At 37.0% G+C, this 72,089-nt stretch overlaps 1 long non-coding RNA gene and 1 pseudogene across 1 annotated transcript; one reads left to right on the top strand and one right to left on the bottom strand.

The window, feature by feature from the left end:
• Positions 1–45,718: 45,718 nt before the first annotated feature.
• LOC134479459 (uncharacterized) lies at positions 45,719–62,730 on the bottom strand. Its single transcript, XR_010052767.1, has 3 exons — positions 62,217–62,730; positions 55,283–55,404; positions 45,719–45,890 (listed from the first exon to the last, which is right to left on the bottom strand). It is a non-coding gene; the product is annotated as an uncharacterized LOC134479459 (long non-coding RNA).
• A 2,602-nt stretch (positions 62,731–65,332) lies between these two features.
• Phb1-ps13 (prohibitin 1, pseudogene 13) lies at positions 65,333–67,297 on the top strand (annotated as a pseudogene).
• The last annotated feature ends 4,792 nt before the right edge of the window (positions 67,298–72,089 follow it).

Below are 72,089 nucleotides of genomic sequence, written 5' to 3'. Positions count from 1 at the left end.
GCCTGTGCTGAAATGATTGGTAGGGATAATAATGTGTTGTGACTTCCCTAGGTTTTCTGAACACATCATGTTTTCTGTGGTGAGACATATGTTGACTTGTTTTGGTTGTGTAGAGCTTTAATCTCTGTTTAACAGCTAAATTCTTGTCGTAGTTTCAAACAGAAGGAGAACAAATATTTCTCACTACTTTTAAAAAGAAAGATTTCAGTCTTTCAGCATCTAACATGGTTTCAAACTGTCACAATCTATTTCCAGATTGAAAGAATTCTTAGGTTTCTATATAGACATTTAGAGCAATCAATATATTGATTTGTAAAAACCACAATTTTTGGTTTCTATGGATTTTTGGGGGGGATTTGTTTGCTTTTGGATTTATTAGATTTATTTTGTTTTTGTTTTTTTGTTTTTGTTGTTGTTGTTGTTGTTAGCTTTGAATCAGAAACTCAGAACATTAGCTTAATCTGGCTTTGAACTCAATATGCATTTAAATTTGTCTTATAACTCATGATGAATCTGCTTCCTCATTCCCTCTATTGCTGAAATTTATGCCTACACACTCAACTTCTAGATTTTGTTATCGTTATTATGTATGTGCAGTGTGTGTGTGTGTGTGTGTGTGTGTGTGTCCTTAATGCATCAAGTACAATACATACTCACAATATAGTTCATGGTGATCTTCCACTGAAACATGGACCTACTAGCTGCCACACCCTTAAAGAAAGCTGATTATTATTTTGAGCTTATGCAGATCTTGAACATTCTATCTCAAGGGCTGGGAGATCACATGTACAATTTTCCTACTCTTTCCACAAACAGTTTTCTTGCCTACAGGTATTCCAAATTACCTACCCAAACACTGATCCCAGAACCTGAACCCCAGGAGTGGTTGTGTGATATAGATGTTCAACTTACAGGCTTGCATTTCACATTTTTATTCTCTGAACTTGGACCAGTTGTGGATCTTTATGTTATCACCATCCACAGCAAAGACATGCATCTCTAACGAAGGTTGAGAGATGGACCAATATATGGATGTAACAATGAGTCCTTATGAATCAGTTTAGTAGTGTATCTACTAAAAGGAATAATGGTATGGCCTTAAAAAGTACCCAATGAACATTGAAGAATGTCTTGCAACACTAAAGGATAATAAAGTTTCAATTATACCTATGTGATCAAGGGGTAAATAAAATAGCAAAGTGATGTGTTTATGTCTCCTAAGTTTCTTTTGGAAGAGAGATGTCTTGATTTCCAAATATTATCCAAGCATAAGGGATAAATTTATTGGTATCTTTTAAAAGAATTCTCTTTTTGTCAACCACACATGTAAATGAAAAAAATGGCCATTGTATTTTTTTATAAGGAATTAGCTCTGGTTTAAAGACCAATTTGTACAAATAATGAGGCTATTAGAAGTTTCTGTTTTGGGATGGGGAGATTGTTCACTGCTTTATTTCATTATCTATTCATGACTAAATTAAGACAATAGTGAGCTTTTAATCACTATGGGACACTACTGAGAAATGTTATTCAATGAGATCTGGTTTATTTTGGCTCCTTGTCACAGTTTCAGTTCCTGGTTGCTTTGTCCCATATAAGTGGGTTTGTGATTATGTGAAATGTCATAGAACAGGCATACTACAGAGCAAAGCTCTTTAAGATCTGAGAAGCAGAGCAACGAGTAAGTGGCCAGAGACAAAACAACTTCAATGACTACCTCCTCTGACCAAGTCTTGTGTCATAAATAATCTATTCATGTATGATCAATGAACATAACTTTGTAGTTAATGTTAGTATGTTTTTCAATAGCTTAGAAGCAGTCAAAGTAACGTTAAAAATGGCCTACCTCCCACACAGAATTAGAGAAAGGATTGAAAGAGCTAAAGAGGCTTGCAACCCCATAAGAACAACAATGCCAACCAACCAGAGCTTCCAGGGACTAAACCACTACCCAAAGACTATACATGGACTGACCCGTGGCTACAGCTGCATATGTAGCAGAGGATGGCCTTGTTGGGCACCAAGGGAAGGAGAAGCCCTTGGTCCTGCCAAGATTGGACTCCCAGTGTAGGGGAATGTTGGGGGAGTGGGAAGAGGGAGTGGATGAGGAGGGGAACACCCTATAGAAGACAGGGAGGGGGTATGTGATAGGGTGCTTATGTCTGGGAAACGGGAAAGGGAATAACACTTGAAATGTAAATAAGAAAAATATCCAATAAAAAAAAGCAGAAAAAAATCACCTACCTCCCACACAGAGAAGCTCATACTTGAGAAAAATCCATTTGTAATTATCAACCTTCCAATTTTCAACTTTCCTCTCTGAGTTCTTAGATGGCACATGAAAAAATGCCCCACAGTCTCTTGTAATTTTCCTGTTGCAACCCACTTGTTTCTTTAGGGAAGCTGAGCAAATTTTTTTAATTCAGCAAATTCACTTAGTGTACATTTTTGTTTTTATAATATTGAATGGATAATTCCTTTCATTACCACAGTTTTCCAAGCTTATACTAAGTGTACTGCCTTTTAGCTGACATAGTGTGTTTACATGGAAACGTGTGAGCCACTTCCACATATAAAATTGAGCAATGGTGAGTAGAGCCACCATCAGTGTTAGCATCTCAAGGTCTCCATGTTTGTATAATGCATACAGTAAGAATTCTATACAGAGTAATGTAAGGAGGAAGGAAAACTCTAGAACATAAAGAAATTAAATTAAAAAATGACAAGTAATTCTTGTCCACTGAACACCATTTCAAATCATATTCATTGTGTGACAATCAAATGTTAATAATTACTACAACCTCATTATAACCACATCTATATGACAGGATTTCCATATTTCTCATGTATTTTTGTAGGAAGTTCAAAATTATCCATATTGTCTGAATGATGGTGTCTTTTCCCATGTAAGGGTATTCAGTTTCAGGTCCCATTATTAACTGTTGATCATAGTGAATATGTCAATTTCTTTTTCTTCAGGAAGTCTTTTCTTGTGCCAATGATTTTAAGGTTGCCCTCTATCTCCTCTTCTATTAGTTTCAGTGTATCTGACTTCAGGTTGAGATATGTGGTCCATCCAAAGGCTTAAGCAAGGTGATAAAGATGGATCTATTTGATTTTTTTCTACATTCAGCTGTGAAGTTTGACCAGGATAATTTGCAGAAGCTTCTGGAAAAGCTGTCTTTTTATCAGTGTTTTTCAGTATTTGTTCTAGCTTGCTTATCAATAATTATATATCCATAGATGTATGGATTTGTGTATGGGTCTTCAAAAACATCACTCATGAGGTAACCCAGACTCAGAAAATACAATGTGACAAGTTTTGCTTGTATGTGGTTTCTAGCTATTTATTCATTGATATCCACAAACGTTAGATACAGAACAAGAGGTTAGGACAAGATTTTCTAAAAAATAAAATCAATGTAACCATGTAACATGGTTACAACGTAAACATGAAAGAGAGGCTTGTCAAGTACCTGTGAAAATATCTCCTGAGTCTACAGGGTTACAGTCTTAGTGTCTTCACAAATAGGAGGCAATTGCAGTATCTATAGAAATGGTATAAAGGACCTGCGTTCACAGAGTTCTCAATCATGTCTCCTCAAAACAATAAGACTCTTACACACAGCACAGCTTGGTCACCATGCTGACATGGTGCTGTCTTATAAGGAGAAGGTCAGGTTGTGATGCCCCCACTCAGAGAAAAAAAATCCAGAGAAGGAGAAAATACAGATTTCAACAACTAAAGACCAAAGACTTCAAGTTCATTTCTTGTTATTTCAAGGTTGGAGATATGTGTCAAGAGCACTTGGAGTGGAATGGTATAATCAGAAATTGCATCTGGCTCTACTGGGGTCTTAAAATGTACAAGGTGTGCCTCAATTTTCTCACCTCTCAAAAGGAAAACAAATATTGTAGTAACTAACAGTTTAGAAATGACCTGTACAAGTGTTTACTATGTGAGAGCACTAACTATGTGCTTGAACAAGGAGCTATGGTGTTTCTTGTGATTATAGGAAGGCAGCAAGAAAGGGAAAAATGTGTAAACTCTATTATAGTGGAATAATCTAACGAAGTGCTCAAAACATCACTCAATCATTGGTATTCTGATGAGTAAACATAAAGAAAATGTGTGTGTTATTACTCTTCCTCAAAAAAAAATCTGGCTAAATATAAATGATCTAACCATATTGATGAGTATTTTTCAAGGACATATTATTTTACAACAGGCTGAATAACTAAGAAAATGGGTTTTAAAGATTGAGACAAACTAACGCAATAAACAAAAGTGATATTTTAGATCATCTTAAGGGTTTTATCCAAATAATAAATCCTATTTTAGAATAATTGTTTCAAAATTATTTCTATTCATTTGAGTTTGTGAGTGTTAAAGAGACAATTAAAAATTAGAATACCTCTTTATGTAACAAAAGGAATAGATTTGAAAGCAAAGTACAATAAAAATGAGATTTACTGAAATAAATAGAAATGACAGTGAATAAAAATTACTTTGCCCTCAGGTTAACATTTAATTTAAAAGGAAATTAATTTTATTTTTTAAAACATAATCATAATTGAAAGTTATTTTATCATAAAAAAGAGGTCTCAGTATAACCAGTACATAGAGTGTACTAAACAGGTTTATATGATACTGAGATTGAAAGGAGACACAGGTCAAACAGGGCCACATAAATTACACGGACATTTTCTGGATGTATCCTGAGGTCAATAAATAAATAAATTGTGGTGGTTGTCATGTTCAGATTTATGTACATGAAAGGTTGGCCTTGACATTGTTAAAAATGAATTGTGGGTAGATAATGTTGAATAAGAACATTTCAAAAGCAGATGATGTGTGGTAGATAAGGCTGAATACAATTCTTTCAAAAGTGTATGATGCTATTTAATGAGAAATTTTAGCATGACCTAGGATGACTTAAACAATTTGAACTTACTTGATAAGTATTTGGAAAGATTTGATGATACTTTGATGCATATACAGATTAGCTTACTTCAGCACAGTAATTTATAAAAAGTTTAAAAATAAAATTTTGAACTTGCTGTAGTGTCATGTATCAATATGACTATTTGCTGAAAGAGAATATTTGGTAAGTGAGGCATGATATGCAAGGAGGAGTGGCTGAGTCCTTATGTATTTTGTCTGAAGAAATATAAAATAAAACATTAATTAAATAGTGTTCTACGTAGTTCAGGAACTTTAGGGATGAATCTTGATTAAACATAGACTTGGAATAAGTGTGTGGAATAATACTTTATGAAGTTCAAGTGATCTCATGGTGAGAAACTTACAAATTCTTGAAGGAATATGTCAGAAAAAAAATCTCAAAGTCTCAGCTCTTCATTTTACTATGAATTACGTCTATACTTTAGAAAAGATATGAATGCAAAGAATAGTACAATTTTAAGATAGTTCTCAAGGACCACAATTCCAATTATTATCATGTAGGAGGACCAACAGTCTCAATCAAGCTGGATCTCCGTGATCTCTAAGACACTGGATCACCAACTGAGCAACATACACCAACTTATATGAAGCTCCCGACACATATACTGCAGAGGACTGCTGGGTCCGGGTTCAGTCAGAGAAAATGCACCTAACACTCAAGAAACTGGGGGCCCCAGAGAGTTCAGAGTTCTGTTGGTGTGAGTGGGGTGGGGACATCCTCACGGAGATGGGGGCAGGGCAGGGAAGAGGTATAGGATGGGAACAGTCAGAGGGTAGATTGGGAAGGGAATAAAATCTGGAGTATAAGAAAATAAAAAATATTCCTCAATAGAGGATCTCGAGATACTGATCAGGGGTGAGGGTATTAGCATAGACTCTTACCCCATTTCTGAGTTCTCTTTATCTTTGTTGCAACCTCTTTAATGTATAGTCGTTATATAACACGCATGCACACATACACCCAGAAGCTTGTATGCACACGCAGAAATAAGTGGATTAGATGTGTTTATTGTGTGCTCTATGACAATTAATATCAGAAATAGAAATTGAATACAAACTTGCATTTATTTTCACCACATTTCCAAGATAAGTAAAATGCTATGACAAATTACTGTCATTGAACTTGCTAAATCTTGCTATTTAATGAAGTCTGACATTCGTAGAAAAATATTAGAGCATTAGTCTGTTTTATGCTCAGTGTGCTCATAATAAGTGCCACAAAACTGAGCTATTTTTTTAAAATCTAAGGTCCTGGGGAACATTTCAGGTCAACCTAATTGCAGTCTTTGCAGAAGAGGACGAGAAAACTGTGATAGAGAAACAGAACATGTGCAGTCTGTAACTTTGACTTTTGTAGATCGTCTCAAGTTCAAAGATATGTGATTATATAAGACCATCCAAAACAAAACACTATAAAAGAAGATAAATGATAGTGATGGTAAATTCACTCTGAAGAACAGGTTTGAAATGTAACAAATTTAAAACATCCCTTAGTCTCCTTGTGTTTAAATTGAGTGCCTCACCTTTAAATTTGCATCAGAGCTTGAAACCATATGTGTTAAAGCCCGATGGCTTTAGTGTCTTTAACACTGACCCCTTTGTGGCAACTAAATTTATAATAGGTGACAGAAGTAAGCCCTTGATTGTACAAATTCCACTCTGCTTGAGTTTCACGACTCCTCTCTCTCTCTCTCTCTCTCTCTCTCTCTCTCTCTCTCTCTCTCTCTCTCTCTGTGTGTGTGTGTGCGCACGCGCATGTGTGTGTGTGTGTGTGTGTGTGTGTGTGTATGTGTGTCTATCTCTTCAGTTATTTTCTTAATTGGAAATAAGTCTTACATATATAGTCAAAATAAAGCTTCACCAATCAGATGCTCTTAAGAAAAGTACTGTAAGAATTAACTAAAAAGAAACAATCCAAAGCATCATTATGGGTTTAGAAAGTTAACTGGATTCGAAATTACCAATGATTCCCTTAATTACACACAAATGTCTGATTACTCCCAGAAGTTAGAGAAGCCAGTGCTAATTGACCTACTTGGAGTCTTTAGGGTTAAACTTTTACCTAAAATGGTATTCATATAGATAGGAAAATCAACCACGGCAAATCTATTTAGCAAACATAAGCCCAGAATAAGTTCACCTGGGGCAACTTCGGGTAGGTCATTAGGTTGCTCATTGAAATGAAAGGATTTAAATAAATTCTACTTCCTTTAGACAAAGTGTATGAACTTGCTATCACGTATTACAAGAATTAAAGAACTTCTGCCAGATTCCCTGACTTGGTCAGCATTACTTAAGTGTAATGACATGATAGATAAACATCATCGAACGTAACAGATTTTTTTTCTGAACGATATTTTCAACTTCTCTTTACCCAGTAAAGCAAAGAATAAAAATTTAACCTTTATAAATTGTCTATAGAAAAGTAAATTTCTGTGTTTCTTTAGGGACCTTCAGCATATGAGTACACCACCATCCTTAAAAGAGTCCCCATGTGCCACAGGTGAAATAATACATAAATTTAAATCGCATATCTTCTCAGTGCTTACAAGTATTAGCTTCCTTTCTTATCCTTCTCTGAGTAACATAGTAATACACTTTATTAATACCTTCAAGAAACAAACAATGAAGTACAGTAAGACAGTCATGATAACATTAGGCAAGAAAGATAAAAGTTACATACTTTTATAAACTTGCTCATGTTTAATCAGGAAGAAACTGATCCTGTCACATTACATATTAAAGGAAATGCTAACCATATTACTTTCTAGCAGTGGTAATCATCACAGTTGCAATAATTCTTGTCCTATAAATAACCAGAACACTAAACAGTACCTTCAACCATTGGACAGATGAACACCAAGACAATGACAGCTGAAAGAAGGCTATTACCCCAGCTCATTCCAACTTTCTACCTGTGTATTTTTATTGCTGCACGTTAGAGTGAAGAATATATTATATGGTGTATGTGATCTGGATTGTAGAGATTACAAGTGGGAGGAGCAGAACTGACTAGAATTTGTACATGCGAGAGTTGTAGGAGAGTAAGGTAGACATGAGTGTCCAACACCTAAAAATAAGTCCTTCTGAAGTAAAGGTTACATGTGGAATTTCATTCCAGGTAAGAAAATTAAAATCTGTATATAGGATATCTTAACCAAAACTTCAAGAGTGCAATAAAAATTTAGATCATTAAGTGAAAAAAAAAAGAGAGAAAGAAAAAGAAAAGAAGAGAAAGAAAAGGAAAGAAAAGAAAAAGCTAGCAGCTGGCTATTAAAGGAAGAACAGCATCCAACCCTTTCTAGGCATATAAACCAAGTATCCATTATTTAAGTTCTCCTTGCATAAATAGCTATTTTTCACATCATTATTTCAACATCAAAAGAAAATGTGTGATGTTAGAAATTAACTGAAGCTAAGGTAGACTTAAGTCCATTTCACTTTTAAATAATTGTATCTGTATTAACCTACTTTCACTTATTTAATTACTAGGGCTAATGAAACAGAAATTTTTTTTTTCAGTTTTTCCTGCAATGTTTTATGTTTACAGATTCACAGTCAAAACTTCATTGCAGTTCTGCTGTCTTTGAGACTTCACCACCTGAGACCTGAAACCAGGGGAGTATTAGATGAAGCAGTGTCTTGATAACATCTTCCATATTACAAAAGTAGCAAAGAAGTGGTTAAGCCACCTCTACTTCTGTAATATGAGAGCCGGCATATCCCCTTCTAGAGTAATTCTGGAATTTCTTGTATAATATTTCGAACGGAAGTTTGTAGAATGAATGGATTATCTTTTCACAAAGATGTCGTCCTTCTCTTCTGTACATGCCTCAACCCATCCTGAGTTAGGATTATTTCAGTTGCAAATGACAAAAATAAAAGTCCAACTAAGAATTGAAGACCATAGGTTACTGGGTGAATTAATGAGGTTTATTCACCTCACACAATCTGAGGGCATTCAGTGAGATGAGTGGTAGTCTTCATATGTAGTCATGCTCTACCATCTCCTCCAGTCTCTTCCTGATAGGCTGTCCAGATTCCATCACTCTTTTCTATATAGTGAGATCTCAACCAAGCTAGGATTTGGATTGACTCTATCCTCCATCATTCTATCATCTGGTTCTTGGGTCTTATAGTTTAGAGGAATTATATGAATTTGCAATTGACTCCTTCACTGGTCCTAACCTATGACAAGGACAATAAGACAGAGGTGTATCCATCCTTTGTAGAAGAAAGAATACAGTTTGACAAGATGCAAAAATTGTTATTAGTCAAGTGGTAATCTGTGCTGACATGACATAAAGTGCAGGGGTGGATTAAATCCTACTTCCCTTTCATATGTCCATCACAACATAATGTTAGGAGTTTACACTACAAAAGTAGTGTGCGGTGCTAGAATCTTATTACAATAGTCAAAACCTTTACTGATATCTGATAGACAATACTGTTCTTATAAAAGGGATAATCATATACTTTAACTCATTTGTAAATTGGAAGAAACATATAAAAATAACCTCATGGCAGCTTTAATTCTGAAATATTCTTAAGGATATTTACTGTACTTAGAATAGAAACGAAAGATCCTGTGTTAATGATTCTTATCCTGTCTTTGTTTTATTACTGATTATGTAAGAACATACAGTAGAAAAACATAAAGCAAATAAAATTATTTAAGATTATTTCTAAATGTATGCAATAAAAAGTTTAATGAATATAATAATTGTGCTATATAATATCAACTTTCTAGATGGCATGATTGTAAAATTTTTAGGATAAACTACAAAACAATAAAAATTCAACCACTTTGCAATTCATGAATATTTAGGCCAACATAGCTATAAATAAAAGATTTAAAGTGTTAGTTATCTATCTCACTATTCAAATAAGTACTTTTCATGAAAATCTATTGGTGCCTAGATTTTATTTGTTCACAACCCAAGACATTATTATTTAAATATTTGCTTATATTTTTAAAAATTAATTTAATAAACACTATGTAGAGATAGGTTGATCATTGCCAAATATAATCCAAATAAAAACCTTAGATATGCATTTCTTCTTTGTATGCTCCTGAAAATTTGAATGTGGATATTTTAATATATTAATAAATGTACTTAAATGCAGGGATAGGGATTTTTCTATACAAAGATTATATCACAATTATTAGGTAATTCTAGAAATAAAAATGGAGAGAAAAACAAAAAATAAATGTGATAATGAGAAATTATTGAGAAGTAACAATATACACATCACTCATAAGACATGAAGGGAATGTGGCAGTGACAAACAAATACTATGAGGAGAAAGTGAATAGGGACTATGACAGAAAGAGATATATTCAGGGAGATGTTTCTAATAAAAAGTTTGAATGGACTCTAGTGCTATATTATATCACCATTATTAATGTTGTGTCATTCACGAATCAGATGTTTGAGGATCCCTTTCTGCATGTCTTATACCCACTGACACGGTGCATGCTCACTTCTGGAACAGTAAAAACAAAGTGTAGCTAACAAATAAAGGGTAGACTACACCACACACACAGAAACTAGTGTCTTTTGAAGCTTAGCAAGGCTATTTAATCACACCTTCCATTTCACCTTGTTGGAAGAAAGTCACCAGGGATTTCTACCTGAAATAAAAGATACACAAAATGTGTTGCATACAATTAACAGGTTCAAACATTGTTGCATACCATAGGACTAGCATCAGTTTTAGTAACTGCATTGTATACTTGAAAGTGCTTAGTGTATTACCTTTCCATACAATAGGTAATATGTGCACTTATTCACGTATCCCATAGTTCATTTAACCACATGATATATTTGAAAAAGCATCATGCTGTGCATCCTAAATAATGCATTAATCTAACATAATATAATTTTAATATAAATGAACAAAGTAAAATATGAAATCAATGGTATAAGAAAGCCTGAAAAAGAAAGTATCCATCATTATGGACCAGTTTAGAATGCTGTCTCCCACTTCCCACATTAACCAATGTTACATGTGCAACCAAGGGCTATAGGTATTTGCCCCATTGACAAGGATGGGTATTATTAAAATAAAAACACCAAAGCATAGAACAAAATCCTCTCTACACTCTTTAAACTCATCGAATGTTTTTTTTTTAAAGAACTAGAAATATTGGGCTAGTGCCCAGTTAAACCACATGAAGCATAAAAGCCATTTTATAATTTATGGAGTCTATGAGCTTAACTCATTGAATGATCAATGCATTCACATGTGAATGTTTTACAATGTGCTTAACATGTTCAAAGCAAATACTTCCTGAAGTAAACACTACTAGCAGTTACATCCTAAAAATTGCTTTTAGTTTTACAGAATACTCTTAAAGCAAAACACACATGACTTTTCTCCCCATTGTAATGTAATATCCAGTATTTCTCCATTTTCTGTGTGTTCTTTAATTTGTTACATATGGTTTGGGAAACCATGTGGCATCAGTTACAGAAGTATTGTTTGCTCAATTACTGAGGCCTTTCAAACCCCTCACACTACTTTATCATCTTATACAAACTCTCAATATTCCAAATACACATACATGTATTTTTTTCAGGTGAATGTTTCAGCCTCTTTCCCTACTCCCTAACCAAATTGATCAGAATCACACAAATTCAAAAATAGATACACATCAGAATGAAATATTGGTCTCCATTTCAATTTTATATAACTATCCACTGTCTGATTAGTGACTTAATCAATGCTGTGGAAACTTAAGCGATGCATTCAACCAATCAAGTTAAAGTATAAAAGGCTCATATCTGCAATTAAGATTTTTTGACTACCCCTTGAACAAAATTTGAATGTTTTTTTAAATGATTAAAAAACATGGAATATCACTATCTTAAGCACTATTACTCCTTAGCATCCGCTGATCTTGATAGACTTTAAAACATAAGAGACTGACATTGGAAGGAAGAAGGGAAAGATATACACAGAGAAGTAGGAGAGAGAGAGAGAGAGAGAGAGAGAGAGAGAGAGATCAGGTTGCAGACTATTTGGATAGTTTCCATAGGATTCATTAGTTTCCATGGGATTGATTATATAGGAGTTTAATGCATATAATTTAGAGGGTGTGGTATTGAATGGTCATATTACGAACAGATGATACACAGGCAAGGAAATAATGTTGGAAATTTCAAAGCATAACTTTAAGATCAACAAATGTGTCTTTTACACACTGGAGTCAAAGGTCATAGAAGTATATAAAGAGAAAGAAGTCATTCTCCATTTCTGATTTTTTAAATTAAGTATCTTCAGATATAGTAAAGTCATTTCCTCTGACAGACAGGATTGATGAAGGGTCTGACTTCAGGTAGAGTTATGGAAATGCTATTTTTTTAAAAAATAAATCAAATATATAACTGAGGAGGTGGAAGTGAATAAGATGCATGGCCCCAGACGCTAATGCATCAAGACTAAGAATAGTTTCTGAGCTATAGAAATATAGACAAAACATTTTGAGATTGGTTAATGACACGGGAGCAAATTGCTCATTGTAAGCACTATATAATTAAATTCAAAATTGACCTGTGTAAATTATAGAAAAACAGAATGACTGAAAAATAATTACAAGTATAAAATATTTTGACTCCAGTAACATATCCTTGCATTTAAGTACAAAGAGGCAAGACAGAAGAGACAGCAGTAGAATAAAGATTGAAATAATAGATGATTAATTTAGAGAAAAATGACTGTACTAGTCTATAAAGGACTGGGAGAAAGACTATGATTAAAGAAAAATCATGGAATATGTCAAATTCTGCAAAGAGGGGACAGAAGGGGAGGATAAAGAAATAACTTTTATATGTGGCAGCATGAATCCCTGAGGTACACTTGCAAGAGAATTTTGGAAGCAGAAACCTGTTAACACCAAGGAGAAAAAAATGAGAAAATCAAAAGTTAGAATGGCAAAATGTATGGAAAAACGTTACTGTTAAAGAATCAGGGGAAGAATGACATAGATCCATAAATATACACACTGGTTATTGTAATAGTTATGTGTTTTTAGAAGGCAAATTATACACTTTTATTTGTAATGAACTGAAGCAATGGGAAGGAAAACACTAATGAATTAGGAGAGATTGGGAATTAAAAGTAATATGAGACTGAACTTCTAAATATCATGAAGAAGCATCAGAATATTCTTCAGTGAAATTCCTCTACAGAATCATTTCTGTCATTGCTGTGTTTAAATTGTAACGTGTAAATTGATTTTAGTCTTTGTTTGATATTTCCAAGGCATGAGTGCTGCTTCATTTGCATCATTTCTACTCTATGTTCTCTTCTTTACATTTCCTCTTGTGTATCCCTTGGAACCATTCCTATTCCTCTCAAATTCATGATTTATGCATTGGAGTATATATATATATATATATATATATATATATATATATATATATATATATATATACATATGTGTGTGTGTGTGTGTGTGTGTGTGTGTGTAAGCTTGCATGTATATTTAGGCCTGACCACTCTGGATTGTGTAATTTATTATGTCCATGGAGTCTACTGATTCTCCCTTTCTCAGCAAACCTAACAGCCATAATCACATATACCTCTTTGTAGATAGGTGGGGATTCATAAGATTTCACTTGTTCATATTAAAATGGTATCCATTCACATGTATAGTATACCTCTAGTACTGTCTTACGACTATGGATAATATCGAGTGTGGATGTACTTTTAACTTTAAGTATATTGTGTTCCAGATAATATTCTAGATGGAGAAAATGGAAATTTATTAAGAAATTTATAACTTCATCAGCTATTATATAAAGTCAAAATGGAGTTAGTGACTTCAACATTTTGTTTACTCTAAAGAATAGAACATGACCCTGGAAAAGCTGCTCAATGTTCAATACCTTATTAGAACAGAAGGAAAACTGAAGTATCTGTAAGACGGAGAGCTGATAGCACAAAATTCAATATCAACATGTGATATTTTATGAGTAATATAGTGCTGGAAAGTGAATGTTACAATGTTGATAAAACTAAATTAAGATAGCATAAAGGACTGCTGTCAGGTGATGGTCAAATATTTGGAAGCTACAATACTTACATAAGTAGCACAGGGCCACAGATAGTGAAATAACAAAGCTGACAGGAGTACATATAGAGAAAGTCTGTTATGAAGTAAGTGCTGAGATGTTCAACAAGTCACAAGAGGCATTTAGAAAACCAATGAAAGATAGTCAGGGTAGTCACAGGCTCATATAAAGGGATTGTAATCCAAGAACATGGCTGCTCTGGCAAGGGATCATGTCCAAAGACCTCCTAGGTCTATGTGATCTTTTGAGAATGAAGACATGCCTTGGATTACAGAATAATCTGGCTGGAATACAGATAGGCCCTTGAATCAAAAATGTTAATTTATATGAGGAAGCAGCAATGTTTGAAATTGATATATAGTAGAGGGACAGAGAGAATGGGAGAAAGAGAGAGAGGAAGGGACAGAGGGAGGCATGGAGGCAGAATTGGTGGTAGGGGAAGGGTCTTGTGTCATGGCTAACTGCTATTATGGATTCTAGCCCTAACTTGAACCATAGACAGAAACAAATCCTCCTTTGCTTACTTTGCTTTTCTCAGGCATTTTTCAAAGCAGGAAAATGTTAACAAATATACTAGGTAATTTGAAATTTGAAGAACTGGGAAGTTTTGAATGAGGAAAATAGAATATGATATTAAAAGGCTACAGAGCAGAGAGACATCCAAAGTGACTGTAGATCCTCAAGTCTTCTAGGGCTAGACAATGGGATTGTCAAAGACAGATATATTTTTACAAGTGCATTAAGATGGAGAGAGTCTTTGAAGAAAGGAGAAGCATGACTAAAAGTGATTGTGTGTGTGTGTGTGTGTGTGTGTGTGATTACAGAAAACAGAGATCAAGTTCTCTGCTGTTAAAAAAATTATAGTCTCATTTTATACCATTCATTACCGTCTGATTTAAAAGTACTCTAGGTGGACAACTAAAGTATATTAAATAATACAATTGAAGAATAAGATACTAAGGATATTCATTACAAAGAATGGCACATTTTCCTATCAATAATATTGAGAAAATTTTAAATAGTTGCTAAAAAGGAGACTTGTCTTTCATCATTGTTTTGTTTAGTTTTTCTTTTTTAAAAGTTTTTTTTTATTTTATGTGAGTACACTGTCAGACACACTAGAAGATGGAATCAGATCCCATTACAGATGGTTGTGAGTCACTATGTGACTAGTGGGATTTGAACTCAGGACCTCTGGAAGAGCAGTCAGTGCTCTTAACCACTGAGCCATCTCTCCAGCCAGTTTTTCTTTTTTAAACAGACCTGTTCCTCATACAATAGATTCTAATCATACTTTTATCTCCTTCTACTTCGCCCAGTTCTTTCCCACCTCCTTTTCTCTCCAGGTCCACTACCTTTCTGTTTGTCATTTGAAAGGATATGCTTCTAAAAGATCACCATTAAACATATGAAAATAAAATATAATTAGATAAAATAAAACCATTGTAGCAAAGTTTAACAAGCCAACCTATCATGAGTAAGAGTCCCAAGGCAGGCATAAGAGTCAGAGACTCACTCGTTCTTACAGTAGATAATCCCATAAAAATACTAAGCTAATAGCTATAATATGTACAGAGGCCTACGGGGCTAATAGTTCCTGCTTCAATCTCCGTGAGCTCCGATGTGCCTTGCTTAGTTAATTAAAAGGGCTTTGCTCTTTCGGTGTCCTTCATTCCGCCTGGCGCTTCCACTCGTTCTGCCTACTTTTCTGCTGGATTCCCTGACCTCTAAGGAGGGTGATTTGATCAAGGCCTCCAATTTAGATTCTGTCTTCATGTAATGTCTTGCTGTGGGTCTCTGCATTTGTTCCCATATGCAGGCAAAGAAAGCCTCTCTGATGATGATTTAAAAAGACACTACTGTATGCATTTACCAGAATACTAAAAGTCACTTGATTGATACATTCTTTTGTTATTTGGGTTTTGGGAGGCTGTTAGTCCAGGTGTGTTCTGTTTTATCCTAGTTCTCTGAGCTATCGAGTTCTTGGTTTGTGGTTTCCCTAGCAGAGTTGGCCATGGGTTTCCATTCGTTGGGTAGGCCTTTAATCAGATTAAACATTGGTTGTTTATTCCTACAAGTTCAGTGCTACCATGGCCCTAGCATATTGTAGGCAAAATAGATTGTAGAGCAAAGGATTTAGGGCTGGATTGATGTGGATCTTTCTTCTTGGTAGCATACAGATTACATTCCTGTACCAAAGAATCTGTATTGAACATGCGAAGGTTCCATGTAGACATCAGCTTAACTTCTCTCTGCTCAGTGAAGTATGTGTGTCGTCCTCAGCAATGAGGCGCTGCTTTAAGTTTGAGAAAAGCCAATCTTTCTCTTAGAAGCAGCCTGAATTGTTGGGGTATTTCCATGGGTCCCACTTTGCTAAAATCTCAATTAAAGGCAACCCAGTCTCACCACTGGAAGACTTGCTACAGTGGAGACTCCTAATCCCCCACTACAAGAAGTCATCATTAGGATAAGTTTACACCTTACAAGAAGCTCCTCATGTACTATGTATGTTCTCATACTGTCCCAAACCCTACCCACTTCTAGATGTAACGTGTTATATTTTTTCCAGTTCTTTAAAAAGTAGTTTTATTCCTTTTTTGAGAATTTGATAATTCACCCAAAACGTTTCGATTATATTCTTCCCTACCTCCTCACTTTTCCCTCCAACTCCTCCAATACTGACCTTAGACTGCATTTTACCTCTCAAATTTCTGTCTTCATTTCTATTATTTTATAGTACATAGATACTAACTTGTGCTGGCCCTATAGTCAAGTGTTTGGAACTACGCATTGGAGTTAGTCAACTTAAGAGAAGCCGTGAGCCTATCACAGAGACCACTATCTATAACTACTGAGTTAGAGATTACGGCACATGAGTCATCATGACCAGATGTCCCAGGAGTATGATGCTACAATATTGACTGGCTAGACCTTGGGCAGGTTTTGTATGGGCAAACAAAGTTGTAGGAACTATAGCAGTCCTGCTGTTTTTAGAAGACACTCTTTCCCTCCTGTTCTCCACAAGTTCACCAACCCACTCTGGTACAAGTCACTGCAGAACTGGGCACACCCTCTCCCACTGAGGCCAGAGAAGGCAGACCAGTTAGAAGAACAAAGGGAAGCAACTGAGACAGGAGCAACTTGAGCTCCACTGAGTAGTTGTAGGACCAGCATGAAGATCAAGATGTCAATAAGCTACAAATATGTAGGAGTCCTAGGTCCAGCCACTGCACGTAGTGTGGATGGTGGTTCAGTCTCTGGGAGCCCCTCTAAGACTTCACGTTAGTTGACTCTGTAGGTCTTCCTGTGGAGTCCTTATTGACCCTGGGCTCCTCATTCCTTCCCTCAACTCTTCTACAGGACTCCCCATGTTTCATCTAAAATTTGGCTGTGATCGCTTCTCGGCCTTTTGGCTAAGATCAAGTGTAAAATTTGGCTGTGAGTCTCTGCATTGTTTTGGTTTGCTGCTGCCACAGGAAGCTTTTCAAGACATATTTTCCTTGTGCTCACATTCACAAACCGATCAGCATAGTTTTGCAAATTTACTAGTTTACATTTTCTACAAGAATATTGATAGCCTTAGCAATAGTACCTTTGTCTGAACCAATATTAAAATGGGAGAAACAGCTGATCAATTTACATTTGGTTCCACATGCCTATATTAAATTGCAAGATGAATTGGTGACACAGCAGAATTCCCTGTCATCAGGAAATTTAGTTGTGTCTTTTTAACATTTCTCAATCTAAGAGTAATGAACAAATTTGTTAATATATTTGCTGAGAAAATGTTGCAGCTGCTAAAGCATTTATTCCTATAATCAGTATATTCATAGGTTTCCTCACAGAAGCACCCCCAACTGAACATTTATAGCTGACTATATACTATTCTACTTTTACTTGCAATGGAGAACTTTGTTGCATAATATAAAATTGATATTTTAAGCATCATTTTACTTTTTAAAAGTACATTTATCCTCTGTCTGAGGAGTATTTGATGAGTCTCTTTAAATTACACAAAATCCCAATATGTCTAAGTCTTCCTCTGTGTATGAACTCTAACTTGGAGGCACTTTGATGTAGAGCTTGCTTAATATACCATAATACAGTTTGGATTGCTCAATAAAGTTAATATTTCCATTGTGGTACACGTTAGTTTGTTATAACCAATTGTTTTTATCATTAATAAGCCACACTGGAGACTAAAACATAATGATCTACTAATTACAGTGAAACAAGCATTTACTTAATGAAAGAGAAAAAGCTATTAGTACCAATTTAAATTCCACAAAGCTTTTTCATGGGACTGTGTATTACTATAAATTTTATCTAATTTTATCTTACTATGCTATGTTCACATTTTTCCTTAATTAAATAGAGGGATGCACTGACTAATAATTATCTAGAACAAAACAATTAGGAAGCTATTATAATTGGAATAAAATGAATTTATCACAGTGTGTAAATGTCTTCGAGAAATGGGGAAAATTTGGAAAATATTTCAGATCTACCCAGTTGGCCATTCTATATCAGGAGATATTTCGCTGACATGGCAGTATGTGATATGAATATTGTCTATATCCATGTTAAACAGATGAAGGAATCCTGGAAGTCTTGATGAGAATAATATACCAAATACAATACTAGGGGAAGGTGACATATTCTGAAACAGTTATTGGTCACCTACAATGTGCAAGTGCTATTTGTTCATTGGCTCATTAATAGAATATTATAGTGTTTAATTATGTAGTTGAAACAGATGGAAATATTAATCTTCTCTCTGAAATGTGGTTATCAGATACATTTTCAATTTCCTAACCTTTCTCTTCACATTTAATAGATTTTTTCTTCCTTTTCTCCCCTCACTGTGAAGAGAAAAAAAATCAAAAAACCTCCAAGCAATGCCATTTATCATTGTTGAGAATATTTCCTGTGTTGTTGGAGTACAGTTTAGAAAGTTTGAAAGTTTTTGCCTTTGCTTTTGGTTCAAAGAGTTTTGGTTGTGCTTTCTCCAAGTTTCTTTTCTTTTCTTTTTTTTTTTAAAGTCTCCTATTGAGCTCTGTAATTGACTTTTTTGTGGGGTGAAATATGACTCTAGTTTTATAGTCCATAGATGGCTATATGGTTTTCCCCATCCCAAACTGAAAAGGAAAAAAGATGACCAACCAAATATATATAACAAATAACATGACAAACAGAAAAAAGCAAACAAGGAAAAACCCAATAAGATAAAATAATCCTAAAATAGAACAGAAAGCCCAAAAACATTCCACAGAGTTTGTTTTCAGTTCGTTAACTAACCCTGGGCATTGGCCCTGTCATAGATTATGTCTGTTATGTTCAATGTCACTCCATAGAGAAAACTGATTTTTCGTTTGCCAGTGTGTATCAATAGCAAGTAACTTGATGGTTAGGTGTGGGGTCCTATGTATACACCTCCTTCTCGGTTCTGGGACCTTGTCTGGCTTGAACATTTACAAATCTCGTGCATGCTCTCAGATTAAAAAACAAACACCTTGATTTATTTTTTGACGAATTGAGATATAGACGAGTGTGTGTGTGTGTGTGTGTGTGTGTGTGTGTGTGTGTGTGTAGGTCATGATGCTAAAAGGGATGTGACATAGAAGTAGAGATCGAAAGGGCGGGAGACAAAAATACTTTGGAAGGTGCATGATATTAAAGAATAATGGGAGAGATCTACATCTGGTTCCTGTCAGCCTGAGACACAGCCAGAATACGGCAAATACAGAGGCGAATGCCAGCAGCAAACCACTGAACTGAGAATAGGTCCCCCGTTGAAGGAATCAGAGAAAGAACTGGAAGAGCTTGAAGGGGCTCGAGACCCCATATATACAACAATGCCAAGCAACCAGAGCTTCCAGGGACTAAGCCACTACCTAAAGACTATACATGGACTGACTCTGGACTCTGACCCCATAGGTAGCAATGAATATCCTAGTAAGAGCACCAGTGGAAGGGGAAGCCCTGGGTCCTGCTAAGACTGAACCCCCAGTGAACTAGACTATGGGGGGAGGGCGGCAATGGGGGGAGGATGGGGAGGGGAACACTCATATAGAAGGGGAGAGGAAGGGGTTAGGGGGATGTTGGCCTGGAAACCTGGAAACTGGGAAAGGGAATAACAATTGAAATGTAAATAAAATGTAAATGTCCAATTTAATAAAGATGGAGGAAAAAAAGGAATAATGGGAGATTATTTGGGGAAGAAAGAGGATAGCCAAGAGAAGGGATAATGGAAGTTAGAGGGACTAGAATAAGAAGTGCAATATATGCTGTGTATATGTATGGGAGTGTAATAAAGAAATCATCCCTTTTCTAATAATGATCAAATTAAATGAAAAGGTGATTATATATGTATATATATATATGTATATATAACTCCATTTATATCTTGGATACATTTAAACTATAAAACACAAATTATAACCTTTTTATTATTACTATTTTTTTCCACTAATTTATTCACTTTATATCCTGATCATATCCTCTTCCCCCAGTCCCCCTACATACACTCTCCCTCCCCTTAGCCCTCCCTTTCACATTTGAAAAGGTGAAGTTTCTCCCTTGGGTTACAAAACATCCCATTGCTTAAAGTCACTGCACAACTAGGCACATTCTCTCTCATTAAAGCCAGACAAGCAGACCAGTTAGGGGAACAGGACTCACAGATGAGCAACAGAATCCGAGTAAGCCCTGCTTCAGTTGGTGGACTTGCATGAAGACCAAGCTGCACCCTTGCTACATATGAATAGTGGACCTAGGTACAGCCCTTGTTCAGTGGTGGTTCAGTCTCTGAGAACCCCCAAGGACTTGGGTTAGTTGACTCTGAAGGTCTTCTTGGGAAGTCCCTATCCCTTTGGGTTCCTTAATTCTCTCTTCAACTTCTCTACAAGATTTCCTACATCCATTCCAATGTTTATCTTTGAGTCCCTGCATCTGTTTACGTCAGCTGCTGGGTGAAGCCTCTCAGAGAACAGTTATGCTAGGCTCCTGTCTTTGAGTCCAGATGATAGATAGCATGATGCATCAAGACTGTGGAAGGGAGAAGGCAAGCCTGAAATGTGTCATCCATATTTATTGATCCTCTAAGGATAGCTCAGAACATCTTCTCCCCTCAACCTGTAAATTGGCAGGGACTGCTTCTGCATTCACTTATGTCTGTCTTCCACAGAGCACCTGTGATGTCAGACCAGCTGTGTCAAATAGAGCTGTCAACAGTGTCTTCAGATGTTTTATCATTGTAACAAGGTTTTGACCAACAATGAAGCATCAAGGTCTCACAGTGTATCCTTGTGAATCCACTGCCACACATGCAGGCACAGCAGTAGTTTCTTCCATCCATAGGTGGTCTGCATGGAGATGCCTCTGACGGATACATTCATCAAAGTTGAGTCACAGTGGTCTCCAAGAGTTCCAGGAACATAGTCACAGAAGAAAGCTTCCAAAACATACTGACATGTGGCACCTTGTAGACAGGACTGGGACACACTTTCATCAATCTTCAATACACAGTTCACAACAGAATACTCTTGAGGACAGACACACATGTCTCTTCCTATCTTATCGAGGCATACTGCCTCATTCATGCAGGGATCAGAAACACTTTTAGCCACTTCCAAGTCGCAATGGTGTCCAGGCACACTGAATCAGAAATGGCCATTGATTACAGCCTAGTACATAGAAACATTGTGGTAACCAATGTGGTTCTTACCACTCACATGGTGAACTGTCTCACAGAAGATTCCAGCATGCTCAGCAGGGAAGATAAATGCAGGGTGCTCATCTCTTTATGTCAGGTCCATTCCCTTATTTTTTGGGGATACTCACACTTTTGGAATTCAGCAATATAAAATACCTAAGTTATATGTATAAATTCGAGGGCATGCTTCTTAACCTGAGAATCAAAAGTAATACCCTGCTGCATAAGTGTATCTCTAGGTACTTGAAGATATGCAAAACCCGTTCGCAGTGACCTAAATTAGTAAAGTGGTTCTCCCAGGATAAACCAAATATAGCTAGGATCAACCAGAGACAGAGGAATAAAAAAATTTCTGAAATTTCATATTTTTACAATAATGCTGATTGTTAAGGATGTGTATATTTAAAACACTTAATCAAATTTAAACTTATTAAATATTCCTTCCCTGTACTTTTCCTTGGCTAACAATATAAATAAATAAAATGAGTAATTTTGGGCATATAAAAGTAACTTCAAATTTGAATATTAAGTAATTGGATAACTTTCCCAAAATTTCAACTTTTCTCCTGAAATTTTGTACTAATGTACTTTGAATGAATCTGGAAAAGAATAGATTAAGAAGAGAAACAGACTACAGACTTATTGTGAAGTACCTGTCCATGGAAACCATAATAACAAAGCTCAAAGAAGACTCAAATGTCTTTCAGTTGCAGAGAGTAAAGTGGAATATGTAGATACTTTAAAGTCAGAGGACGCAATTTTGTGAGAGATGAGTATGTTCAAAAGGGTAGACAAATTCTGGAATTGAGTTGTTTGGCATTGCCATACCATATTTGATATTTATTTTGATCTTCTTTGGTTAATGAAATTTCAGTAAGACAATCGAAAGCGATTGTATTGTTTATGTCTGCTGTCAATTAGAAAGGTGAGGGGTTATCTACTTCAGTACTTATTTACTGGATTTGTTAGTCCCTGGAACTCTTGGTTTGACATCCTACCAGCAGGTTTTAAAGGACTTTAAGAACAATATTTTAACTGTCTAAAAGGTAAATCATGGCAAGTTTTTTTTTTTTATAAAAAAGGTATATTTCTTATTTGGATTGAAATCTCTTCATTCTTCCTCCCCATGTGTGCACATGTGTGTGGATGTAGGTGTGGTACTAGTGCATGCCATGATGCACATGGAGTTTCAAGGAAAGATTCATGAGTCACTTTTCTCAACCATATAGATCCCAAAGATGGAACTTATTGTCAAATATCGTAGAATTTTCCATTTGTTCTGAAGCATCTTTTTGTCTACCTTAAATGACTTTTGTTAAAATTTTTTAATTTCCCATGTTTTATAAAAGGATATAGCTCATACACACACACACACACACACACACACACACACACACACACACACACAATTTCTTAAAAAGTAGAATGCAAATAGTCAAAATTTTATTTTAGTAACAAAGTAGGAAAATGATAGAAAAATACAAACATTTTATCATAAATATTCTCTTAACTTCTCTTCCAGGTCCACCCAACTTTTTTCTTTCCTTCCTTCCTTCTTTCCTGCTTTATTTACTTCCTTCCTTTTTCCTGTCTTTCTCTTTTCCTATTTCTTTCTTCTTTTTTTCTTTCCCCTTTCCTACTGCCTATTGAATTTCTCATTTTCTTCCCGTTTTCTCTTCTTCACATAGAATCCAGTTTTTGTTGTCTAGCAATTATTGAGAGTGTGGTCTGCCCTGGAGTTTAGAGACCTAACAATCTCACACTACTAAAGAAAACTGTCTACCCTAAATGGCACCATTTTCTACTACTTAACTGGTGGTAGGATTGCATGCCCACCTCCCTACCTCTACCCTACTGAGATATCTCTCTTGCTTGAGGTTGAGAGATATTGGTCCGGTGCATGTTGCCATAATTGCTGTGGGTTCATGAATTCTCTATTTGAACAAAAATTTTACATGACACTGGTTTCGGGAGAGCCATGTCTAACATCAATATGATCACTTTATAAATAATGTAGTCAAGGGTATTCACTTCACCGCTTAAAATTCACACTCATTCTTGATCAAGTTTTCAGAATTTTAGGAGATTAAGCATGACATTGAAGATGCTTCACATTGCAGTGAACATTTATATAAGTAATTGCATGACCAACATAAGAAGCCCCCAAAATAAGCCACACTGAATTAAATATTAAAAAAATATTTATTATAGCCATTGATGTAAATCATTCAGAAGGGATAATTAAATCATATATAATACATATATATAAGCAAGCAGCTTTAGTTAAAGTAAATTTTGTTAATTATTCTGCTTAACAAAAAAGTAGAACATAGCATAGGTATGTCATTAAATGAGCAGGTATAAAATAAACAAAATCTATTGAGTAACTTGCCCATAATCAATATTTACAAATGAGAAAGACTTTGTTATAAAACATGAACCAAAATAAATCTATCAGAAAATAAATCAGTATAAGCTAATTGTAAGATTAAAAGCACTCTAAAAATGGATTAGCAAAACAAGTGCCATCTTGAGCACACAATAGGAAGTAAACAGGACGATCTTGGGGTTGTCTTTGTTGAACATAGTCCTACAACCTCATTCAATTTCAACATCTTGCTTCTTGTCTCTAGCTGTAGTTACTAAGCAAGTTCTATTAAGGCACATTTGTTAAGCTCTCTGATTTGTTTCTGAACATAGATCAGGTTTGGTATTTTAGTTTGTCAACGTGAAGAACTAATTAATACCAGAATTAATGGAAACTAAGTTTATGGAAATTTCTAAAAATAAAACTCACCAAATAATATGATTTAATAGTAAGATAACGTAATGGACTCCATGCAAACAAAAATTTATGCTTAAATTTTTAAAAGAAAGAAATACAGAAACTTTCATGCATGAATTAATTTACTAAATTTCAAGGTTCTAAGTAATGTTTCCTCCTACAGTGGGAGGTGTGCTTATTCCTCTTATTTAACTGTCTATAACAATTTAAAAATATTTCCATGAAATTTTATTCAGAGCTAATTAAAAGATTCATTAAATTCTCCATTTCTCTAGGAAGACAGGAGACTGTGCTTTGGAATTCTTCTTAAACCATATTTCACAGCAATTTTGTGAGGCAGTTCCCAGTAAATTCACCTGCAGTTCTTTTGTTTGGGAGTATTTTTGTTTGTTTGTTTGTTTACATTTTAGTTCTCGAAACTTATTTTGAGTTCATTTTTGTATACACTGCTGTCCTCTAATTAGAATGTCATAGTAAAACCTTTCACTGTATATAGTAAGCAACATAATTTGTAAGTAAATGAAATACTATAGCATTACACCAGCAGAGGGCTGATAAGGGAGGCTTAAGCAAGCAACACAGACCAATGGAACAGAATGTAGTTTCCAGAACAAAACAGCTACCAATTTTCACAATAAACACCAAAATTATACAGATAGCAAAAGGAAGGGCTCTTTGTTAAGTGTTGTTTCTCAAATTGGTTAAGCACATGCAGAAAACTGACACATGACCTCTAACATTCATCTAGCATAAAAATTAACACAACTAATTGAACATCTTGGTATAAAAATTCTAATTACTTTATTAAGTAAAGAAATCATTGAGATACTTTTAGACAGTCTCATAGGATATTTTTAATATTAGAATATAGTTATATCATTCCCCCTTACTTCTTCCAAAACCACCCACACCATGGCCTACTTTTTCTTTAGGTTTATGTGTGTATGTATTCTTAATATATATGTAAGAAAGACCTAGGCAATCTGTATGATGTTACTTATGTATGTGTTTTCAGGGCTATCCATTTTGGTACTTGATGTCTGCTTGCTGTGTTTTTCCCTAGGGAAACGTTTTTCTCCTCTAAGCATTTTAACCTTTCTCTAAGCATTCCCTATGTGCTTGTCGTTCTTTGTCCAGAGTAGAAGTGTCCCGGGCATTCCTTTCTCGCATTAGCTTCCCCATTAATGCCATTCTTGTGTTTAGGCTGCCATGATTTTCAGATTCCATGGCTGTTGTTTTGGACATTTGCAAGAAACAGAACTTTCAAATTACTCCAAAATTGTAAATTACACAAGGTGTGAATTACACCATGTCTGGAAAATTTCTAACCTGTGAAGCAAACAGTAACAGAGTAAAGAGACAACCTAGATAATGGGAAAAAATTACCAACTGCTATCTTTAAAGGAACAGAATCCAAATATATAAGCCACCAGATAAATTATACCAATAAAAGAACAAGAAGCATTTTACAAAAGTCTATAATTATATTAATAAATACTATTTAAAATGAAAAATATCAAGTAACAAAAAGGAAAAAGGGAAGAAAAATCTCATTTCCCTCAGATCTTAATGAAATATGAACCAAACTTTGAAATCCTGTCTCTGTAAACTAGAATGCCTATACACAAATGCACATACAAATACAATAACATGTAAGTAAATGCAAAAATGAACAGCAAATGCTGACAAGGGTTTATGGAAAATATAATTCTCAAGTGTTGGCGAGAATACAAACGAATTCAGTCATAGGAAGAACAGTATGCCAATATGGCTAATGCTCTTCAGCTAGACACCCCATAAGATCTGTCACATTTCATAAAGACAACATATGAAACTGTCGTAACAAACAATACCTGACTCTCTCTGCTTATTGGTTAACAGGTTACAGGTACAAAATCAACTTTGGAACCCAGAGATAGATGACCATATAAAGAAACTATATAGGTATAGTACACAGAATCATAGGAATAAAATACTATCATTTGCAAGGAAATGGATGGAGCTAGAGGCTATCAGGCAAACAAGTAAACTAGACAAAGAAAGTACTATATGAATGCTTTCACCTGTGGAAATTAGAAACCAACTGGCATGGGACAGAGAGGCAGTACTTTATATAAAAGTGTTATCTGCACAAGCATGAGAACCTAAGTTCAGTTCCTGACACCCACAGGAACCATGGAAACAAGCATGTCCAGCTAACTTGTGAATAGCTCTTCCTGGGATTGTCTGCTGACCAGACCAGCTTCTGAGTCTGTGAGAGTCCCTGACTCAATGCAATAAGGTGAGCAATTGAACAGGTCACCTAATGTTGCATAATGTAATCTAATCTGGCTTCTGCATTAAACCTATCTGCACACCACTCTAAAATACTGAAAACATGCATAAACTTTACTCATAAACCCCCCTCATTACACCACACACACACACACATACATACACACACACACACACACACGCATGCATGCACGCACCCACACACACACGCGCGATTGTCCTGCATGAAGAATAGTTATTACTAGTGGTTAGAGAAAGAAAGTGACTGAAGGGAGACTGGATGCAGTTAGATCATATTGCAAGGGTATACTGAAGTACCATAAAGACATTGATTAACATGCATAATACATACAGCTTAATCAAAAGTCATAATAAAGTCAAAACCACAAGCATATATGAGTATTCAAAGTTAAAGTAATATAAACGCACTGGGCAGTAGGAATAAGAAAAAATCCTACCTGTTAAAGATTTCACAAGCATTTCAACGGCATTAGCAGGAAGTTCACTTTATTGATTGTATTGATTATTTAAATTGTTTTGTTGTTATTGTCTCCAGTGGTTTTGTAAACAGACCCTTGCAGTACATGTTCTTATATCAGAAAGTGTATTTTAATTGCAATGGGAAATTAGCCAGATTTTGGTTCTATATCTCATAGGAAACAATGCTCAAAGATATTTTTCTGCAGCTTGGTCATCATGAGCAAGTATGAATGGCAAAGGCCTGGACAGCTTTCTCCATTATTTGCTCTGACTCTTATGTTTACCTGACGTCCTCAGTACCACCAGCAGAAAAACGTTGGCCAGTGTTTCCGTTTTGTTTAGAAATCAGCCACGACACTTTGCTTTGGGCTAAAATCTTGGCACATGAGCCTCGAGTCAATTTTATTTTTCCTTAAATAAATTCTGAAATCCTTTTCGACTAAACCATTTTAGTTAGAATAGAACATAAATAAATGTAACTGAGTCCAGATGCTTTCGCTGCCCACTGAGAACCAGGAGAAAGGATATGTGCTTTCTTAAAAATTGAAAAATAAACCTGAAAGCATTGACCACCGCCATCCTCTCCATGTGAGCATGCCTTAATTTAAATGTGTTTAAATTTACTTTTAAAGTATTCAGAGTCTGTGTGAAGCTAAGACTAGCTAGTACACATCTAGTAATTCACTTATTTTTTTTAGACACTTCATATCAAATTTATTTGGGCCAAGTTTGAAATAGAACGCATATATCAATACTATTTGAACTTGAATTATGCAGCAGTATATAGACATAAAATTGGAAGACCTGAAAGTCATCTTTCCCTAATAAATCTGGGAAAGATCACCCCCTCCCTCTACACTTCCAAATCTATCACATGACAGTTGGTGTGTGTTGACTCAGCCTTGGAGAAAGGCGCCCAGCAGGTTGGCAGGGTAAAAGCTTTCCTGTTTATTCAACAATGTGCCTCCATGGGGTCTACGGTGGTAAGGAAACTGGCAAGCCTTACATAGTGCATAGCTGTTTCATTTTCCAAACCCATCGAACATGCTTGGCAGCACGGAAAAAGTGAGATGGACCACAGCGGAGCTCAGAGTCACCAGGAAAGGCTTTCAGACACGAGGAGGTGCAAAACAGAACTTTCGCTGAAAATTACAATTCTCTCACTCTTCTGGATTTTGAAGTCATGGCTGTGGCACAGCATTTGGTGGCTGTGATGGTCAAGCTGGTGACTTTCAACAGTTTAGGGCATCAGGATCGGCTGGAGCTCTGAGCCTACTGAGAAGTGATACCTGCAATCTTCTCTCCAGAATCTAACTAAACTCCATCAAGGAAATTAACATTCAATAACTATTCTAAGCAGCAGAATTGATTCCTAAAGGCACTGTTCTTAGGTCCCATGAGAAAGGCTCACTGGAGAAAGGGTGAATGACAGAGAAAGTATACGTAAATGAGGGCATTGATTTCACAAAGCACTGGACTTTAGAAACATTATGTCTGAGATTATGTGACGTAAATATCTTCTTTAGAGTGGACATGCTCACAACTCTTTGAACACAACTCCCAAAGTCAAACAGTGTGAGGGATAAGACTGTGTTATCCTTTAAAGGAGCATTGAACTCAATCGAGATACAAGTTATAATAGCACCGTAGATTAATAAATCCCCAAAAGCTTTTCTTTCTTTTTTTAAAAAAAAGATAATAGTATAACACAGGCTTTAGCTATAGTCCATTTTGTAAACTACTTGTTACACAAACCAGAGGACCTGATTGTGTGCCCATCACAGCATACTAAAATACAGGGTGCTGAGGCATGCACCGTTAACTCTGATGCTAAAAAGAGGCCCAGACAGGACGATTGCTGTGACTTGCCCATTCGTCAACCTGGTAGAATTAAGAAGCTCCAAGTTCAGTGAAAAACCCTGTCTCAAAGGTTAAGGAAGAGAGCTACTGAAGTTGACACATGATATTGACCTATGATCTCTACATGCATATGTAAAAATGAATGAACATGTGAAAAATTACATCATAATATTTGTTAACTAATAGATATGAAAATATGACTAGCCTTATTGGTATTGCTTTGACAAGATGGTTTGCTATAGCGAAGAAGTATAATCATACCCATGTTCTGTAATTCCTTGGTAATTCCCAAAGCACACACATCTTTTATTCTCAAAATAAGAACTTTGTTTCTCTGCAAGAAAAGATAGTATCATTTACCCAAATGGACATCCAGGGAAACAATGAGGAAATGTGCCTAATTTTAGGCCAGTAAAGAGTGAAGAATTATTAGGCTTGAAGCTAAGATTCTATTACTAACTTCGTTAACATGTTTATCTGCTAAAAAAAGAAACTCAGCTGTCTGAATCATAGACACGGTTATATAAGAAGGCACAGCCTCAAATCCACTGGTGGCCTCAATAGCCCTATGACGGTGGCTTTCTGAAGCTTTGGGGTAAGGCTCTTTATTTCTCCATCTGCCCTTCTTGGCTTGTAACATGACTACCCATGACCTTGAGCACTTCCCACTATCTGACATCCTTAAATGAATGAAAACAGAAAAGGCAAGGGAGCTCAACACTGGAAAGTCTAGCTCTCTGCTTCCAGATATCCCCAGATGTGAGGAGTCCCGGATGCAAGCTCCTGTCATTCTGAACTCCATTATGCCTGTTTTGCCTGGTGGACTGGCTACTCTGAAACTATAACTCAAATACTTTATCCTCAGATTCCATTTGGCAAGTAATTTAAGCCAGTAACATAAAAAGTGACCACTATACTGCTTATCTTGAATGTTTAAATTTTTTTTGTGTGTGTATGTCAGCCTTCTAGATGAGTGAAGGCTCCCTAAATAATTGTTATCTATTGTTTTTCCTTTGTCAAGTATCATAGTATTGAGCACATCACAGTGCTTGGTGTAAGCACTGTAGACACACCAGACACATGGTTGTGATGGTCAGAGTTTCAAAAGAATATAGAGCCCCAAGGATTACCCGATTTAGAAACCATTTCTATTTCCTGTCTTCTTAATTTCCTCATTCTATCTGACTTCCCAAATATAGATAGATGGTAAAGATATCCTTATGGATACCCCTCAAAAAGTTATGCACACATATTTTATTCAGGAACATCAGAGTAGAATGATTTGCGACTCAACACTACCTCCAAACAAGAAACGGTGTTATGGTAGCACTGTTCTAACTGCAGACCTTATATGCACCAGTGTTCCTTCACAGCTCCCCAGAGTATAATTACAGTGGATTTATTTCTGGCCCTTGTAAATGTCTAAGAGAATACAGCTCTAATAAATGTCTGTTCCTCCATCAGACCTTTAGTCGAATGGACAGAGAAACTACCTAACCTGGAGCAGCATTTATTAAGCACGCCCTGTCTTATAAACTGTCTCTAGGTTATGACACATTATGTATTTACTATACAGGAAGGAGAGGAACAAATAATATGTTTAGATTTTCTAATTTTTACACACTTACAAAAGAGATAGCATTGATGTGGGCTTATTAATTGAAATGTTCAAAAATTGTTTATCTGAAGTGGGGATTTGAATAGGTCCAATAAGAAAACTTATAAAATAAGTTATGAATAATATAATATAAAATAATAAATAATATATAATAAATAATATATAATAAGAATATGAATTCTTATATCTTAACTAACATCTATATATACTGATCTATTTGGTATTGGTCATAGTACTAAGTTCACACTTTCCTACCCTTTTGAATGTTTTGGAATATAAACCTTTTATGACATAATCTTTTCTCCATGTGCTCTCTGTAAGATATGTTCATAAGAGTCAAGAGAACATTTCCAGCAAGCTGATTTTTTTGGATGCAACAAAGGGCAACTTCCAAATATTACAGTTCATAACCTCACCCCTCACAGAGATAGAGATTCAGTAATTCAAGTGATTTTGTTTCACCTCAGCCAAGGTCAGTTTTACATCAAAACAACTCTTTTAACTTGATAGCTACCCATACCACCCACTCTAGCTTCAAACCCCAGGCTCACATAGTACTGACTTCTGCTCTTACAAGTCATATTTACCATTCTGGCTTATAATGCACCCAGACCAATAAATAGAGTAAGACTATGAAAGTGCCTTCTAATGATGGCATGTCATATTTAAACATAACAGAGTTCCCTTGCTAACTTACCATGGCATTTTGCTTAAGAATTTCACAATAAAGATCTATCCAAGCTGTAGATAATCACAGAGGTCCATGCAGGTGCCATTTCCATGTGAAGTAATGACACCAGCATTGAGATACCACCATGACATTGTATTGATTCAAATCGTTAGATAAGCTGAAGTATTCTCTAAAACTTGCCAAGTGATCTATACTTTGCTGATGTTACTGGTATACCCAGCACCTTTAAACCTTGCATTATACATTATCCATGTCTTATCTTTGCCTTCACCAGTTTTTTGCGGGGTGAAAGGCATCTGGACATCCCCTATGTGTTTCCTTTACAACAGGAACTGCTTGTGACATGACAGGCAGATGGATGACGTCAAATAATGGTGTTTCTCCACATTCTCACTCCCCACTACTTCTTGTGATACATCTTTTATCTTACTTTATTGTTAGATTCAAGCTCATACACAGACCATGCTGTCCTCAAGCTTGCAGTCCTACTTCTCTAACCCTCTAGTTCTTGAGCAGACATCATGCATTATCTGATATACAAGCACTGGTGATCTTAATGTGAACCGAGAATGACTTCGTTGTTACGGAACACATGCAGTATTTGTTTACAAATACATAATGCCTGAAAGTCAGCATTAAACAGTCATAAAAGGCAAGCTTAATTAGCTTAGTTCAAGATGCTTTGAGAAGGCACTTTGATATGTTATGCACACAGACTTCATTTTCAAGTCTTAGGGTCTCTTTCACCCAGAGAAATGAGTAGTAAAACATTCATGTTTGTGGTACTTTGCTTATATCAAACACATGTGGGCAAATTTGAATTGGGAAAGAGAATATTGAGTTTCAGAAACATTTCTGTGCTCATATGTTTAATAGTCTCCGGGAAACCATTTGAACTGGATGGTACAAAATCCTACTACTATAGATAAATGAGAGATGATTGAATTTACATTACCACTAGTAAATGTAAATAAAATCATATACAATGCATACCAGTAAATGAAGCCATTTTTCTTGTATGAACACTTAACATATTGACTTCTTTTTTAGAATACGAATTCTTAAATTATTAACATATATGGAGTATCTAAGAATTATTCTAGATGAAGATGTCTAGAAGCCAAAATAAAAGATAGAATTGGGTCTAATTTTTGTATTATAATTTGTTCACTAAAGAAACTTATTCAGGGTAGCAGAATATTTGTCCTTTAATTACCAACAGTAGCCTATTTTAGCATTTTCCCACAACTTAAATATGGAAAAATCTTACTAAAACCCCCCTTTTTTGTCTTTTATGTTTTATTTTATTTTTATTGGTTATTTTGTTTATTTGCATTTCAAATGTTATTCCCCTTCCCGATTTCCCCTCCAAAAGACCCCTCATTACACCCCCTACCTCCTGCCTACATGACTGTGCTTCCCCACCCACCTATCCACTCCTGCCCCACCACCCTAGCCTTATCCCTATGCTGAAGCATCAAGTTTTCACAAACCTAGGGCTTCCCCTCCCACTGATGCTGAGAAGGCCATCCTCTACTACATTTGCAACTGGAGCCATGGGTCCCTCCATTCTTTGGTTGGTAGTTTAGTCCCTGAGAGTTTGGAAGGCTGTTGGTTCTAGCTGGTTGATACTGTTGTTCTTCCTATGGGGTTGCAAACTCCTTCAGTTCCTTCGCTCCTTCCACTAACTCCTCCATTGGGGTCTCCATGTTCAGTCCAATGGGTGGTTGCAAGTGTCCACATCTGTATTGGTAAGGCTCTGGCAGAGCCTCTCAGGAAACATCCGTATCACGTTCCTTTCAGCAAACTCTTCTTGGCATCAGTAAGTGTCTAGGATTGGTGACTATATGGGATGGATCCCTACGTGGGCAGTCTCTGAATGGCCTTTCCTTCAGTCTCTGCTCCACGCTTTGTCCCTGTATTTTCTTTAGATAGGAGCAATTCTGAGTCACAATTTTGAGAAGGGTGGGTGGCCTTTCCCTCAAATGGGGATGTTACTTAGAAATACATTAATGTCTATCTTGCAAGAAGAAAATCCTACTAAGAATATGCTAATAATTTGAAATGAAAAGATGTGTTATGTGAGAGTTGCTGTTATCACTCAGAGTCTCACAAAGCAATAGAGCTTACATGAGTATTGAGCTAAAAGAGCCGGAGTAGCTTAGCCTGGATAAACAAGCTAATGGCAGGAAACATCAGGAACTAACTGCCATGTTAGGCAGGGTGGGTGAGGAAGTTAGGACCGCACAGATGTCAGGGCAATTGCTCTGCGTGTTACTTCTAGTTGGAAAGTTGTGGAGGTTCTGCCTCTGTTGAGCAGCTCCAAGTAAAATGGAAAACAGCAAATACGTGTGCTGCTATCTTCTTCCCTCTATCTTTCCCTGCAGTCTTCTATCAGTCTCCTGCGTTTGTCTCTCCCAGGAATCAAGAAGTCAGCTGGTTTCAGATCTTGAAAATAAGTGTGTTGCCAAAGAGCTAGGACAGACCAAAGGCAAGCAGTACTAATAAACGAAGTAGTCATTTCTTCTCAGTGAATTTGTACAGCAAAGGTGGGCTCTCCCACAACCTATTATCTCTAAGACTATGTCAAAAAAAAAGGAAGAAAGAAAGAAAGGAAGGAAGAATGAAAGCAAAGACAAGACAAGACAAGAAGAGAATAGAAAAGAAAAGAAGAGGAAAGGAAAGGAAAGAAAAGGAAATGAAAGGAAGAAAAGAAAAGAAAAAATGAAAGAAGTGAAAAGCTGCTATAAAAGCGGGGTTGATCTGCTTTTGGTCTTTTTTCTCCCCTAGAATATGAAAAAAAATTAGCAAAACCTTAGACATCCCTTTAAACCACAATATATATATATATATATATAGGCTTGGTTTCAGCATGGAGTGTGTTACACAAATCCTAATTTGACTTTTTTCTAACATGTCTACCCCATATCTATTATCTCTTCCACTTAGCACATGAACTTGTTTATCATCTGAAAAGGTAAAATATCCTTTTTAAAAAATTGCATGATTTCACTATATTTTCATACATGTACTTCACATTGGTCAATTTAAACTTCTGGTGTTATTAAACTTTTTTATTTTTTTTTAAAAGAAGTATTTCTAATTTTCTAAGGCACCTCCAGATTGATTTCCAGAGTGGTTATACCTGGTTGCACTCTGAAATATATCCTGTCCAGCATGTGCTGTCACTTGAGTTTTTGATCTTAGCCATTCTGACTGATGCAAGGTGGAACCTCAGGGCCATTTTGATTTTCATTTCCTTGATGACTTAGTATGTTGAACATCTTGGCCATTTGAGTTTCCTCTCTTCAGCAATGTACCCCATATTTTAATTTGTTTCCCATTTGTTTTGTTTTGATTTGTTTCACATTTTTTGGAATTTAACTTCTTGAGTTCATTGTATATTTTGGATATTAGCCTTCTATTGGATGTAGGGTTACTGTAGATCTTATCCTAATCTGTAGGCTGCCTTTTTGTCCCATCAACAGCGTCTTTTGCATTACAGAAATTTTTCACCATCCCATGTTCAAAATTTTTCACTGAGAATTGTTCAAGTCTAAAAGAAATTCAGGGGGGAGCAGAAACTGAAGGAAAGGCCTGTCCAGTGACCGACCCAAGTTGGGATTCATCCCATGAGCGGGCACCAAACCCTGACAATGTTACTGATGCCATGTTGTGCTTACAGACAGGAGCCTAGCATGACTGTGCTCTGAGACGCTCTACCAGCAGCTGACTCAGACAGATGCAGATACTTAGAGTCACTCACTGGACCAAGACCCCAGTGGAAGAGTTACAAGAAGACCTGAAGGAGCAGAGGGAGACAGCAACTCAGAGGGAGACCAACAGTAGCAACTAACTTGGACACCTGGGATCTCCCAGAGACTAAGCTGCCAACCAAAGAGCATACACAGGCTAGTCCAAGGTCCTGGGAAAAAATATAGCATGCTTTGTCTATCCTCAATGGGAGAGAATGGGCCTAATCCTGTAAAGACTTGATGTCTCAGAGAAGGGAGGATGCAGAGAGGTGGGGAGCAACCTCTCAGAAGCAAAGGGGAGGGAAGATGGGATAAAGAACTCTGGAAGGGAGCATGGAAGGCAATAATTGGGATGTAAATAATTTTTTTTAAAAGAAATATTTCAGTTTTTTTTAAATGTTCATTTTCAATTTGAATATGCTAATGAAAATGCCACACTTCATAATTAATGAAATGCTTTCCCAAGTGTTGAAGAAAACTGGTCACCACAGGCCAACCATGTTAATCACACAGTAAGAGTCTGTGTTTTGTGCAAGGTGAAAGATGAGCTGGTAGCATTATTTTGTATGTAGTTTATCCATTGGATGAAGATGTCTTTTCTCCAGTGTGAACACTAGGACTCTTTGTGGTTGAAGAGCCTGGGCTTGTATCTGGGTCCTCAGTTATACTTTATTGATATTTGTCTTTTTTATGCCAGTACTATGTTATGTCTGCTACCTTAGCTCGGTAGCATAATTTAAATTTAGATTAATGTTAGCTCCAGCATATTTATTTATTTATTTATTTATTTATTTATTTATTTATTTATTTATGTTATTCAGAATTGCTTTGGTGATGTTGGGTCTTTTTGTTTTCATATGACATTTTAAATAAATTTTTAAATGAATCTGAAGAATGAATTGGAATTTTTGAGTGTATCATGCTTATTTTGCAGATTACCTTTAATAGGTTGGACATTTTCACAACATTTTTCTTGTCGAGCCTGTCATTTCATCTCTAATATAAGCCTTACATCCTTGTCTTTTGCAGCTCCAGTGATGTTTCACTTCTTGGTACTTACCTTAAATTATTTCCACATGATATTTTAAGCTTTTTTTTATCAATCTCTGAAACAATGTATTCAGATCACAATCTCTACTCCTTCCAGTTCTCCCCTACCTACCGTCTCCCCCCATATCCACTGCTCCTCCCTTTCCTTTCAGAAAAAATAAGGCATCCCTGGGATAGCAACTGAAAATGCCATACAAAGATGTGATAAGACCATCATTGCAAGACTGGACTAGGCAACCAGTAAGAGGAAAAGGATCCCACAAGCAGGCAAAAGAATCGGATATGTCCTTTCTCTCACTGTTAGGAGTTCTGCAAACATCCTGAGTTAAACAACCATAGGATCTAAGAAGAGGACCTAGTGATGTGCAAGCTCTTTCACTGTTGCTTCAGTCTCTGTTTGCTGCTAGGTTTGTTGATTTTATTGACTGTGTGGTCCTAGCATCCTCATGTCCTCTGACTTCTACAAGCTTTCCTCCCTGCCTTCCCTATAATTACCCAAGGTCCACCTCATGTTTGGCTGTGGGTCTCTGCACCTGGGCAGATTAGGTGCTGGAGGTATCAAATTATGAACATAGCAAAAATCTTTAGGTATCATCTCACTGACTTATTAATTTACTTATTTATTTATTTTTTTGTCAGGCACATTTCTTTCTTGGTCTTTTCATGTCTTATCGAACATTTTTGAACATGATCCTCATTAGATTGCTTTATAACAGAAATTCTCAAACCCCTTTGTTATTCAAAAGACTCTTTCACAGAGTTTACCTAAGACTGTTAGAAAACAGATAGCCTTGCACAATTAAGCACTTGCAAAATTAGTTATGAAGTAGAAACAAGAATGTTTTTATAGTTGGGGTCACCACAACATATTATTAAAGCTGTATTAAAGGGCCACAGCATTAGGAAGGCTGAGTACCACTGCTTTATAATAATTTATAAATTATGTTGCACAGAATTACCTTCAGAAAAATCTACCTTTGCTGACTCTGGGAAGATGGCTTTGTGAATAAAGAATTTTCTGTGTAAGGTTAAGGACTTAAGTTCCAAATCTCAGAACCCAAGGCAATCCAAATAGATTACCCTATACCTTAATCAGAGAGCTCCTATGCTGAGACAGCAAGCAGGGCTCCTTAAAGCCAATGGATGGAATATTTAGCTGACAAACAACAGGGGGACCCTGTATAATACAAATTGAAGGTAAGGACAGAAACCTAAGGATGACTGACACCTGAAATTATATTCTAACTTCCACATTTGCTCTATGACATGCTGCAATATTTACATATTCATACGGATGAACATAAACACATATACCATATACATATACCAAGATTTTAAGAAATTAATTTCACGGCCTTTATAAACATACTTATTCAAAGAACTCAGATTTAGGAAAGTATATGAGAATTGCAATGAGTATCTTCACATAATATAGAAAAATATGAAAATATAAATATTATAAAATGAAAGAGCTGAAGCTGTGGGTGGTCGTTTAGAATCCATCAAGTGTTCCCGATGATGCTGAGGACCACACAGAGGAGCACTGTTTTATTATACGGTTAACAGCCCTTTACATATTTGGTCCAGTTGTTAAAATATAATTGGCTTTTGTGTCTGGAAACCTTAAAACTTCACGGTCAGGAAGTCCCTGGGATGCTTATCAACTGGTTAAAAAGGAAAAGAAAAAAAGAAAAAGAATCTTCCTGTAGAAAATATGCAAATGAAAATCAGTTTCATCAGTAAATCACCTATGGAAACCCTAATTTAAAGGATTACTTTGTGGCTATTGCTGTTTTAACACCCTTTTTGGTTCTTTAAAATTAAGACACTGCTTGGTCTTTTAGATTTGTTGTCTGCCTTCCTTTCACAATTGTGTGCACTCTGTCCTACATTGGTTGTTGGTTGATTTAAGTTAATTTTCATCTTCATCTTGCTATTGGCTACAGCTTGTGTTTGCCTTTTAATATGATTCCCTCAAGATTGCCAGGGTTGAGGCAGGTGCCGTATTAGAGTGTGTACTACGGTACTATGAACATTTCTAGATGTCCTCCCTTTGCCAGCTATAACATATTAGGTCCATGAACATTACTGATCACCACTGTTCTGCTTTCCTGGAACAATTTTACACCACTGGAGCAAAAAACAAAACAAACAAACAAACAAACAAAAAACAAACAAACAAAAAAAAGAATTGGTTTTTGCGGCAGACTTATATACCACTAACCTTCCATTTTTAAAAGTGGCTTTTCACATAGAAAGCCTAATTCAAACATGTCTTAGTGTAAGTCCACATATAGTAATAAGTTGACCATAATTAGCTATCTGCCCACCCCCTTCATTTCCTTTATTTTTCCACACTAGGAATTAAGCCCATGGCATCAGGCATGCTTTGACAGTCACTGAACAATATCTCTGATCTAATTTACATTTTCAATACATGACAACTTAAGACACATGGACTCAAAGAATAAGGCAGATCCTTACCCTAACATTACAAAATGGATTTGACTATTTTTGTTTTTGAGGAACAAGGGGCTTTTAATCCAAGCCAGTCAATGACAGAGCTCCAAGTTTGATTGCATAAATAATCACTTCCATGGCCTGGGAGGACCCAAGGATTATCCCAGTTCTTTTATGAATGCCTCCCATCCAACGACTTACAATTTAGATGTCAATTAATACATGACAGTTAGTCAAAGAAGGAGAACTCAAAACTTAACTGGATCGCTTCCCTCAGAATACAAACGGATCACAATTAAACGTTTCATACATCCATTAATTAAATATGTACTAGCTTATACATTTTGTTTTACATAAACCACAAAAATAAATTTTAAAAAGCTTTGATTGATGGTTTTTCTTTCCTCCCCTTTCCACCTGCTTTGGTTCTCGCTGAATTTTTTGACATACATGTTTTTCCTTTGGTGTTATCCTGTGATCAGAAAGATGGCTAATGAAATATGGCAGGAGAAGCCTGGGGCCTGTTTCTCATCTGCAGCCTGCTAGTTTGCAGATGTATATTTATCCTGATAAATTGGCACTGGAACTCTAGAGACTTAGTTCAATTTCCTCGCCCCGACAGCCTCTGTGAGCATCACACCCCTCCCTAAATTGTTTCCTCGAAAGATGGCACACGCATCGTGCCTTACAAGCTAAGCACCTCACTCCTCATCCTTTCCACAGGATTCATAAAAAAAAAATTCAATGAGAAAAATAAGAACCTGAATATAGGTTAATCTGTCTTTCTACTTTTTAACATGCATTCAAGCGGGAGGAGCCTAAATGTCCTCTGAGGGACTTAACCCAGCAGCTAGTGGATTAAGTGGATCAACAGAAACAGAGACCACAGTCAAACATTGGATAGAGCTCCAGAAGGCCTGAGGAAGAGTTGGGGAAAGGACTCGGACCCAAAGAGGACAAGGACCACACAAAGACCAAAAGACTGAACTGACCTGCTCTCTTGGTGGATCCCAGAGACTGAACTACCAACCAAAGAGTGAGCATGGGCTAGACCCAGCAACGCCCCATCCTGCACCCTGTACATATGTAGCAGAAATGCAGCTTTGTGTTCGTGCAGGTCCCCCAACATTTGAAGCAGGAACTGTCCCTGAATCTATTATCTGCCTGGGGATCCCATTCCTCTAGCTGGATCACCTTGTATGGCCTTGGTGGGAGATGAGGCACCTAATCATGCAGTAACTTGATGTGCCAAAGGGAGGTGTGGTGGAATGACTCAACATGACCCAGAAGGGGTGCTCTTCCTTCTCAGAAAAGAAGGGGAGGGGGAATGGGCTAAAGATCTGTGTGAGGGGATACTGGAAAGTGAAGATGGGCTGATATAGGGATATAAAGTGACTGAACAAAAAATTAAATTTTAAAAAGCACAAGAATTAAAGTGGCAAGAATGACAAAAATCATACCTCGTAAATAGGGCTAAGAGTCACATATATAATTTAATTGATATATATATGTATATATATATATTTATATAAATAATTGATCAGGCTAAGAGTCACATATATAATTGGTAGATATATATATATGTATATATATATACATATATATATAATTAATAGTGAGTATATCAATCCTTTGGTGAAGCTTTGTTCATGCATTCTGAATGACTATTCTAACTGCAAAGAAGCTCGCTAAGATGTACAGCATCAATGCCTAGAAAAGTGTGTACTCTCCTAATATTTGCTGTGTAGTGCTTTTAATTATGAACTAATTAAAATGAAGTGCTTTATTTTTCACAAAGAAAATCAGGGAGATAGCTAGAAGCAATTTTTGTCATTCATGTACCAATACAGACAACTACAGAAAGATTATGAGTATCTTTCATCACATTCCCCATTATATATCTGCAAGAAGTACTCACTGACCCAATTATTACTCATTGCTGTGTAAGGGCTTCCCTCTACCGCCATGCACATGATGGCGCCAGGTTGATAGCAAATTGACACATAATGCCATCCAAGTGTTCTCCTTCATAATCTTAGACTGCACATTGCTAACTGCCTTGAATAAAATTCCATTCTCATCACAAAATTGTACTGTTGATACGGTTTGCACTATAGGGTCAGATTATTACTAGGTTATAAATGTCTCCTTGCATTTAGTGTTTCTTTGTTTGCTTTGTTTTACTTGTCTCTAAACATAATTCCATGGAGTTAATTACTATTGCATAAAAATGTCATTTCATGGAAAATAATGAAGGAAACAAGCTGAATGCTCATGAAAATCATCTGGAAATGAAGATCTTACTTTATACAATATAATCTTATCTTAGGCAGTATTCTCAATATACCCAGAACCATGAATTTATTGATCCTGAAAACAGAAGAAAATCTGAAAGATGTCATATTAAGAATTCATTGTCATTGAAGGTGACATGACCCACAAAAAGCACATTGACTAGATCCAGTGTAATGAGAAAGCAAATAAATGTCCTTAGTTCATAATTATACTGTTTAGGTATTTGGCTAACATTTTTTTAGCTTTGTAAATGAGCATGGCAAGATCAGCTTTTCTTGAAAGTGACAAAATCAAAACTTTCCCCATTTCATTCACAGACCACACGAAGGTCAAGAAGAAAGAAGACCAAATCATGGATGCTCCAGCCCTTCTTGAAGGGAGAACAAAATACCGACAGGAGAAAATACTGGGAGACAAAGTGTGGAGACTGAAGGAAAAACCATCCAGAAACTGCCTTACCTGGGGATCCAAGGTATAGACACTAAACTCAGACACTTTTGTTAATGCCAAGAAGTGCTTGCTGACAGGAGTCTGATGTAGCTGTCTCCTGAGAGGCTCTGCCAGACCATGACAAATACAGAGGTGGATGCTCTCAGCCAACCATTGAACTGAGCACTGTGTCCCTAATGGAGGAGTTAGAAAAAAGGACTGAAGGAGCTGAAGAGGTTTGCAACCTCATAGGAAGAACAACAATATAAACCAACAAGGCACCCCAAACTCCCAGGGACTAAACCATCAACCAAGGAGTACACATGGAGGGACCCATGGCTCCAGCTGCATATGTAACAGAGGATGGCCTTGTTGGGCTCCAATGGGAGGAGAAGCCCTTGGTCCTGGGAAGGCTCAATGCTCCAGTGTAGGGCAAAGGTAGGGCAGGGAGATGGGAGGGAGTGGATGGCTGGATAGGGGAGCACCATGACAGAGGAAAGAGGTATGTTTCTGAAGGGAAAACTGGAAAAGGGAACAACATTTGAAATGTAAATAAATAAAATATTCAATTAAAAAAATAAACATACCCCTTTTCAAGCTCAGTCTGACTTAGAAATTACCCCTTCCAAAATTCCTTTGGTTTAGACTCTCGAATAAATCTCTTTCAAGTGATTTATCATGAATCTGTTTCTTTTCTCAAAGGCATCACATATTTTCTCTATTCATATTTCTATTTAATATATTTTTCTCCTATAATTTATTATATATTCATAGGTACAGAGTCTACATAGTTCAGGGTGGGCCTTTAATACATGGTACTCATTTTTCAACCTCCTGAGTGCTAGGATAATATTCATGTTTTATCATACCTAGCTTTCCAGTGATATGTATATACACATCACTGTGTATCATCAGTGATATATATGATACACACACACACACACAAACACACACACATACACACACACAATGTAAAATGTGTAAGTACTTTTAAGACTTTTCTACAGTATGACAGGAGGTATATACTGATGCCTTATGAACATTCTCAATGCTAACACAGAGATATCAAATGCCACCAACGGGTCCCTTTGCAGCACCTTAAGATTTGCTAGTCTATACATATCAGTTGTAACCATTAAGTAGGCTAGACAAAAAAAATCATTTAGATCATAGCTTCTCCAATTCCAGTAGGTATGTGTGATGCTCAAGGGTCTTGTTAAAATACCATTTCTGATTTCTTAGATTTGGAATCCGAGTCTATATTTTTGTTAAGATTCTAGAACATGTACCATTAACAAGTCACTCAAAGGTAAGTGTTACTGTGCGTTTGGTAAAGCAATTGCCTGGGACATGTGAGGCTCTTAGAGAACCCTGACTCTTATATCAAGAGAATTTTGAGGATTAGGCCTTTTCCTAAAAGCAACCAAGTCCATTAAAAATCCTTGTATCAGTCTGAATGTATACCTTAAATTGATCACTTGTAAATATTCCTGCATAAGATTTAATATAATATCAGTCATTAACTATTTACTGAGTATTGAAATATGAGTCTCATAAAAATGAGATTAATACAAAATAATTTATTGGCAAGGATTTTCATTTCCGGTGGCAAATTTGCATATAATAAACATGTTACTAAATAAAAGTATTGAGTAATAGATATTGCTATAAGAATAATATAAAACCTTAAGGTAATAACAATATCAATCAGACAAGGCTTGACGGTAAGAGCATTTTCTGTCAAAGCAAGGGAATCTAAGTTCAAATCTTCATCACTCACGTCACAGCTGGGCGTGTCAGCACATGCCTGAAACTGCAGCACCAGGAAATGGAGAAAAGCAAATCCAAGAAGCTCACTGGCCAGACAGCCCAACAAAGACATTGAGATCCAAGTTCCACAAGACACTCTGTCTCAAAATGAAAAGTGGTGAATAATAGCAGCCACTTCATATCTGCCTCTTCTCACCTCTACATATAGGCTTCCTGGTACGTGCATCTTCATACCTGGGCAGGCGTGCACACACACATGTGCGTGCGCACACATTAGATAAACTTAAGTGTAGTTCAAGTGTATAGAAACCATAAACACCAAATTTAAAGTTCACAGGGGAACAAGGTTGAGATTTCCCTGGCGTCTCAATTCTGGAATGCCTGATATTTCCTAACTCCCATTTGAAAAAGAAAATAGAAATTTTTTCCTTTTTTCTTTATTAACTTGTGTATTTCTTATTTACATTTCAAAAGTTATTCCCTTTCCCAGTTTCTGGGCCAACATTCCCCTAACCCTTCCCCGTTCCCTTCTATATAGGTGTTCCCTTCCCCATCCTCCCCACATTACCGCCCTCCCCCCAACAATCACGTTCACTGGGGGTTCAGTCTTAGCAGGACCCAGGGCTTCCCCTTCCACTGGTGCTCTTACTAGGATATTCATTGCTACCTATGAGGTCAGAGTCCAGGATCAGTCCATGTATAGTCTTTGGGTAGTGGCTTAGTCCCTGGAAGCTCTGGTTGCTTGACATTGTTGTACATATGGGGTCTCGAGCCCCTTCAAGCTCTTCCAGTTCTTTCTCTGATTCCTTCAACGGGGGTCCTATTCTCAGTTCAGTGGTTTGCTGCTGGCATTCGCCTCTGTATTTGCTGTATTCTGGCTGTGTCTCTCAGGAGCGATCTACATCCGGCTCCTGTCGGTCTGCACTTCTTTGCTTCATCCATCTTGTCTAATTGGGTGGCTGTATATGTATGGCCCACATGTGGGGCAGGCTCTGAATGGATGTTCCTTCAGTCTCTGTTTTAATCTTTGCCTCTCTCTTCCCTGCCAAGGGTATTCTTATTCCCCTTTTAAAGAAGGAGTGAAGCATTCGCATTTTGATCATCCATCTTGAGTTTCATGTGTTCTGTGCATCTAGGGTAATTCAAGCATTTGGGCTAATAGCCACTTATCAATGAGTGCATACCATGTGTGTTTTTCTGTGATTGTGTTACCTCACTCAGGATGATATAAGAAAATAGAATTTTAACCAAGAAAAGATTTGAAAATATTTTTCTTGAAGACTCATATTCAATTTCATTCCTCTCCTTTCTGACATCCAGATCTCAGTACTATCTCTCATTGCATGTTACCCTTGGAAGCTGATGTACTTGAGATGTAGGCAAGGGTGAGCAGGTGAGTGTCTGTGTTATTAGGCAAGTGATGTGGTAACTGACACTCGTTAGGAACTAAGGCCTCCCTTCATTTCATGCCCACGTCATGGCTGTGTGTACTTTCCGTTTGCCTCACTCTGGGTCTATGCTCACTTTGAAAGTTCATTTATGCAAATATGGAGATACACTCTTTCCATTTTGGTCTCTGGCTATTATTTCTGAATGATCATTTCAAACTGAGTGACTAGGCCTTTAAATTTCTGTCTCACACTCTTCTGTGAGTGCCTGCTGCACGTGAGGGACGATTGCTACCCCCACCCACAGACTGCATACAGAGCAAATATGCAGGTTCCCTAAAGAGGTAATCAGAAGTTATCCTGCAACGGAACAAAAGGAAATCAAGCAAGATTATTTAGTTCTGTTTTAAGTGCCAGTGAGCTGGTTCAGACAAGAGAAAAGTCGTGCAAAGTCTCTCTCTCCTCTCCCAGATGCACTCAATCTGAACACATTTCAGCACATTTAGATGTAAAAATAGAGGCTGTGTTTTTTAAGTAAACAGTGCTTCTAACTCCATGAATAACCATTTGAATACAATTGTGCATTCCGAATGAATCACTGTGTTTTTAATAATGAAACAACAGAAAGATCACATCATTCAAATGGAAATGGATTTTCATTTAATCTTCTGTGGCGGTGGCAATGATACAGCAGTGTGTGTGATAGAACTGAAGGGTTGCAAGAATTTTTCTAACTCCCCTGGTATCTTTTTAGAACTGACAGCTTCCTCGATTGTTAAAAGGAAGATGCTAGGAGTCATCATGGTTATGCATTAGATGAAGACTAGCACGAAGTGAATGTAACATTATTGTTCAATGACCATACATTAAGCCATTCTATGAACAGTTGATATTGACTATGATCTCATAAGAAAGAGTGTATGTACATCTCCTGCATAATATGTGCATAATATACTCTGATTAAATATGATTATATATTAGATATGTAAATATATGATTATGTATGTAAAGATAGACAGCGTTATCCAGAAAATAATATACAATTTTAACCCAAGGACAAATTTCACTCTTCTGGAGATTTTGTAAATGACATTATTGTGTTATAATATTTTGAGAACTGGTTTATTTGTAAATAATAATAATACAGTGTTCCAGGTAATTTTTCAGTTACCTGAGGCAAGACTGAGGGCACAGTCTACAGCAGAAGAGCACACATTACTGGTCTTCTCTCAGCTGCATACCCTTCCAGAGTTACTGAAACCTGGTGTCTGGACCCTGAGATTTAAAAAGTTACAGCAAAGGTTTGTTAATTAAAACGTTCACAAATGTAAGTCATGAATCTAAATGATCATCTTTCAGGTTAATTGCCATTCATTAAGTAGGATCATGGATCATGTGACATAGCCACTGGGTTTGGGGCTTTATGCCACTTACACCTCTTACCTAGCTCTCATTAACCTGAGATACTGACTAGGAATAATTGGTAATTTTTGCTACTTCCCCAGCCACTGTTCTTCCTCATGCATACATCTGCAAGTTTATCTGTTTATCTGCATTTTTTAGTCTTGTATTGAATTGCAGAATCAGGTCATGTCTCACACCATACCTGGACCTTGAACCATGACTGGCCTTCCAGCTGACTCCTCATTTTAGGACTTCTACGCTTGGGTGAATTGGTGAACACCCCCCCCGCCCCCGCACCCGATGTCCGGGATGCATTTTTTTTCTGTCAACTTCTTTCTCCTGCAGCGCTGCTAGTAAACTGTTCTCCCTCAGATCCGGGGCCACAGTTCGGGTGTTAGACCCACAGCTCTCAGCCAGCGGCTTCCATGTGAAGACTGGATAAGTCTAGACTTTGCTCGTCTTCATGATTCGTTGATCTACTGCCATTGGGATGCTGTGGTAAGATTGATCTATCATTATTAATTTGTTCTTGGGTTGTCAGCAAGAACATTTGAATGTGTCTCTCGCCCAATGGGCATCTTGTCATTGACTGTACCTCCGGGCTTCCGAATGGCATGCATCATGAAAAACCTCAAACCTCTAAAACTAGTGCCTGATTAAAAGGCATTCAAACTTACACACCTTTGCAATCAGGTCTGACCTCAGTACCCACTAGATAAAGACTCCAAGTGGCCATGCAATGGCACTTTTGATCCTACTATTCTAGAGGAACTTCATACATTCCACCAGCAGACCGGTAGATGGAAGGAGGTTCCCTATGTCCAAGCTTTTACTCCAAATCCTCTTTGTTCTTCCTGTCCCCCAAATCAACTCCTTCTGGCTATGAAACCTCAACTGGATGAAACTTCTACTTTTCTTGATCTAGCTAATGACCTTGCCACTGCAATCTCTCCTACTTTCCCAGCTTCCTTTTCTTCCTCTTCTTACCAGACTTCCCCAGTGTCTCCTTGCCTGATTTCTCCAGACTCCTCCCCCCACCCCACCCCCGCCATTCTTCCCCAATCCAACTAGCCCAGCGTTGGTCCTTTAAGGGTAGTTGCTGGGTTAGACAGACTTGTTAGAATACATGGCCCATTTACATTGAATGAAAAATCTCTCTCTCTCTCTCTCTCTCTCTCTCTCTCTCTCTCTCTCTGTAAAAAATAATATCTGAGATCTTTTACCTCCAGCCCCTCTGCCTTTATTAAAGGATTTCAGTATATCACTCAATCTTATAGGTTGACTTTCCAGCAGCTACAGTCAGACATCCAAAAATACAAGGAATAGTGGGAAGCTTCTAATTCCTGGGTTTGGGAAAACCCTATATGGAAATGGATGCTGCCTTTCTTAATCCCACGTCTCATTTTTCTGGCTTTACTATTTGTTCCCTGCCTCATTAACCTCATCTCCACATTCCTCCAATGACAAATTCAGGCCACCTCTGCCAGTAAAATCTCCCACATGAGACCTGCTACTGATGTGATTTGTCCAGGATTGTAGGGCATATTCTAATAATGATGGGCATAGATCTTCTTGGTTTAAGAACTAAGGCAGAAGAATTCCAGGGAAGATCTCCTTCTCTATTTATTTAAAAGATATGCATAATTGATCAATCAAAGGAACACTTAAAGAGACTTGAAACCTACACAGGTTCAAAACATTCAGTGTCTAAGCACTGTAGACACAAAACCCCACTCCTAACCAAAAGCTACTTATAATGGATACCTGCTAGCAAAGGGAAAACCGGTTTTTACAACCATACATCAGGCCAGGCTCCAATGCCTATATGCCGCTGGCCAACACAAAGGGAATTCTATGCTTTGTTTTTGTGAAAGTTTGATTCCTTTGGACAATTTTTGTCTTCTTCTTTGTCTTTTGATTATTAATGCTGATTTCAGTTTTCCCTTTTGTTAGGCTTTTTTATTTTCTTTTTCTTTTTTGCTTTTTTGTTTTCTGCTTTGAAAAAGAGGAAGAAATTACATAAGTTTGAGTGAAGAGGCAAGTGGGGGAGGGGCTTTTCAGTCATTGGAGGAGGAAAATTATCAGAATTTGTTATATGAAAAAGATTTATGATGATAGAGCAGTGGCTGTCATTGTTCCTCAGAGAGACAGAGAGAGACAGAGACAGACATATACACACACAGAGAGAGAGAGAGAGACTGAGAGAGAGACAGAGAGAGAGAGACAGAGAGACAGAGAGAGAGAGAGAGAGAGAGAGAGACAGACAGACAGACAGACAGACAGATCTGCCTAATCTGAGCTTTTAGTTTTTAAAGGCCACCCCAGTGTCACACATTTTTCAATAAGGTCACATCTCCTAAGCTTTTTAAAATAGTTCTGCTAACTAGGAAAAATGTATTCAAACATTTGAGTCTATGGGGACAGTGCTCATTCAAATCATCACAAAGGTAAAAGTTAGTAACTTTGTACATTGAAAAAGAATCAGAAAGTAGGGATCATATATAAATGAGTGGGGTATGAAGAAAGATGAATCTCTGAAACAAGAATGAAGAGTTTATCAGCCTGTGAAGGAGAATTTTAACTCCGTTTGAGTGCAAATGGGATGCATTAGGACATATAATTGTGAGAGTCCTGATACTGATCCAAGCTAGTGCCTGGTGTTCAGCAGAGTGGAAATGTTTGCTGATTGACAGGGCTGTTGCAAATTGTCTAGCAGGAAGAGACTGTGAGGACAGATTTCATGTTCCTTTTCAAATTCACTATGCATAGTGACAAGAAGAGGGGACACAACATGCAGATGGTTTCCAGATCATAGGAACAGAATGACTACAGTACAAATGAAGTCCTTGAGTGGAAAAGGAACAGAAACATTGCATTGAATGGAGATCTGTCGACATCTTGAAATTCAGTGCTTTAGAAAGTCAGAGTCAGATCTGATGCTTATATGGTTTAAAGGTCTGAGCATTTTATTTCATTAATCACTAATGGTGTTTATGTTGTTTTGAGGTAGGAATAATAGTTTATTATGGTCTAGTGAGATAAACCAACTGCAAATTAGGAGAGAAGTCATCCTTTTAGCACTTGATGTTTAAAACAGAGCAAGTAAGAGAGGCAATAAACCATCCATAAGAAGACTGGTCAACTTCAGCACCATGTGGTAGTGAGCAAATCTAGCAAAAATGTATCTCCTTAGATTTTCATTTGTCATTCAGAACTACGGTCTCCTTTCACTATTTCTTCATTGCTCATTCCTATGTCATAATACAGGAAGACAGTTTCACTTTGATTCTTGCGTGAAGAGAGTTCATTCACTGAATGCTTGGTCAGAATATAAAAGTGGTAGAAATCTGTGACAGATGAGAATTCGATGTGGTGAGGAAGCAAAGAGATCATGACAGGAAGAAGCTGGAGACAAACAAATTCCAGTAGTGTATTCTCAGTAGCCTTCTTTGTCTGTCTAGACCCTATTATCTGAAATTTGTGGAATCCATCCACATAACACCCCTAGTGGGAGAAAAAAAAGCATAAAATAACATGAACATAGCAACTACATTTCGTATTATTTCAAATAATATCAGATAAGAATAAAACAGGGAAGAGTTACCTGAAGATCACGTGATTCCAACAACAACAACAACAACAAAAAAAAAAAAACCCTTAAAAATTGTTCTATACTCTATTCCCTGTACAGGTATTTGCAATGTGTATTACTTCCATAATATCTCTGAGAAAGTTTGAATTATATTGTAGTTTAAACCACAAGTCTCCACACTTTTTATAAGTTATGAAATCCTCTCCTCATGTGACACCTATTTAATATCTGTGGAATACTAGTGTTTGGAAATATAACTTGAGGGGGAGAAAGGGTTGTGACAAGGAATTCCCACTGTACTGAGAGAGCCACCAGAAGAGTACCTTGAAAGTAGAAAGGGACAGTTCTGCTTAATTTCATATACCTTTCCTTTTATAGGGAGAGAAAATTCTCTCCTTCTGTAGACTATCATTATTCATTGCAAATTTCACACATATTTGGTCACATCCTCCTTACCAGCTTCCCTTCCTCATACCTAAACTTCAGGTATCATTTTTTTTTAAATCTGTCCTAGTAGGTTTCAGGGGAGATTTTACAAAGCTTTCCCATTTAGGACTGACTTCTTAATAATCACTTAGTCTCAGCACTTTGCCCAGTTATGAGATTCTGTATTATTACCTGCTGTACCATGAATTAGGTCATCTTTCTGCCTAAGGTAAAGAGAAGCACTGATCTAAGGTTATCCACATATTTATTTAGCGATCAGATACTCACGATAATGTATATATTGTAAAGAAACCATAATAGGTTCTACCCCTCCCCACTGGGCTTCCTGAGTCATGGCTTTTTGATCAAGTTTTAGTATCTTACTTTATTTTTACTGTACTGTTTACTTCTCAGTGGCTGTGGTAAAACACTACCATCAAGGCACCTGAGGAAGAAGAGAGTTGATTTTACCCAGGAGTTAGAATCCTTATGTCTGGGACAGCATTTCAGTGAGCAACGGGTACGATGAAAAGAACAGAAAGCAGAGGGCTCACATGTTGATCTACAGACATAAAGCAAAGCTAGAAAACTGCAAGTCATGAGAGACTGCAAAGCCTTGAAAGCATTGTTCCAAGGACATAATTCCTCCGGCAAATAGAAACCTCCAAACAGCCATTAAACAGAAAATAAGCACTAGCATCCAACGGACTATGTGGGTAATGTCTCATTGAAACCACTACAGTGTACCAATCACGAACTCTTTCTTGTGGAAATGGGCTTCAAAAAATCCAATCACGAAGTAAAGTGACTGCCACTTTCACCTTCGTGCCACTATTGCACCAGAGGACACATTTGGCATGGCAGGTCAGTGTTTTTGAATGTGTTAATCACTGCTTAGTACATTCATTCTTGGTTTTACCCCACAGTGTTTTGCCATACTGTGAAGTTTCAGCGGCAGTGATGAGTTCTTAGGGCGGTTGCAAGCTTGATTTCTTCATGTCTTATAACCCAACTAAATTGTGTCTTCAGTAGTAAGTCTTGTCCTCTAGTTATAGGGAGAAGCCAAAAGCAACAAGAGACTGAGTTTGATGTGGCCGCTGTTGTCTTCATATTGAATATTCATATTCATAGGGAGGCATCCCACATCTAGCAATGAATAATAGACAAGAAGGTATATGAGATGGGACTGAAGCGTTATATGGAAGAAAATATAACACTCCTAAAAAGTAACTGAACAACGAAAAGCAATCAGACATTTACGTGAAAGTAAAAATTACAAAATAAGAAAGATCTTAATGGAATTAATTGCTTTTATGGCCATTTGAGACAGAAGTTGAAATTGTAGTTGAGAAAGTCAGTTTTCTTTTTCATTTGGGTTTCTATTTTACCCTTTATCCAATCATCAGGGTAGAGTGGGCAGACCATCAGACATGAGTAAAGAAGGTATCCTTGTATTTAATATGAAGAAGAAAAAATTCAAGTGAGAAAGCAGAAATCTTAATGCTAAAGTGCCAACCGGAAGAGGCTGCAGGTGTTACAGCTTTCTCTTCAGAGCTGGCTTCAAGATGCCAGTGAGAGAGGCTGGGAGTGGAAAAGAGGTAGGAAGCCCGAAGCTTTCCGAGCAATCTCAGAATGCTGATCAAGAACACTCTTGCAGCAAGTCTGCAGAAAGCAAGTTGAGAAATGAATGGCAAGAGAGGCGAATTTCCTGTGCGAGGTTGATCAAGAAGGCAGAAGTCAGTCCCCGGATTGCCTCTGAAGCTGCAGGTCTTCCCAGCTAAGTCAAGGATAGTTGATTTCACAAAAGAGGCAGCATTCCTTGGCGCAGGAACAGGAATGGTGGAAGCTGGAGTGAGTTACTCTGTATATTGCCAGGCTCCAACAGGTCTGTCTCCATGGAACCTGTCTCCAAGAGGACTTAGCATTACTCTTCTTTCTCTTAGGAGCATCTGTGTGCCAAAGCCTGGAACCAACTAAGAGAGGAACCACCAGGAGCCAAATTATGAAGTCTCCCCTTTCTTCTTTCTACAGTGAGCAATCTAATATGACTCTGTAGAGTCTCCATGCCCTACTATATAATGCTGGGTAGCCGCTGATTGGGGTATGTATATAAATGTTTTATAAAATGGAACCAATCAGGAAAAAGCTGTCAACTCTACTAGCTGAAAGAGAAAGCCTGGCAAAATTGAGGGTGTTCTCCATTAGGGATTGTGCTCTATGCCTGCCATTCTTATGCCCCTCCCTATAAGTCCATCCAGAGAGTTGGACAGGTTTTGACTTATGTCTTTATTTCTAGGCTTCTTTGTACTTGCAGACTGTCAAAGGCAGTGTTATGTAAGCTGTTGGGACAACCATGGCATGGGCTCTTTCTTCTTTCTTCTTTTCTTCTTTCTTCTTTCTTCTTTCTTCTTTCTTCTTTCTTCTTTCTTCTTTCTTCTTCTTCTTCTCCTTCTCCTCCTCCTCCTCCTCCTCCTCCTCCTTCTTCTTCTTCTTCTTCTTCTTCTTCTTCTTCTTCTTCTTCTTCTCTTCTTCTTCTTCTCCTCCTCCTCCTCCTCCTCCTCCTCCTCCTCCTCCTCCTCCTCCTCCTTCTTCTTCTTCTTCTTCTTCTTCTTCTTCTTCTTCTTCTTCTTCTCTTCTTCTTCTTCTCCTCCTCCTCCTCCTCCTCCTCCTCCTCCTCCTCCTCCTCCTTCTTCTTCTTCTTCTTCTTCTTCTTCTTCTTCTTCTTCTTCTTCTTCTTCTTCTTCTTCTTCTTTTTTGCTGCTGCTGCTGAAGCTTCACGGAAGTAAGCACTTGGCTTGCAGAAAGGCAGCAGCTCCATTGGTCACTGGCATGCAACTAATCAATTTCCACTGTGGGCCAACAAAGCTGGATCTCTTTCTGGTTGATATTGTGAAGGTCCTGTTGCCTTTGCATCCAGAGTCCTCCAACCCTGGATGCTGAGGCAAAGCAGAAAATGCTGTTGGGAATCCCACCACTCCCGTTTTCAGCTTTAGATCTCCATCGGATGCTCCGTCCTAGTCCATAAGTAGTGTTAGCAGGGAAAAGCCAACAGCAGCCAGAAATATGTCCTCAGAAAAGTTATCAATGATGATAGGGAGCTCTAAAACAATGACAATCTTAACAACCATTGTTAACTAATGAAAAAGATAATATTCAATTGAGTGGTTTTTTTTTTTTCTATGAGAGCTTTTAATTTTTGATTTTTGTGAGCAGACCAGTACCTCGTAGAACATCTCGGTGATGACAATTAAAATGCTGAGGAAACACCTATATCATTTGTGGATCTAAAAACAACAACAACATCAATAACACAGAAAGAAAGAAAGGAAGAAAGAAAGAAAGAAAGAAACAAACAAACAAACATGGATCTCAACCCCCGCATTGCCACCTGTTGCACTCTGTGAGCTGGCCTGACACTTGCCTGCTTAATCCTGGAGCTCTGTCCCTGGTGGATGGGTGCAGAAGAGCTGTCAGGCTGTCCAAATCAGCTACCACCAGGACCATTAGATCCAGGTCCTTGAGTTGGATGACCTCAATATCTATCCCATTTACAATAGGCATGTGCTGGAGCACAAGATGGGTGATCCACAACCAAAGCTGCAGGATCTCCATGACACAACAGGATATTCCAGAGAATTCTCAAGGAGGATCTAGTATTGATAGTGTAGAAGAAGCAAGAGGCCTCAAATTAGCCCCATCACTTACTGCTATGAATATCTGTGGGACAAAGCATGACATACAGCAGATTCCATATTCAGATTTGTTTGGTTGGGGGGGTGTACAGGAAGAGGGGGAAGGAAAGATGAGTGACATTGGAGTGCATGAAGTGAAAATCACCAAGAGTCAATAAAAAATGTTAGAAACAAAAGACCCTCAGTGACATTAAATCAATCAAACAAATAAATGAAAAGAAAGAAACCTTGTGTACCATAATAACCCATGTCCTATGTCTCTGACTTTACTAGTAAGTTGTCCACATGTACTAACACACACACACACACACACACACACACACACACACGCACACACACAAACAACAACAACAAAAAAACTAGCATCATTCACCCTCCTACCCTTTTGCATATTCACTGCATAAGCTAATAAATCAGAAAACAAGGATAAGAGACCATTAAAAATTATGATCTTTTAGAACTTCGGTATCTAGAAGTGTGAAGTTTAAATCTCTTTTCACTGATTCATGGTAAAGTTTTTTCTGTGACAGTTGACTCAGACTTGAGGTCAGCCGTTATATGGAGCTTCAAGAAGTGGGCTGATTCCCCAAAACCTTTGTGATTCATAGCACACTAGAAAAGTATTGAACTTCCTTACGAATGTCCATTTTACAGATAGAACACATTTAAATTATTTTCTTTAAAAATGTGTGCTGTGTTTGGATGACAGTGTTGTTGGAAGATTTTACTTGAAATCATAGTTTTTATCTTTCACAGTTTGAAACAGAATACCTGCAACTGCACTATCCTTTTGTTCTTGTACAGGCACATTCAAAAGACCTGGTCACCTGGGTAGTGAGTCACTGGGTTCTGAGTAACTACATAAGAAGAAATAAAAATATAATTATAATTTCTTAAATATAGAAAAAAATATTGCCATTCTTTGTGATAAAGTTGAGATCATGGTATCTTAATGACAATAGCAGTGTTTGACAAGCTGGTAATTTTGAGAGAGTTGTGGAGATCTATGCTGATGAAAGTTGGGCCTGAGTAGAGTTACATAGCCTATATGTTTCTCTCAAAAGTGTTGATGAAGTTAATTTCACATTTGTTTTCCTGTTGTGTTGCTTTTTAATGCATTGCTAGCAATATATTTTATTCTAATCGGGAACAACAACTGATCAAGAATTGAATTTCCTAGGTTAGAGCTTAGTACAATGTTCAGACCACCAAAATAGTAATTTTATGTTTCTTTAAAATATAAATGATTTCCTTTCTTCTAGAATATTGTTTAAACTATAACTCATGGTCAATACAATTTTAAAGGATTAATAAGTTATGCACTGGCATATTTTTCCATCTTTATTAAATTGGGTATTTCTTATTTACATTTCAATTGTTATTCCCTTTACCGGTTTCCAGGCCAACATCCCCCTAGCCCCTCCCCCTCCCCTTCTATATGGGTATTCCCCTCCCCATGTTTAATGAATACTTCAGGTTCAGTGTCACAATTATGTATAGTCTGTGTTGATTTCTGTGTTGTAAATGCTCTCACCATGCCAGATGCAACTTACCAATGATTTGGATGGCAGTTCACAAAAGCCCTAAATGTTAACAATCGCCATGTAGTGAGTACAAGCTCCTTCATGAATTAGCCCAGATATTATTCAGAAAAGTGATCTGAGAATGAAGCCACCTGGAGATGAGGAAAGATGAAAAACATTTATCTGTGTCAGTGAGAGCCAAGAAATAGCTGTAATTTTCACTGCTGAACATGTGATACTCCTGAAATGCAGGCATCTTTAGCTTTAAGTAATTTAGGTCTGCTTTTCTTACAGCAAACCCCAATAAATGAGAAAATTTAAAAATACATTGACCTATTACTCCTAAAGTTTTTGTCAATATACATATATACACACATACAATATATATGTAATATTTATATACATAATATCTATGTTATATATACACATGCATACACATGATAAATACATATAAGTGCTAAATATTGCCACCCAAGATCTGGCTACATATCACACTACATTGTGGACTACTGTCTCTATCTCAAGAAGGAAACATATGTAGAATACGTAATGATAATTATAAGTCTGAAAAGGTGAAGGAAAAACACAATTCATTCTCTTGATCTTCTCCAAAGAGATTCTCATGATCAATAGGTTTTATTTATTTCTACACATCATTTCTTCAAAGTTTTCTCTATATTCCTTTATTTCACTCAATATTTTCTAACCCACAAAGTACCTAATCAAAGTGTTCAAAACTTGTAAAAATATTTTGTGGATATTGTATGCACAGAAATGAGCACATATTGCCATGTTAGGGTGCATCCTTTTTATAGATCCTAAATCCATACACATTTCATTTCTTGTACCAGATCATCTAACATTTAGCAGTTTATAGCAATAGAAATATTTTAAGGTCACAAGGTCAATTTTAGTGAGAAAGGTATTGTAAAATACATGTATAAGTAACAGTAATTTGAACTACAAAACAAACCAACATAGCTTTTAGAATTGCTGGGCTAGTTTCTAAATAGAAATAAAAAATATTTTTGAAAGTTTAAGTTCATGAAAATCACTAACTGCTAAAATTCTAAATTTTACAAAATATTTCTTATGACTATTTTTAAGAACCTATTCAATTTTTTTTTCATTTTCCATAGAGATGATCAGGATGTAAAGCCTCTTGATTATGTTTTTTTGAATGTTTCAAGAAATTCCTTGTTTTTGCTGCTTTTCATTCTCTATGACTGACTTAGAAATTACATCTTTATACTTATGGGATGCATGATGCTTTTTCCTCGGATAAAATGTAAATATCACTCTCATGGAAAGAGATGTAAGACCAAGGTGCTTCTGAAATCTGAGACTCTTTTTTCTACAGCAGACAAATTAACTTTAGTTGTTCTTGGTTTGTCATTTGAATATGCTTTTTCCATATAGGTCATGGTTGCTTTAATTTCTTGTAGGAAAATGGTTTCTTCTCCATATACTATCCAGGGACAGTAATAATGATGAAGATAATAAGTTTTTACTAAAAAAATTAGAGATTTAGTCCATGGGAGCTCTGGGGTGTCTGGTTGGTTGATTACATATGGAACAACCCATGTCTCCTGTCACATATGTAGCAGAGGATGGCCTTGTCTGGCATCAATGGAGGAGAAGCTATTGGTGATACAAAGGCTCAATGCCCCAGTGTAGGGGAGTGCCAGGGTTGGGAGTCAAGAGGGAGTGGATAGATGGGTGGGACACACTCATAGAATCAGGGAGAGGGAGGATGGGATAGGGGTTTCTGGAGGTAAAACTGGGAAATAGGATAACATTTGAAATGTAAATAAAGAAAGTATCCAATAAAAGAAAAGAAAAATGAAAGAACAGAGAAAAAGTGGTTGATACAGAGAAGGAAGAGAAGGGCAGAAGTCCTAAACATTAGATGTTGCACAGAGTTATCAATGCCAAAATGTCTCCTGGACTGGAACAGTGAAGAAACACTGTGCTAAAAGGAGGCAGCATCATTCGCTATTGAATCACTCCATAGTACCTGTCACCTCCCTTCTGGGGAGATTTGGAAAATGACACTTAGCTTGTCCTTACAATCACAGAAAACACACCTTGGTGACACAAAGACAGACATTACCTCAGAGTTAAAAGCTGGAAAACATTTTCCAAGTAAATGGTCCAAAGAAACAAACTAGAATAGCCATTCTAATATGTAATAAAATCAACTTTCAACAAAAAGATATCAAAAAAGATAAAGAAAGACACTTCATATTCATCAAAGAAAAAATCCACCAAGATGAAATCTGAATCCTGAATATCTATGCTCCAAATGCAAGAGCAGCTACATTCATAAAATAAATCTTACTAATGCTTGAAGCACACATTACACCTCACACAATAATAGTATGAGATTTCAACACCCCACTAACTTCAATGGACAGACCATGGAAACAGAAAATAAACAGAGACAGAGAAACTAACAAAAGTTATGAACAAATGGATTTAACAGATATTTATAGAACATTCCATCTTAAAACAAAAGAGAATACCTTTTGCTCAGCACCTCATGGTACCTTCCCCAAAATTGATCATATAATTAGCCACAAAACAGGCCTGAACAGATACAAGAGGCTTGAAATAATCCCATGCAATCTATCAGATCACCACAGACTAAGGCTTGTTTCAATAACAGTAAAAACATCAGAAAACCCATATATACATGGTAGATGAATTACACTCTGGTCAATAATAACTTGGTAAAGGATGAAACAAAGAAAGAAATTAAAAACTTTTTAGAATTTAATCAAAATGAAGGCACAACATACCCAAACTTACTGGAAACAATGAAAGCAGTGCTAAGAGGAAAATGCCTACCTCTGAGTTCCTCCAAAAAGAAACTGTATACACCATACACTAGCAGCTGGACAGCACACTGACAGCTCTAGAACAAAAAGAAGAAAGTACTCCCAAGAGGAGTAGACAACAGGGAATAATTAAACTGAGAACTAAAGTTAACCAAGTAGAAGGAAAAAGAACTATACAAGGAATCAACAAAACCAGAAATTGGTTATTTGAGAAAATCAACAGGATAGACAAACTCTTAGCCAGACTAACCAGAGGGCACAGAGACAGTATCCAATTTAACAAAATCAGAAATGAAAAGAGAGACATAACAACAGAAAGATGAGGAAATTCAAAATATCATCAGATCCTATTAAGAAACTTTGTACTCAACAAAACTGGAAAATCTGGATGAAATGGAAATTTTTCTAGACAGACCTCAGGTACTAAAGTTAAATCAAGATGAGATAAAACATCTAAACAATCCTATAATCCCTAAAGAAATAGACATGGTCATTAAAATATCTCCCTTCATAATGAAGAGAAAGCAAAGAAGAGAGATCAAGGGAAGAGAAGAAGAGATACCCTAAGGATCATCTCCCTTTGAGTAGGTCCTACCTCCTAAGCAATGATCACCATCCAAAAGCCCAAGCAATAATTAGCCCATTGAAGAACAACAACAACCAAAAAAAAAAAGAGATAAAAAAGGAGAAGAAAATAAAGAAATCTCCCGACAAAAAAAAAAAAAAAAAGCACAGGACCTGAAGGACTTAGTGCAGAATTTTATCAGACCTTCAAAGTAGACCTAAAACAAGACTTTTCAAACATTCCACAAAATAGAAACAGAAGGAACACTACCAAATTGTTTCTATGAAGCCACAATTATGTTCATACCTAAACCACACAAAGACCCAATGAAGAAAAAGAACTTCAGACCAATTTAGCTTATGAATATTGATGCCAAAATACTCAATAAAATCCTCGGCCACCAAATCCAAGAGCACATCAAAACAATCATACATCATGATCAAGTAGGCTTCATCCCAGGGATGAAGGGATAGTTCAATATACGGAAATCCATCAATGTAATTCACTATATAAACAAACATAAAGGTAAAAAAAAAAACAAACCAACAAACAAACAAAAAAACCACAGGATCATCTCATTAGATGCTGAGAAAGCATTTGACAAAATTCAACACCCCTTCATGATGAAAGACCTGAAAAGATCAGGAACTCAAGGCCCATACCTAAACATAGTAAAAGCAATATACAGCAAACCAGTAGCCAACATCAAACTAAATAGAGAAACTAGAAGCAATCCCACTGAAATCAGAGACTAGACAAGACTGCCAATCTCTCTCTACCTATTTAATAAAGTACTTGAAATCCTAGACAGAGCAATTAGACAACAAAAAGAGGTCAAAGGGATAGAAATTGGAAAGGAAGAAGTCACAATATCATTATTTGCAGATGATATGATAATATACTTAAGTGACCCCAAACTTCCACCATAGAACTCAAAAACCTGATAAACAACTTCAGTGAAGTGCGTGGTATAAAATTAACTAAAAAAAATCTGCATCCTTCCTTTACTCAAAGAATAAAAAGACTGATAAAGATATTAGGGAAATGACACCCTTTACAATAGTCACAAATAATATAAAATACCTTGCTGTGACTATAACCAAGCTAGTGAAATGTCTAGAATTTCAATCTTTGAAGAAAGAAATCGAAGAAGATCTCAGAAGATGGAAAGATCTCCCATGCTCATGGATTGGCAGGATTAATGTTGTAAAAATGGCCATCTTACTTTAAGCAATCTATTGATTCAATGCACTCCCCATCAAAATTCCAACTCAATTCTTCATAGAATTGACAGCAATTTGCCAATTTATTTGGAAAAACAAAAAACCCAGGATAGCAAAACCTATTCTCAACAATAAAAGAACTCCCGTATCATCATTCATGACCTCAATCTGAATTATAGAGCAATTGTGATTAAAAAAAAACAAACAAACCTGATGGTATTGGTACAGAGACAGGCAAGTAGATGATGGAATAAAATTGAAGATTCAGAAATGAACCCACACTCCTATGGTCACTTGATCGTTGACAAAGCAGCTAAAACCATCAAGTGGAAAAAAGATAGCATTTTCAATAAATAATGCTGGTTCAACTGTCAGTCAGCACCTAGTAGAATGCCAATCGATCCGTTCTTATCTCCTTGTACAAACTCCAAGTGGATCAAGGCCCTCTACATAAAGCAAGATACACTTAAACTAATAGAAGAGAAAGTGGGATAGAGCCTTGAACACATGAGCATAGGCAAAATCGTCCTGAACAGAACACCACCCAATTTTCTTGTGAGAAGGAATGATATACTCTATGGATTGCTATTGAAACCCTGTGAAGGCAGGTATAATATCAAGCTAGAGTCTGTAATTTGGCAAGGAAAAAGGTAGGGAGGGGAGAGAGAGAGAGAGAGAGAGAGAGAGAGAGAGAGAGAGAGAGAGAGAGAGAGAGAGAAATGGAGGGAGGGAGAGAGAGAAGAGAAAGGGAGGGAGAGATACGGAGAGAGAGAAAGAGAGAAAGAGAGGGGGAGGACAGGGGATAAGCAGGAAGGACAGAGAAAGATGAAAAAAACCTATGATATAGAAATTATTTAGTTTGAGACTTAAATATGCACATTCTACTTGTTTATGCTAGTTGTCCCACCTCTCCTGGAAAAATCTGTCTTCATTTTTTTAAACTAATTTTACAGGTTGCACAATTTTTCATTATAGACTTTTATGAAAATTGCTATATTTTTAAAAGCTTGTTTCTTTGCTATTAGAATTTTAGATATTTCAAGGCATGAGCCTATATCATGTCAGTAACCCATAGGAATTTGTTTGAAACTTGTCCATATTAATCAAAATTAATGTCCATGTTTGTTAATGCTACCATTTGTGGATGGAATTTGTCTGTGAAGAATCAAAGATATATCAAGGAAGTTAATGTTCCAGTGCTATCATGTTGAAAACATACAAAATATATTCACAAATTGAAGGCATAGAATTTTGTATATCAACTACCCCTGAAGTCAGTTTTACATACATTGTATTTTGATAAGATCAAAGGACAATTGCTATCATATGTTGGATGGACTTCCTCCCTCTTTTCCCTTTCTCTAAGCAAAAAAATATGATCCTAATTTACCTTTGAGTGCACTTAAGTGTAAAGTTTATTTATTAATAATTAAATAAATTTTATGTTTACATAATTCATACAAATAATTTGACTAAAATAAATTTTAAAATATTTCAGTATTTTGAACATTGAAATTTCAACTATTTTTAATTCATTTTTAATGTTTTATTATATATTTCTTTACTTATATTTCAAAGGTTATTCCCCTTCCTGATTTTCTGTCCATAAACCCCAATTCCCTCCCCTCCCCCCTCCCCTGTTCCTCCTATGCATCCCCCTTATTGCCCTCCCCCATATTTCCCTGCACTGGGGGTCCAACCTTGGCAAGACCAAGGGCTTTCCCTTCCACTGGTGTCCCAACAAGGCTATTCTCTACTACATATGCAGTTGGAGCCCTGGGTCAGTGTAGATCTCTCCTGAGAGACACATCCAGAGCACGTACAATACAGAGGTCAATGCTAGCCACAAATCACTGAACTGAGAATAAGACCCCCTTGGGGGGGAATTAGAGGAAGTATTGAAAGAGTTGAAGGAGCTTGCAACCCCATAGAATTTTTAACTTATTTACATAATATTCTCAAAATTACGTCACAAAATTAGGAAATTTTAAATTTGTTTTAGGGTTATTTAAACAATACCATACACTTATTATCATTAAGTTATTTGTACAGTGATTATCTTATATCTCCATACTGATTTACATTTTTATATTGTATGTTTTACCCAGATTTAAACATTGAGTCACTTAATCCATATTTAACCTCTGTGTCATATAAATTGTACCTTGATTATCATTTACTTGGTAGCAATTATTTAAGGCTAAAATACCAATTTGATTTATAAGGTCAGAGTTACCCTGAATACTAATACAAATAAAGAGAATTACAGAGCCCTTTCTATGAACATACACACAAAAATTACCAATAAAATGCTTTCAAACTGAATCTAAAAGTACCTGAAAAGTATCATCTTCCATGATCATATATACTTCATCCCAATGAGTGAGCAATGGTTCAATATAAAAACTACAGGATAGATTTTCATTAGATGCAGAAAATCCCTTTGAGAAAAATATAAGACCTTTCTTAATAAAAGTCATAGAGAGCTTAGGAATATGAGAGACATAACTGAACACAATAAATGCAGTTTATACCAAGCTCATGGCCAATGGCAACATAAAAGGAGAGAAACTCAAAACAATTAAAATGAAACCAGGAAGAAGACAAGGTTTGCTACTCCATTCATAATCATTGTAGTACTTGAAGTCCTAGCTAGAACAATCAGATTACTGCATAGTTAAAGGGTATACATTTTCAAAAAGTAGATATCAGTGTATCTTCACTTGATGATGATATGATAGTATAAATGAGTTCTACTAAATGCCACCAGGAAACTGCGACATGTCCTAAATACTTTCAGCATAATAACTGCATAAACATTAATTCACAGGATCATTAGCCTTCCTACAAATATAGCAAATGGACTGAAAAAGATTTCTGGGAAACACCACCTTACACAATAGTCTCAAATCACATGAAATTTCTTGATGTAATGCTAACAAAGCATATAAAAGTCTTGTATGACATAAACTATAAGACATTGTAAAAGAAATTGAAGATATCATAAGATTAAAAGATCCTCTATGTTTACAAATCAGTAGTTTTAATATAGTAAAAATGGTCAACCAAAATCTACAGATTCAATGTGATCCCCATCAAAACACCGACACTGTTCTTTAAAGATCTTAAAAGGACAATTCTCAGCTTCATAAGGAAGATAAAAGCAATCCTGAGCTATTACAGTACTGCTGCACATATCAACATTTGCACCCATGACCTCAAATTACACTACATACCAAAATGAATAAAAACGAGGCATATTGGCATAAAACAGGAACATTCATCAATGACACAGACAGTAAATCTGCACACCTATGGACACCTTATTTTTCTAAAGAATCCAAAAACACACACTGGAACAAAGACAGCATCTTTAACAAATTAAGCTAGTCAAACTTAATGGGCACAAGAAGAAGTCAAACAGTGGTGATCCCACTCATAGAATTAGATTCACTGATGCCCCTAACTGCAATTTTGCAACTATTGTGAGTCATAATATACATATTTAAATGCAGGATATCTGATATTAGACTCCTGTGAAAGGATCATTAAGTCACCCAAATGGGCCAAATACACACACACACACACACACACACACACACACACACACACACACACACAATATGCCTTTCCTCGGTGGTATGGTATTTTTTTTGGATGCAACAGAAAGTTAGATCCTGTTTTGTAATCCAATATTTAGTCTATGTGCTTTTACTGTGTAATTTCAAGCCATTACTTTTGAAACTCATTAATGAAAGCTTTTATTAATATCTTTTATTTTGTTATTGAGGTATGGTTTCTCTTTTTAACTAAATGTTCTGGGATTGTCCATCCTTTGTGCCCTGTTGGGTCTGGTTACCCTTTCAGAATGATGTTTTCCTTGCAGTTTATTCTGAAGACATAGAGTGATAGACAGAACTTGCTTAAATGTATTTTTATCATGAAATATTTTTTTCCACACAATTGTGGATGAATCAAGATTTGTTTTAAAAAATGTGTTCTATAAGAAATACTTGAAGATTAAACTCAAGGGAGTCAAAATAATAACAGAAGGTAGAAATAAGTTATGAAACCTATTGCATACTGACATGTGAGTTGTTGGGCAGCAATGAGGAAGATGAATGCAGGATATCAGTTTAGGACAGTCAAGATACTTTGTGCAGATGGGCTGAATGTAGTGGATAAAGAATGAAAAAAATAGATTTGTGGTTGATTCATTGGGTTTGTGATAGAGAAATTTAGAGAGAAGAAGAACTGTGTTTTCCAGAGAGGACTATTGAAAGAATATATAAAGAGTAATATTTCAACCATCGAATAGTGAGGCATTGCTTTTAAATACAGATAGTGAAGTCAAAAACATATTAAAATGACAATGATGGACAAAGGTGGAACACACAATATATGCACACACACACACACAAACCACAAAATGTAAATATTCATCAGCCATAATATCACCTTTAGATATATTCAAAAATGCAATTACTAATAACCTAACACAAGATATGAACATAACCTGCAACAAGAAGTCTCTCTCTCTCTGTGTGTGTGTGTGTGTGTGTGTGTGTGTGTTATTTGTATTTATTGTTCTCTCATACAATACATCTTGACCACAGTTTCCCTTTCCTCCCCTCTTTTCAGTGAAGCCACTCCAAATCCCCTCTCCCTGCAGATCTACTCCTCCCTTTTTCCCCAAAAGGACCAAAAGCACAAGCCCAGATATCACATCAGGTTAAGGCAACCCAGTAGGAGGAAAAGGGTCCCAAAAGCAGGGAAAAATGTCAGAGAAACCCTGACAGCCACTATCAGGAGTCCACTAAAAATACCAAGCCAACAACTGTTAACATACACAGAGGACCCCTAACACTTAGCCATGCAGGGACCTCAATTGATGTTTCAGATTCTATGAGTCCCTATGGGTCCTGCTTGGTTGATTCTTAGAGATATGCTCTCCTAACATCCTTGACCCTGTGGCTTGCACATTTCCTCCTCCCCTTTTCTGAGGGGTTCTATGAGCTCCTTGGGGAGGAACCATATAGCAGCCTCCAACCTGTACTCTTACTCCACTGAATATTTTGTTATAGGTCTCCGCATTTAGTCTCCTTAGCATTTTTAACAGTATTAAAACAGTAGAATGTTCTTACAAATTCAGTAGGTAACCCCAGTGCACTTTATCCTTTGAATTGTTGGTCCCCATTGTTGTTGGAGATTGTAGGAACTTCAAGAGTTTGGACCTAGTTAGAGGGAGTGGTTCAATACAGTGGTTCTATGGACTTATTATCCATGGCCACTTTGTTTTATTCTGATTTCTTTTGAAGCATGAATTGAAGAGAACATTGTTGTTGTTGTTGTTGTTGTTGTTGTTGTTGTGTGGTTATAGTAATATTACAGTAGCTAATACTCATATTTATCAGATTTAAACCAAACTACCCATTTACGAATAATAATCCTTTGTTCTCCTATATTTCACAAATGGGAGAAATATGTTAGGATCCTATCATTAAGAAATATAAAGCACTGGGGAATTCATGTGGAGGTCAGAGTGGAAACAGGTGAGAGTGGAAGCAACAGAAGGGGTCATGGCTGCCAAAGTGATTGAGTCCATCGGAAAGTTCGGCCTGGCATTAGCAGTTGCAGGAGACGTGGTGAACTCTGATTTATATAACGTGGATGCCGGACACAGAGCTGTCATCTTCGACCAATTCAGTGGTGTGCAGGACATCGTGGTAGGGGAAGGGACTCACTTTCTCATCCCTTGGGTACAGAAGCCAATCCTCTTTGACTGCTGCTCTCGACCACGGAATGTGCCGGTCATCACTGGTAGCAAAGACTTCCAGAATGTCAACATCACTATGTTATCCTCTTCCGGCCAGTGGCTAGCCAGCTTCCCGGTATCTACACCAGTATTGGCGAGGACTATGATGAGCGGGTGCTGCCATCTGTCACCACAGAGATCCTCAAGTCGGTGGTGGCTCGATTCGATGCTGGAGAATTGATTACCCAGCGAGAGCTGGTCTCCAGGCAGGTGAGCGATGTCCTCACAGAGCGAGCAGCAACATTCGGGCTCATCCTGGATGACGTGTCCCTGACACATCTGACGTGCGGGAAGGAGTTGACAGAGGCGGTGGAAGCCAAATAGGTGGCTCAGCAGGAAGCAGAGAGAGCCAGATTTGTAGTGGAAAAGGCTGAGCAGCAGAACAAGGCGGCCATCATCTCTGCTGAGGGGGGACTCCAAGGCGGCCGAGTTGATCGCCAACTCACTGGCCACCTCCGGTGATGGCCTGATCGAGCTGCGAAAGCTGGAAGCTGCTGAGGATATTGCTTTCCAGCTCTCCCACTCTCGGAACATCACCTACCTGCCAGCAGGGCAGTCCGTGCTCCTCCAGCTTCCCCAGTAAGGCCAACCAGGCCACGGCCTCCATCGCTCGGAATGACGCCTTTTTTCTGCCCCAACCCCAGAAATCACTGTGAAATTTAATGATTGTCTTAATGTGAAGGAAATAAAGGTAAAATCACTTCAGATCTCTCTAAACAAACAAACAAACAAACAAACAAAAGCAGTGAGTTTTGAACAACAGAAGCTTGCTTTATCAGAATTCTCAAAGCTATGAGTCTGAAATCAACACCAGAGGACAGGAATCATGGTGTCATTCTATGTCCTTGATATAGACACTGAGAGTCTGTTTTTCCACTCAGTTCCCCTGACTGTCGTCATGAGAGGTCAGAGCTACAGCACTCCAGTACTCACAGCCAGTTCATCCAGCACTCTGCTACGTCTATCGTCATCAGTTACTCTACAGCCATTGCATATCTCTTCAACTGCAGAAAGCAACGAGTCTTGTGAATTAGGCAGTTGATATTTGGTGGTAGTAAGGTGGTCAGTTAATGCTGTCATCTATAGCATTGAGGATTAATCATGTAAACCAAATAAACCATAACATTAGAAAGAATTGTCGTTAACAGTCAAAGCAGCATAAAATCAAAAGCTTGACAGAAAAATAAAAATCAAATATACCATTTTTGGAAACGAGTAAGTAGTAATATCCCCATGCCCTGTGTCTTAACAGAGAATTGCCATTTGCGAGTTTAAGAGGGAGAAGAAAGGAACTCAAGCACTAAAAACCACATAAAAGAGGGCAAGACTCCTTGAATCTGCAAGGAAAAATAAATTCAACCCCAGTTCCTAAAGAAGCAGCTCCTTTTTCATACCCAGTGTTTAGCCTTCGGAAGATTTAAATAATTTATGGCATGATATTAGTAAAAGTCCTAGATCATCTTTGGGGAAATAAGTTGTGCATATGTGAAACATAAAGGAAAACATATAATCAATATGTAATTACATTGTCTATCTCAATAGTTTCCCGCCTTCCTAATGCTGTAACCATTTAATAAAATTCCTCATGTTGGGGTAAAATTATTTTCGTTGTTACTTTTTAATAGTAATTTGGCTACTGTTAAAAATTGCAATGTAAAATATCTGTGTTTTGTGATGGTCTTCGGTCATTAACTCCTAAAAGTGTTGAAATCCACTGGTATCTGCTAGTACTTCAGGGATAAAAAGGAATGGGACAGAGGGGAAGAATTTTATTGTTCTTGACATTAATGTTTCAACAAGGTTGGGTAGAAAACCATATATGGAGAATGGAGAACATTCAGGATAGTTCACACAGGGGGGAAAAAAGGAGAGAAAGCAAGGATAGAAAACTGGAAATAAGAACTGAGGAGACTATGACTAAGATTATGAGCATTTTTATTAAAACATTTGGATGGGCTGGATAACTCAGATTGTATTTCAAAGAATAACGGTGAGGAACACAGTGAAAGTGGCTCTTTGATGCTCCCCTCAAACCATGCTGGTCATATCTACACTTGCATATCTGCTGCACTGTTGGGAGTGTGTAGTTTCATTACATGTAACCAAGAAATGCCTGAAGCAGCAAGCAGAATGTAGAATTCCTCCACATGGTGAAATTTGAGAAAATGATGCACATATTTTGTATTTCTTACATTTTTCCAAAGGCGAAGACATGAAGGTCTATAGACAGCCCTTACTGAGGTAGGAAAAATGGCATGCATATCTTACAGAGAAACAAAAAGAAATTTTGTTTCTGCAAAGCATGCAGTCTCTCACACTACAAAGAGTGACAGAAAGTCACTTTTTCTTGGATGTTATGCTATTTTTTTATATTACTTTTATTTTTTTTCAGTCCAATCATTACCCTCCCCCAAAGACCCCCTCCCACAGTCCTTCATTCCATTCCTCCTACCCTGTCTCCATGCTGTTGTATGTTCCCTCCCTGCCAGGCCTACCCTCTCCCTGGAGCCTCAAATCATCCAAGGGTTAGGCACATCTCCCACTGAGGCCAGACCAGGCAGTCCTCTGCTGTATAGGTGCTGGGGTCTTAGACCAGCTCATGTATGCTGCCTGGTTGGCGGTTCAGAGTCTGAGAGATCTCATGAGTCTTGCCTGTAAATGTAATTTCAAAAAAGAGACTGGTGAAGCATTAGCATATTGAGAGCAGATCATCATCTACCATATACACACACGCATGACCATACACATGTTTCCTTTAGCTGTGTTCATTTGAAGCATAAACATCCTGCCTTCAGCCTTTCTATCTTCGTGAACTGATAAGGTAACCTTTGCAAATTGTTCAGTGAAGCCTGGATGTTTTCCTGCTAATAAAAACATTTTACTAATGTGACATTGGATTTGAAAGGTTTGAAAATTGTGCGTGTACACTTGAGGGGCTATTGTAAGCAAATGATACAATTTCAGTAATGCCTCCGTGTCTCCACTCTGCATACTATTTGTGTTGATTTTGCACATAGTTCAGAATTAATTCCAAAACAAGAAATATATGAGGCTGTGACATTTAACTTTGTTCTGTTTTCAGTTCTGAATGGAAGCAGTATGTGACCTCTGGGCACCGATTCTAGCTACAATTCCTTTTCTCAGAAACCACTTTCCCCAAGGCATTGGTGTGATTCAGGCATCGTATTTAACTCTGGGACTGCACTGTCCAACAGGCAGGGCCTCTACATTTGAGATCTAATAGCATGTGAAAATTGTTGTAAAAATAGAAGTACATGTGCAAACATTAAAATGTAGTTCAAACAAACAGTTTGTGGAAATCTTTGAGTGTGAATTTTGAACAGCTGAGTTCTGCCAAGCAGAGTCAGGGAGGAAGATATGGACAGCCGCCAAGGAAAAGATACTTTTTTTTCCCAGAAAAAATCAAATGCAGAGAAGAAATGTGCATGATAAGAAGTTTTGATACATGAAAACTATTTTAAATTTTCTAAGACTATGATATGGTTATGAGGGTGTGGTGCAAAGGTGTCGAGGTTATGGGAACTAAAAGCCCTCTTCAAAAATAGAATTTGTGACTGGTGCAGAAGGATGATGAAGTTACAGCCAGAGGAAGACCCTGGTTCAAAGCAAGCAAACTAACAAAAAGAAATCAGAATTTTTCAAAGGAAAAGCAAATAAACAAAGCATATGTTTATATATGTTTACGCATCCCAAGGAACCATTTCAACAGGAGGAAATCGTGGGTCAAATATGTCCTCAAAAGTAAGTTTTCTTACCTAGAGAACATGGAAAAGTGAGTCAACAATATTATCTATGTGGTTTACTTTGAAATACTGTGTTAAGTAGTCACATGATCTTGACATGGTTTTAATACAGCATTGACCTAAGTGGTTAGACTCGGAGGACAAGAAAAGGTTTTGTGATTCTTATTCTTCTTATTATTCATTTATTTTACTTTTACTATTTCCTATTGTGGAGTTTTTATCCCACTGGGTTCCTATTTATGGCTTTGTCAAGTGGCTGCACTTTTCCTCTTGCTATAGTAACTCAGGAACTAGCAGTCTTTGGAGATCAGGTCAAGACTCAGTGGAACCCATGAACAGTATTTAAGGAGGAGAAACCAGGGGAAGTAATTACTATAATATAGCATGTCCAGACAGCGAGCTTGACCTTTCCAAATCCCATGAGCTGAAGTACATGCTCCAGTTACTGTCTGCACTTGTGAAGAGATGCATTTTTCCTCCTAGGCTAAATAGCCTTTGTGAGAGATCCTGCTGAGGAAGGGATGGAGGGATTTATGCCTGCTGAGTTAATGCAGGACACAGAGTTGTTTGGCAGTCCAGGGTTGGATGCTGAGGAAGAAAAAGAACATGTGTAATCCTACAGGGATCTAACAGCCTAGAAGTAAACAATGGTTAACTCCTAAGTTGTTAAAACTGATATGAACTGGAAGAGAAATGAAAAGGTGTCTCTCCGAACAGAGCTAAGTCTAAACTTTAAAGATAATAGCATAGATGCTTTGATATCCTGGTGAATTACACTTTATTTTGATGATATGGTTATATGGCTACAAAAGTTTCTCACACACAATTCATTGTTTGAAAATTTAGTCTCCAGCTAGTAGCACTGTTTTTGTGGGTTATGGAAATTTTGAGAGGTTGGAGTCTTACCCGAAGGAAGTTGATCTCTGGTTGAGTGGGCCTTGGGTTAGTAATCCCAACCCGCTTCCTGCTCCATGAGAAATTAGTTGAGGAATCTCAGCTCTGCATGCTGTCACTGACATCATGCCATAAGCTATCATACCTTAGCCACAATAATTAATGATATTTCTTCAATCCATAAGTCCATCTTCCCATATGCTGCTTTGGTGTGTATCATTGAACGAAAACAATAAGAAAAGAAGTTAGTGCAGAAAATCAATACTAGGAAATAGGATTTTTTATAGTAAACCTGACCACATTAGTTATAAATCCCTGGAACACTTTTGCAGGTATAAAGATCACTATATGCTAGGCATGTTTTAAAACACTGCAAGCATAACCTAATGAGATATTTGGTTAATAATCTAGAAGAACAGAATGTCAACAGAAATGAAAATGGCAAAACCTGTGCTAAAGAGATATCAGATAGGAAGGAGGCCTCTATCAGGAACTGGAGACAATTTCATTTACAGTACAGCAAAGCTTCTGACTGTGTTTGACAGGTGACCTGACAATTTGAGTATGGATTAACACTCTTCGTTAAGAGTGTTAATGTAATTAATGGGATAGAATAAATTTGAAGACAGAATAACAGGCAGGCTGTGGCATGGTCACTGCCCTCAGCGCTTAGTGAAATTTATAGGGAGGAAAGGAGAAAAAGTAGGGCAAATTTATTGTTTCATAAGACAAAGATTCTGAGCATGAACTTGGCTAAAATGGCAGACAAGTCAGATGTAGACAAGGGGTCTATAATCTTTAATGCCACTGCTATTAATAAGAGAAACAACATATTTTGGACCAATATAATGGAAAATGTACTCTAAAAGTAAGATTCTACCTATCTGGGGCTTCTGTTGGAAAAATAAAAATATATCTGAAAGAAAAATTGCTAATCTTGGAATATATCAATATAGGGCTTTCCTGTTATAAACTAATTACCTAGGAAAATATATTCCCTGCTATAACTAGAAGCAGATACACTAAAGCTATGGAAGACCAGAACCAAGTTAATCCCAGACAGGCAATATGGTATGTGTGGTGGTTTGAATGTGCTTGGCTCATGGGAAGTGGCATATTAAGAATTGTGACATTGTTGAGGAAAAGCGTCATTGAACAGGTGATCTTTAATGTCGCTTCCTATGCCTAGGCTCTGCCTAGTGCAGATGAGATCATTTTCCTGCATGCCCATTGGGGAGAATCTCCTTCTAGCTAGCTTCCTTCAGATCAAGATGTAGAAAGCTCAGCTTCTTCTCCAGCATCATCTGCCTGAAGGCTGCCATGTTTCCTGCCATGGTGATAATTGACTAGACCTCTGAAATTGTAAGGCACCCTCAATTAAAATTTTCTTTGTTATAAGAATTGTCTTGGTCATAGTGTCTATTCATAGCAATAAAACCCTAAGACAGTACTTTTTTTCAAATATACAAGAACCAAGTGTGAGGAGATAATGGTTTACACAAAGGTTTAAGGAAACTGTTGAGCCCAGGGAATATGTGGCTATTTGCTATGTGTGGTGGTTTGAATACGCTTTTCCCATGAGAAGTGGCATTTTTAAGAGGTGTGGCCTTGTTGGAGGAACAGTGTCAACACGTTCTAAGGTTTAGTCCATTATTCTCAACAGGAATAGGGCAGTGTCCAGACAAATGGAGGGCTGAAGGAGATGAAAGGTCTACATCTTGACCCAAAAGCAGGCA

Source organism: Rattus norvegicus, chromosome 6 (genome assembly GCF_036323735.1).
Source record: "Rattus norvegicus strain BN/NHsdMcwi chromosome 6, GRCr8, whole genome shotgun sequence".
Lineage (NCBI taxonomy): Eukaryota > Metazoa > Chordata > Mammalia > Rodentia > Muridae > Rattus > Rattus norvegicus.
The sequence above is the reverse complement of the archived record's forward strand: the minus strand, read 5'-3'. Positions and strand labels throughout refer to the sequence as shown.